Source organism: Styela clava, chromosome 9 (assembly GCF_964204865.1).
Source record: "Styela clava chromosome 9, kaStyClav1.hap1.2, whole genome shotgun sequence".
NCBI lineage: Eukaryota > Metazoa > Chordata > Ascidiacea > Stolidobranchia > Styelidae > Styela > Styela clava.
In genome coordinates this window covers 4,236,594-4,308,682 of record NC_135258.1, presented here as the reverse complement: position 1 = coordinate 4,308,682, position 72,089 = coordinate 4,236,594, and the positions used below count along the sequence as shown (strand labels likewise).

At 35.1% G+C, this 72,089-nt stretch overlaps 5 protein-coding genes across 5 annotated transcripts in view; all 5 read left to right on the top strand.

Moving 5' to 3' along the window:
* Positions 1-3,462: 3,462 nt before the first annotated feature.
* Positions 3,463-10,015, top strand: LOC144427237 (uncharacterized). Its single transcript, XM_078116110.1, has 5 exons — positions 3,463-6,861; positions 7,188-8,024; positions 8,102-8,237; positions 8,561-8,670; positions 9,237-10,015. The coding sequence occupies exons 1-5, from the start codon at positions 6,762-6,764 to the stop codon at positions 9,977-9,979; spliced, it is 1,926 nt and encodes a 641-aa protein (XP_077972236.1). The 5' UTR covers positions 3,463-6,761; the 3' UTR covers positions 9,980-10,015.
* A 28,680-nt stretch (positions 10,016-38,695) lies between these two features.
* Positions 38,696-42,905, top strand: LOC120340067 (uncharacterized). Its single transcript, XM_078116109.1, has 6 exons — positions 38,696-38,823; positions 39,397-40,233; positions 40,542-40,677; positions 41,461-41,570; positions 42,157-42,514; positions 42,659-42,905. Exons 1-6 carry the CDS (start codon positions 38,784-38,786, stop codon positions 42,903-42,905), a joined length of 1,728 nt encoding a protein of 575 aa, XP_077972235.1. The 5' UTR covers positions 38,696-38,783.
* A 9,314-nt stretch (positions 42,906-52,219) lies between these two features.
* On the top strand, positions 52,220-53,700 carry LOC144427116 (interferon-induced, double-stranded RNA-activated protein kinase-like). The gene is made up of 2 exons (XM_078115800.1): positions 52,220-52,564; positions 52,891-53,700. The coding sequence occupies exons 1-2, from the start codon at positions 52,465-52,467 to the stop codon at positions 53,568-53,570; spliced, it is 780 nt and encodes a 259-aa protein (XP_077971926.1). The 5' UTR covers positions 52,220-52,464; the 3' UTR covers positions 53,571-53,700.
* An 8,872-nt stretch (positions 53,701-62,572) lies between these two features.
* LOC144427236 (interferon-induced, double-stranded RNA-activated protein kinase-like) lies at positions 62,573-64,124 on the top strand. Its single transcript, XM_078116108.1, has 4 exons — positions 62,573-62,612; positions 62,783-63,619; positions 63,928-64,063; positions 64,112-64,124. The coding sequence occupies exons 1-4, from the start codon at positions 62,573-62,575 to the stop codon at positions 64,122-64,124; spliced, it is 1,026 nt and encodes a 341-aa protein (XP_077972234.1).
* A 6,537-nt stretch (positions 64,125-70,661) lies between these two features.
* LOC120339789 (uncharacterized) overlaps positions 70,662-72,089 on the top strand; it is a 6,600-nt gene continuing 5,172 nt past the window's right edge. Inside the window, exon 1 of the mRNA XM_039407992.2 lies at positions 70,662-72,089. This exon is cut by the window's right edge and continues 2,014 nt beyond it. The gene's annotated coding sequence lies outside the window, so the exon portion shown is untranslated.

Here is a 72,089-nt window from a genome sequence, read left to right as displayed (position 1 = left end):
GTATACGCTATTAGACAGATTATTCTATAGTCACTAGGTTGGGTATGGGATCGTCTGGGGTTATCGGAAAGAAAGTCCTAAACGATTATTAGAACTAAAATTGAATAAATATTTTTATAGTATTACTGGGAGCTGAAAGGGGGTTATTATCCTTCTTCCTACCCACACGAACAATCCCACGCCATCTGTTTTGCACCGCAATAGTTCATACCGTAGGAAATGTTAAACTATCAACAGTTATGTAAATTTGCTTGCAATGCCGAACACAGCCAATATTAATTTATGTTAAAAATGAGTTGATTTATATCCTCGTTTTCAACAGTATACTCGACGATGTCTCGAACAGATATTATTATTACTTATGCTCCATTGAAGCGGAAGACTCGACGAAACAGTACAGAAAAATTGATCTGAAGACACCTATGAAAAGGAAATTGATCAAATTAACACAACAAAGGTAATCAATCGATTATTTTAAACAAGCTATTATTAAAAGATGCAACACTAGTGGAGTACAACATGTTTATTTATATTTTATTCATCAAAAATCTACTTAATTTCTTATCCAGTGGTTCTCTAACTTTTTATGACGCGCCCGATTTTTATAATTTGTCTCTCGCCCCACCAAAATAATAACCAGTTCACGATACATTACAAATAATAGATAGTAAGGCGAAAGTAATAAAATAAATAAAGAAATGTAAATATCAGAAATGAGGCGGACAAGATCGAATCTGATAAATATTTTTATTTAAAAGAAGGAGGTGAAGCTATGACGTTATCTGGAGACAGAGACGCAAAGACGAAAGATATTACGTCATATTCGGAGCATCACCACGAAGGCACACATACTGCCTGTCAAAAAGACTCCGGTGAGGTTTTAGAAAAAATACACAAAAAAATATGAAAAATTTTATAATTTGTGATTTGTGTGGATAGTTGGGGTTGGTAGAATGGAATCGTACATGCGGAGTGGTAAGTATAGACGTTATTAGGTAGAATTAATAGTATAAAACCAGTGATAAGGTGACGTATATATACATTTTTATATTTTTGCGACCATATTATTTTGGAGACTTAGTAGTATAAAAACCAGGGCGATCTAGAAGTATGTGAACCAATATGGCGGGAACCAGAACGTAGTATGTGTACCAGGTTAGTATGTGTGCCAAGTGACTCCCAAAGTATTTGTACCTGAAATTATGACCTAGCCCTAACCTGATATACTACGTTCCGGTGTCCGCCATCTTGCCACGTATATATGCATTTATATATGTATGCAACGACGTTATAAACGAGACATAGTAGTATAAAAAGCAGTAATAGGGGGGCGAATATTTATATATGTATGCAAAGACGTTATTAGGGAGACTTGGTCGTATAAAAACCAGTAATAGGAGACGTATATATATATATATACGTCTCCCTAATAACGTCGTTGCAAACATATATAAATGTATATATACGTCCCCCTATTACTGTTTTTTATACCACAACGTCTCCCTAATAAACTCGTTGCATATATATTCGAATATATATATATATATATACGTCTCCCTAATAACGTCGTTTTTGGATTTTATGAGCCTAAAAAATAAATTAGTTGAGTCCAGTGGGGTATCCAGGGAGGAGGGTATGGGGCGGGTGTTGAATGACGTGTAAATAAGTAAACTCGTTCTTGTATTTTGTTTAAGATTAATTTTAGTTAGACAACCTCAGTAATTGCGTAACTTGCACCGCAGCTAGCTAACGATATACGGCAGGGGTATGCAAGTACTAACGGTCGAGGTGAATTCTACAATTTTCTGAGTGATGGATTTTATGTTTTCAGTAATTTATGTGTCTGGAGGATCCAGGATCCAAGAATCCCAACTACATACCAAACACGAATTATCTAAATTTTCATATTTTTTTTGTATTTTTTCTAAAACCTTTTGGCAGGCAGTATGTGTCTCTTCGTGGTGATGTTCCGAATATGACGTAATATCTTTGGTCTTTGCGTCTCTGTCTCCTGATAACGTCATTACCTCTCCTCCTTTTAAATTAGTTGTTTGTTTATACAATGTAATCTATGACGTCTTGTTTTTGAAATGTCATTCCTACGTAAAGAGCAGTGAAAAAGTTTGTTAGTCGAATTTTTACATTTTTCCGTGAGAAAATAAATCCGGATAAAGAATAGGAGGACGTATATATATACATTTATAAGTGTATGCAACGACGTAATTAGGGAGACTTAGTATTATAAAAACCAGGAATAGAGGGACGTATTTATATATCCATATATGTTTGCAGCGACGTTATTAGGAAGACTCAGTAGTATAAAAACCAGGAATAGGGGGACATATATATACATTTATGTATGCTTTCAGCGACATTATTTTGGAGACTTAGTAGTATAAAAGCCACGTATATACGTTATATATCCTTTTCGTTCTATCAGGTGTCGATTGGCTAGTTCTTCTTGAGTGTTATGCTTGATTCCTACGACCATTGCCGACTCTCGTTGCTCGCTGCTCTCCGGACTATTTACGCTGTAATCCTCCTGTTACATGAGACTCACTTTTTCTTTGCCATTACTCTGATATCGCCTCTGTAACTCCCTACATGACACTCCTTCATTTTGTGTAAGAGAGCACTGCTTGCCACCTCGCTTGCCCTACCTACCATGCAATCGGCTCACTCATTATTTTTTACCCCATTGTTTTAGCCCTTATATCGATTTGGCTATGCCACCTGCGTCGTCTGCTGCTTTCTCGTCTCCTGCATGCCATTTGTCTACTTATTAATCCTATTTATTGCCTCATTGTTGACCATATCTATAAAGCCACTTGCTCGATTCTTGCGATCCTCGCCTGCTTTTCGCCCACGGACTCACTTATTACTACTCGCTGTTTCTTTGCTCCTCACCCTGACTGTTTTGCTCGATTCTTACTATATTTACCTATTCTTCTTGCTTTATAACAGTTACATTATTGATTTAACAGTAGACTGACTTGTGTCCTAATAGGAATTCGAACCCACCTCTGTGCACTTTAAACTAATCATACTCTTCAGCGATATCTACTGTTGGAAAATTACCATCATTCATTTCGATAAAAAAACGTTTTGGTTTAAAGATGAAAAGTGTTATTTCGACACATGAACTCGTCACAAGCATTGACGTTTCGTTTATTTAGTTTCGGTTGAAAATGTTGGTTAGCATGCATCATTCAGGATAGGATGGGATATTACCAATTTATTCTGTGTCGAGGAAGACGCTTCTATTGAAAATATGGTATTAATTTATTGTCGGTTTTACATTTTCACTAAAACTTTATCTTAAATGATAAGGCGTTGCAAATTTTGATCTCCAACTTCAATCAGTGATTTTCGACTCAAGTTTCCACATTCTTGGTAACAACTGTAGCGCCGGATAGGATTTACATATTCATCCTGGGGGACAGGAAAGTCGTTGAGATCGAATATTCACATGGTGAACCACGGACTCTGCTCCGGGTATCAGTCCATGTTGAGTATGGGATTGGTTAGCCACTTATTATTTGTTTCAGATGCATGAACTTTACGGTGGAGGAAGCTCTCGCGCATAATTATCGCCCACAGGACTCGAACCTGCGAATCCACGCAGGGTAATCAGGGGTGCAGTGGCAAGCAATCAAACAGTAATTTATTTTTCCACCATACTAAAGTACACTTCACGAATAAACAATACATAAAAAGAAGAAAAATATTAATTCAGAGTGAAGGGAGACGTGGTACAACATTACTGGTTATCGAGCAGCGACACCCGTGATTTTAATTCTAACAGTTATGAATAAATCCAACAGTGATTAACGTTGACAGTATATAATGAGCATACGTGAAATTGACATCCTAAGAAGATTCCGACTTGAGCACTAGAAAATGCTAAAGCATGCCAAAAGAATTAGGGACTGACATCCGTTGAAAGTATGCCAGAATATTTGGGAACTATAATTCTTTGAGAAAGTCTGAAAGTTTGGGAATTTGTTTCAAACTAATATTTGTGTCAGACTTTTGAAAAATAACAAATAAGGCAAGACCTTAACTATATATAGGATTGGACAAAAGCCACAGCGTGGTAAAATTTTTACTGACAACGCTATGTGGCAATGTAGACAATGAAACGCTCGTTTTCATCATCAAAAAACCTACGTTTCAACAAAATATGATAAAACGTAGAAACACCTAAACATGAGAGATATTGCTTAATTAGTTCCTCAGTCATATAATGTCTGCTCAAATTCCAGGATATGGCGATACAGATATTCCAACCATCTTCATTTTGCGTAGTGGTGTGGAAATAGCCGGTCTGATACGCCCCCAAGTGTTCAAATGAATGCAAGAGACATTGTCTTCGATGGTTCAAAATAATGGCAAAAAATAAAAATTCCGTTGTTATAACAGATTGTTCGTGCGTTGAGATTACAAGCGACTCAAAAACTTAGTTATTTTAGGTTGCAGTGATTCGAATCCGATCCGTGCATTAGGAATTTAAATAAGTTCGAGTCGTGGATGAACTAAGCATGTATTATTGTATTTAATGAATTATCAAATTAACAAAAATCTATTTTGTGTAAAATAAAACAAAAAGTTCTTCCTAAGTTAGACACTGGGTAATGTTGTATACTAGCCTGGTAATATCAGCGTAAAAGATTCAGTGACAGATTTCGGGGGATTTCATATACGCCCGCAATATTTCTCGTCGCTTGATCTCGGTATAGCTTGAATTAAGGTGAATAACAAGCAGAAAAATTTTATTTTTTTGTCGGACTTAGACGGAAGCATCGCAAGGCAAAAGATTGATTTTGTGGAAATATTTATTTGATTTCGTTGGTTAAAACTAAAGAAATTTTTATTCACAACACATATTCATAGCACTTACAGCTTTTCTGTTCAATTAGATATATTTGGCGAAAAGATGGGAATGTTTAACCGATCTTGTATATTAAATTTGAACTGCTAAGTTTCACCTAAGTTAGTAATGAACGAATTAAATAATGGCGATATCAGATAGCTGTACTAAATTTCTCCATAAATGGCAGCTCGTGGGGATGAACCAAGAATACAAAACAGTTTTACAAGGGGGGTTCCACATTTTGCTCCCAATAAGGATGAGAAAAAGCAGATATTGGCCTGAAAAAGGATTATATAAACACGAGAAAGAGTACAATAATACACTTATAACAATGCTTCGACTGTAGCTATAGTTGAAATGTAGAACCACATTTATTTCATGTCTTCTCACAGCATGGCAAATGACAAATAGATGGGATCGTAAATTCGAAAATAGCGAGGGCTTACACGTCTCCCATAAATAGTAATAAAGCGTTCCACGTATTTGCTCAAAACAACACCCAAGACAAACAAACGCGAGGTTATTTTTTATTTGCATTATTACCTCATTGGAGCTCAACAAACACTCGGTACAAACCACTGATACGTTGCCTGTACACGCCAGTAATTTCTACCACATAATACGGTCATGTTGTTTTCAGGTAAATTGAATGCTTAAGCAATTTCATAATATCCTCAATGAGGTGTTTTCGACTTTTGCTCTGAACAGAGAATTAGACATGAGTAGAATATGCAGGTTTAGCGATAGAAGGGGCACTGACCAATTTATTACGCGCTTTATTATAGCTCAGATTTAGAACAAGGACAAGAAAAGCGAGCGAAACCAGAAACGTAATGAATCGAGCACATTAGGAATTGTGAATTTATAAAATCCTTACCTAAACCTGTACAGCATAAGTCAGTTTTGACTCTTGTTTTGAATTTCTTCTTCAAGTAGTTTGTTTTCCATTTAACTTGGTTTGAACTGAACAAGCTGTAGAATTAACAAATTTGAGTGAAATCTGAAAATGGAGCGAAGTAAACAACCCGCGACTCCTGTTAAGTCAGCATTGTTATGCAAGCGCGCCGTTACATAATCCAATCTATTTTTTGAAATCGTTGGGTTTATTTTTTTCACTAGTTTTAATGTTTGTGTTTAGATTCTTAAGTCTAGACAAGTAGAATAATTATAGTACTTTGTGTGAAATTGGTACATTCTGTGCGACCTATAAAATATTTGCGAAACACTTAAACGATGTTTGTTCACCCCAATAATTTTCATCACATAATAAGGTCTTTTTGTAAAGTAAATTGAAAAACAATTAAAAAGTTATTCTTAATTAGGATATGATCATTCAGACCATATTCATTTTCATCTTCGGAACTTCACCATTACTTGGTATTCTAGTGTCGATATCACACTACAATCACAGTAAATTCACCATCTTGTTTTGTCCAAAAGTTTGAGCAATTCATTCTCTTCGCTACTGTTTAGTCAAGCGCTAGAAGGTACTTAGTGTGTATTTAGGTGCAACGTAAGGAGGCAGGCACGAGTTTATGACCTTTTGATAAACCAAACTAAGACGTGTATAACCAAACTACATAAATTCCACACGTTTTGCACAGAATATGGCATTAGACAAGCAGTCGTGGGTGTCAGGAGCAATTGAGGACATAAGATTTTGCTTTAATCGAAAATATTTGCACAAGGAATGAAATACAGTGAAGTTTCTTTGAAAATGCATGTATTAAGCATTGCTATTTCATGCTAACATTAACTTTCATTTCGATCGTAATATATCTCATTGGGTATAAAGAAAAACAAAAAAAAATACTGTTAAGGGTATTGGTTCAACGCATTTAAAATTTCTATAACTTGTGCGGTAACGAAGCCACACATGTGAACTGTTATGGAAAGCCTTGGTGGAACAACAAAGCATGCAATCGAGGAAAGTGGTGATGAACCACCAGCTAAGATCAGATGTACGGAAACCAACTTAACGAATACAGGTAAGACCTACTATGTCTGGTGAGGAACGAGTTATAACTTTATTAAGATCTTACAAACTGATGATAGAGGTGATAGTGGCGTACTTAGTTTATATTTATTTTTGATGAACCTATGAATATAAAAATAATATTGCAAGTCTAATTTGATATAACTATGCTTTAATTTGATGTTAAAAGAAATTAAACAATCATTTTCTCCTATTTGTATATTAATACTTTAAACTCATAACTTAAATATCACAGTCTTAAACTCTTTAATGCCACATTGTGGTCAAATGGTCTGTTGGGTGGAAATCTGTAAACCTTATCAAATTTTGTTTTTTCAGATTCGATCAAACTTTCCGATTCTATTTTGCTGTTTCAAGATAAAAAAATTTCGAACCATGGCGATGTATATGAAGGAGAAATATCGAGTGCAATTTATGGAACTCGTCCGATTGCGATAAAATTAGTTCAATACAACAAACAAAGTGTGGAAGAGGCAAAAATTCTTTACCGACTGAACCCTAGCACTCATGTAGTCTCTGTGATTCATTCAGATGAATACCAACAAGGTCCAATGAAATATATGTACATTGCAATGGACAAATGTAACCAAGACAACTTGAGAGGTTTTGTTGAAAATCGAAAGAAAACCGAAATCCCATTCGATCCTGAACTTGCACTTGATTTTGCAAAACAGTTAGTTGCTGGAATTTTATACATTCATGATAAACTTGTGGTGCACAAAGATCTTAAGCCTGATAATGTGTTTTTATCCCTGGATCAAAAAGTTGTCAAAATTGGTGATTTTGGCATAAGTGAAGTCATCGAGTCAAAGACTCAAACAGTTTACACCAGAAAAGGTCTCGGTACTGACGGTTACAGACCCCCTGAATCATTTGTGCCTGGATTTCCAACTTCACAAAAAACTGACATATATTCACTGGCTGTCATTGTTTACTATGTATGGAGTGACGGTAAACATCCCTTTGGTGACGAAAGGGATCTATGGAATCATTTCATGAAAAACCATAAAAACCTGAACCTGGACGGACTTTTAGTTCCAGATAAAGAAGTTGCAAAAGATTTACTGGAATGGATGCTGCAGTTTGTTCCTCGTAAACGTCCAATAATAAACGAGGTTCTCTCTCATAAATATATGGCTCCAACAAATGTAAAAGGTAGGAAAAAATATTATTTGAGATATTGTGATTGCTAACTGAAAGTTAACACTTATCAAAGAAAACTCTCTGTTCAGGTTTACTATTCCGAGATCTACAGGAAGAATCTACACCTGGCAGCTCTCTAACGAGCAGCCATGATAAACTTTTGCTTCCACATTTTGAGAATGGAACTTTTAAATCAGATTTGTCAACAAGAAAGAAAACTAAAATGTTTGTATACTTAGCCTGTATATTGATTTATTATATCTTACAAATATTTTTTGTGGACAATATATTTTATTTTAAAATTACCAAGATTAATTCCCAGGAGTATTTTTATTGACTAAGGCGACTGTTAATCTAAAACAAACTGCAAAATAACATAATTTTCCTGTCCTAGATTGAGCAGGAGGCTATAAATGTTTTTTATTGGTGTGTTTAACATGACTAATATCATGCAGGAATTAACCTTAGCAATAGATGAATAGAATATTATTATTGGCTGTGGTAGTCAAATAATTTTTTCAACTAAAACTAGCCAATCATAATTTCAGTCATTCTTCACAAGTTGCAACTTCATTATCAAAGCTCGTTAATAATTTCCACTTTGTAAAATATCTTAAAGAACAAGCAAAGAATAGGAAGGCAGCTTCGACCTCCGTAGGTAAGATAAGTTTATTTTAACAATGCTTGTATTTTTACTTAACATTTAATTTCCGGGTGTTTTGTATCCGATTTACCACAAAAAAACTATCTTGGATAAGAAATGATGTTATGTTTGCTCAAAATTTTTTTGAATAAATAATTCTGCCATCATGTACCATCAAAACCAAGTCTGTGCAAAAATATAACGCCAGTTAACTGCGACTTGGCATTGGCAAATTTTTTCTCGACTCGCAGTAACTAAAATAAAAAAAAGCAAAATTAAATAATACAGAAAATATTTTAAAAGTACTAAAATTGACAATACCTTTAAGAGACGGATTCTTGCACAAAATATCTTATCTTGGTCTTCGTACTGGTTTCATCTTTGATCAATATTTTGGTTTTAACATGAGGTAGTGTCGGAAAAGTTTTGCCACGACCCCAATTTTGCGCTCTCACGTTGACCCCTAGTTTGAAAAGTCCAGATTTAAACTACAGTAATATTTATTTTGTAAATCACTTAACTATTTTCTCCTTCAGATCAAGTTTTGTGTTTAATTTTCTTCTAAAAATATGACATTTTAGATCGCATACATCTCACTGATGATATCTTGTGGTATAAAGACAATGTGGTTTATGAATTTTCGGATTTCACAGTTTACGAAGGTCAACGGAAACTTCCGAATTCAGAGACAGAACCTTTAGCAATATGGGTGTTTTCTTCGTGGGATGCAGACTTTCTTTACAAACTAGAAGCTCTTCAGCAACTTCCACCTCATCCAAACCTAATCTCTGTTATGACTAGTGGTCGTGTGAATGGAACAAGTCAACATTTTATTGCTACTGAAAGATGCCAGTTCCAGACTCTTCATGAATATTACAAAGAGAGGGAAAAAAACAATATTCCTTTTGATCCTAGACTTGCTCTCGTACATGCAAAACAATTAGTTAGTGGTCTACAACATCTTCATAAATATAATATTGATCATGGGGAAATGGAGGGGAGTATTCTTTTTTCACATGACATGCAAAATGTGAAATTTAGTTTTCAGAACTATTTTATACCATATTACTCCTATGGATATAATCTCAGTATAAGTGATATTATTACCTTAGGGTATAACTTGTATAAATTATGGTCCAATCAACAGGAAATTCGTGTTTTTCAATATTCCTTTTCGCTTGCTTTTAATCCCAGTACTCTACTTATTCCTAACCTTCACTTGGCTGGTGATTTGCTCACAAGAATGACACACGATGATGAAGACCAACGACTAACAATTCAGCAGGTTATTGATCATGAATTCTGGAAAAGTATCAACATTTAGTTTTTCTTTTCATTATTTATTTGTCTTGTGCATGTTTTTTTTTTATATTTCCAAGTAGTATAAAAACAAGTAATAGGGGGGCGTATATATGCATTTATATATGTATGCAACGACGTTATTAGGGAGACATAGTAGTATAAAAACCAGTTATAGAGGGACGTAAATATACATTTACATATGCATGCAACGACGTTATTAGGGAGACATAGTAGTATAAAAATCAGTAATAAAGGGATGCATATATGCATTTATATATGTATGCAACGACGTTATTAGGGAGACATAGTAGTATAAAAATCAGTAATAAAGGGATGCATATATGCATTTATATATGTATGCAACGACGTTATTAGGGAGACTTAGTAATATAAAAACCAGTAATAGGGGCGTATGTATACATTTATATATGTATGCAACAAACTTAGTAGGGAGACTTGATAGTCTAAAAAACAGTAATAACGGGACGTATATATACATTTATAAATGTATGCAACAAATTTATTAGGGAGACTTAGTATTATAAAAACTAGTAATAAGGGGACTCATATATACATATATATATGTATGCAACAAACTTATTATGAAGACTCGGTAGTATAAAAACCAGTGATAAGGGGACGCATATATACATATATATATGTATGCAACAAACTTATTAGGGAGACTTGGTAGTACAAAAGTCAGTAATAGGGGGACTTATGTATACATTTATAAATGTATGCAACAAACTTATTAGGGAGACTTAGTATTATGAAAACTAGTAATAAGGGGACTCATATATACATATATATATGTATGCAACAAACTTATTAGGGAGACTTGGTAGTACAAAAGCCAGTAATAGGGGGACGTATGTATACATTTATATATGTATGCAACAAACTTATTAGGAAGACTTGGTAGTATAAAACCAGTGATAAGGGGACGCATATATACATTTATGAATGTATGCAACAAACTTATTAGGGAGACTTGGTAGTACAAAAGCCAGTAATAGGGGGACGTATGTATACATTTATATATGTATGCAACAAACTCATTAGGGAGACTTAGTATTATAAAAACTAGTAATAAGGGGACTCATATATACATATATATATGTATGCAACAAACTTATTAGGGAGACTTGGTAGTACAAAAGCCAGTAATAGGGGGACGTATGTATACATTTATATATGTATGCAACAAACTTATTAGGAAGACTTGGTAGTATAAAACCAGTGATAAGGGGACGCATATATACATTTATAAATGTATGCAACAAACTTATTAGGGAGACTTAGTATTATAAAAACTAGTAATAAGGGAACTCATATATACATATATAAATATATATATGCAGCAAACTTATTAGGGAGACTTTGTAGTATAAAAGCCATTAATAGTGGGAAGTATATATATATTTATATATGTACGCAACGACGTTATTAGGAAGACTTAGTAGTATAAAAGCCAATAATAGAGTGCGTATAGGGTATTTACACATTGATATATATATATATATATATATGCAACGAAAATAATAAGGAGATTTAGTAGTATAAAAACACTAACAGAGAGACGTATATATACATTTATACGTGCTTGGTGTTTCAAATCTAAAGTATAAAAAAGTAGAATATATACGGTACTTTGTGTTAAATTGTTTCACTCTTTGCAACCCCTAAAACTTGTTTCACCCGTACCCTCCATGCGGTATCCCCCCCCCCCCCCCCCAGTGTGGGAATATTTTTTGAATTTGTGAGTTAATGAAATCTATATTTACAACACGTATTTTTTACGCTTTAGTTTTCCCTGTTCAACTAGATATATTTGGCGAAGAGATGGAAATAGTCGACCTATCTTGTATATTTAATTTCAACTGCTAAGTTTCACCCTGAGCTAAGTTGGTAATGAACCACTCTAATAATGGCGATATCATTTAGCTTTACTAATTTTTTTTTAAAAGTAGCGGGATCTTGGAGATGAATCACGAATAATAAAACAGTTTTGCAAACGGGGTATCAACATTTTTCTCCGAATAAAGATGTGGAAAAGCAGATATAGGCCTATTTATTTAATATAAACATAAGAAATAGTACAATACACCTATAGCAACGCTTCGACTGTAGCCATCGGTGAAATGTAGAACCACATTTATTTCAAGTCTTCTTACAGCCAAGCAATAGACAAGTGGGCGTGAGCGTGTAAATTAAAAAATAGCGAGGGCTGTAGTATAGCCTCACATGTCTTCCATAAAGAATCATAAAGAGTTCTACATATTCTATCAAATCAACAACCAAGACAAACAAAACGCAAGGTTACTTTTTATTTGAATCATTACCTCATAAGCGCTCAACAAACGATCGGTACGAAGCACTGATACAATGTCTGTACACGCCTGTTTGAAACCTCACCACATAATTCGGTCTTGTTGTTTTGAGGTAAATTGAATGATTGAGATATTTCAAAATTTCCTCAATTAGGAATATGATTATTTAGACTAATTCATTTTCATTCGACATACAAAGCAATGTTGCTGGTACTTTACCATCACTTGGTATTCTGGTAACTATATCACACTAAAATCACAGTGAATTTACCAATTTGTTTTGCCAGAAAGTTTAATCTATAACTTCTCCTCTTCGCTGATGTTTATTCTGAGATACTGGTCTAAGTATTTTAGTTCATACGTAAATCCAACCGTAACACATAATTACAGTCGGTATTTACCTCTCATGCGGTATAGTTTATAACAGGGGTGGGCACAATTTTTTAGTATAAGAGCCGCATGCTGCAAGTCAGAACTTTAAAAGAGCCGCAGAATTTGTGAATTTATTAATATTATCGAAATACTATGAACAGAAAAGAAATTCACACAAGAATCTAATACCAATAAATAGATAAACAAGGCAACTATGTTTTCATCTTCGTACTTTTTTTTTTTTTTAAATTTTGGACACATCGCACAGTAACTTAGCTTAGACTAACTAACCGCAATCAAGCTGCAATATCGCCGACGCATCAATAAACATTGACCATTGTGACGAAAGATTTGCTGACTCGACTGACTTAAATTCAACGCTACAGCGATTTTCGTACTAAAACATAATTTGTCCTAATTATTGACGAAAACTTCTTTACGACTTTTATTAAATTGAAAGAGTTTACGTTAAAGTTTTTCTCTTAGTTAAAATTTGGATAATAATTTATGTTAGTGAGAAGAGCCGCACAAAAAGTCTGGCGAGCCGCGGTGTGCCCACACCCCTGGTTTATAAGTAATAAAATTTTGTAAGCTAAGTTTTCCAGAGTCTAAGTTATTATTTTAAAATTTATTTCAAATCAGGCAATATTGGAAATATTCTTCATGAGGTGTTTTAGACTTTTGCTGTGAACAAAGTAGCAGACATGAGTGGAATATGTAGGTTTAGCGATGGAAGTAGCAAGGACAAATTTACTAAGCGCTTTGTTATAGCTTGGCAATGCCGACGTAAAGGAGCAGGAAGAGGAACTCAATGAATTGATAACATTATGAATTATGAATTTATATATATACCTGTAGAGCAAAATTCTGGTTCAACCTTTCATATCGTTCCTACTTTTTAAAGACATGTATTGAAATTTCAACTTTTGTTTTGATAAATTTGAGAGAAATCTGAAAATGAAGAAAACTAAAGAACCCGCGACCCCTGTTAAATCAGCATTGTTATGCAGGCGCGTCGCTACTTTGATCATATGTATTCTCTTGGAATCGTGAGATTGAGATTTATGTTTTGCACTAATTTAATGTCCATAAAAGTAGAATAGAAATAGTACTTTGTATGAAAATGGTGCACTCTTTTCAACCTATAAAATTGATTGCGAAACACTAAAACGATTTATGTTCACACCAATAATTTTCTTCCCATTACACGGTCGTTTCGCAAAGAAAATTGAAAAACAATGACTCTTCGATACTCCAGAAGTATGTGGACCAAGATGGCGGACAGTGCAACGTATTAAGGCTAGCTAGGCCATAACTTCAGGTACAAATACTACAGGAGGCACTTGGCTAGTCCCCGAACTCGTAATAGAACAAAAATAAGAAAAATTGAAATAAAAGTATGCACTAACCTGGTACACTTAGTACGTTACGGTGCCCGCCTTCTTGTTACACAAACCTCCGAATAGCCGATTATTCAGACTATACTCATTTTCCCCGATATACAAAGCAATGTTTACCATCACGTGTATCGATTAAAATTAAAATTTGTAAGCTAAGTTTTTAAAGCCTAAGAGCATGGAAAATTATGAATATTTTCCATGAGTTTTTTAGACTTATTCCCCGATCAGCAACTAGGAAGACAGACACGAGTTAACTTTTTATTAATCTAACTAAGACGTGCAACTATATATTAAAATTACATATATTCCACATAATTTCCATGAAATATGGCATTAGACAAGAAGTCAGAGGAGTAAATATGTGGATTTAGCAATGTGATGGTCCAATTTGTTTTCTAACACAATTTATATCAGCGAACATGGCTGAGAAAAGGCAGCGAGAACAGGAACTCAATGAATCAAGCACATTTTAAACTTTGAGTTTATATAACCCCCATCTAAACCTGTCAGTTTTGAACCTTTCATATCGCTTCTCCTTTTTTAGACGGCTAGTAAAATTTCAACTTTTGTTTTGAAATATTCCGGTTTGAACTGGCCAAACTGTAGAGTTATAAAATTTGAGAGAAATCTGAAAATGCGGTACAATAAAAAACCTGCGACCTCTGTTGAATCAGCATTGTTATGCAAGAGCGCCGCTTATCTGATCCTATGTATTCTTTCTAAATCGTGAGACTTATGTTTTGCATTCGTTTTAATAATTGTGTTTCGAATCTCAAGTCTATAAAACTAGAATAGTTATAGTACTCTGAGTAGAATTGGTGCACTTTTTGCGACCTATAAAACTTGTTGCAAAACACCTAAACAATATTTGTTCACACCAATAGTTTTCATCACATAATACGGTCTTTTTGCAAAGTAAATTGAAAAACAATTGAAAAGTTATTCTTAATTAAGATCTGATTATTCGAACTAATCCATTTTCATCCGAGATACAAAGCGAGGTTGCTGGAACTTTACCATCACTTGGTATCCTGGTATTGATTCCACACTAAAATTACACTAAATTTACCGATTTGTTTTGCCCAAAGTTTAATCTATAACTTCTCCTCTCCGCTCCGTTTATTCTGAGATACTGGGCTGTGTACTTACGTTCGTACGTAAATCCTACCGTAACGCATAATTACAGTCGTTACGGAACATACTGTGGAAAAACACGTGTAATATCGCTGCTCTCTAGAGTGAATTCCAGAAGCAAAAAATTTATGGTTGTGCCCTTTTGTGTTGCATAACTAATAAGTGATAACACTTGTTACTCATAGCCTAACAGCTTACTTCAAAACTAATTTTAAAACAGGCAATATTGGAATATTCTTCATGAGGTGTTTTGCGACGAACAAAGAAGCGAACATGAGTTGAATATGTAGGTTTAGCGATGGAAGGAACACGGGTCAAACTTATTACGCGCTTTGTTATAGCTTAGAACAGTGTTTCCCAACCCGAGTCCGCGGTCTCAAATAAGTCCGCGGGGCGTTTAAATGAGTCCGCATCGAGCCATAAATTCACTGCGGGTCGCAAACGTTTTTGGTAAACTTAACCATCAGCCAAGTTACGTTGGGATTTACATCAAACATAATAAAACCAAGTTTATTCAAGTTTAATCGAGTCAATAATTACTGGTTACTGAGTAGGGCTGGGCTTATATTCGAATACATACAAACTATTAAAATAGCAATTTACTATTCGAAAATTTGGTAACAGGTGACGCGACAGGTCACTTGCGCGTCGCTTAATCAAACGATTGGATTACACAACTCACATCGATGAAAACACGAGTCGGCCGGCACAAGCGTGGATATTACCCGAGTGGTGTTTCTCGCGAGCTCGAATAATGAGGAATAATTTTTTTTCTGGTAGGTGTCTAACGGCGATAACAGATACGCAAGATCGCAAAAAAATATTTATCAAAGCTAAATATAATCGGGCAATATATTCTCATATTAATATGTTCGCAGATTGCCGTGGCATTTCAAAGAAGTAATGCTTTCATCTTGTCATAAGTAGACGCAACCGCGAGTGACCATGAACATGATTAAATTAAAATAGAAACACATTTTGAATTCTCGTTGTTGTCATGGATTGAATATTGTGCGACAGAAATGGCCATTCATACACTAAAAAAAGTCGGCTCTTTTAACAAACGCGCAATTGCGGCGAATCCATTTTCCCATTTTGAAATTCGTTAAAATTCTGTTGTATTCTGTTTTATTACTTCTTCACACAGAGTACGGTTGTAAAAAACGCACGTTGAGTCCGCAAAGGTTTTCGCCGGTGAGAAAATAGTCCGCGACCAAAAAAGGTTGGGGAACGCTGGCTTAGAACAAGGCTGGGATAAGGGAGGAACATGAACACAGAAAACAGCGCCCATCATGAAATTATATAACATCATCTAAATATGTATAGCAAAAGTCACTTTTCACCAAACATATCAACCTTTTTTCTCCTAGTAGTTAAATTTAATTTAGTTTAATTTACTTTGGTTGGAATTGTCAAATATGAGAAAAGTCTGAAAATGGAGAAAAATAAAGAAAGTGAATCTGAAGATAGTGAAGGTTGGTTTGTATTTTTATTTCTTGCTCCCAATTGCCTCGTGTAGTTTTGAACAAGCAACCTTTCGATCACTATTGGGTGCTACTTGGTTAGTGATCTGCTTGGCAATAATTTATTTTATATCACGAATATATTAAATCTTTTTATTTTCTATTTTATTCTCCCTTTTCAGACTCGATCAAACTCTCCGATTCTATTTTGCTGTTTCGAGATAGAAAAATTTCGAACCATGGTGACGTATATAAAGGAGAAATATCGAGTACAACTTATGGAACTCGTCCGATTGCAATAAAATTTGTTCAATACAACAAACAAAGTGTGGAAGAGGCAAAAATTCTTTATCGACTGAACCCTCACACTCATGTAGTCTCTGTGATTCATTCAGATGAATACCAACAAGGTCCAATGAAGTATATGTACATCGCAATGGACAAATGTAACCAAGATAACTTGAGAGGTTTTGTGGAAAATCGAAAGAAAGCCGAAATCCCGTTCGATCCTGAACTTGCACTTGATTTTGCCAAACAGTTATTTGCTGGAATTTTATACATCCATGATAAATTAGTGGTGCACAAAGATCTCAAGCCCGATAATGTATTTTTATCCTTGGATCAAAAAGTTGTCAAAATTGGTGATTTTGGCATAAGTGAAGTCATCGAGTCAAAGACACAAACAGTTTACACTAAAAAAGGCCTCGGTACTGACGGTTACAGACCCCCTGAATCATTTGTGCTTGGATTTCCAACTTCCCAAAAAACTGACATATATTCACTGGCTGTCATTGTTTACTATGTATGGAGTGACGGTAAACATCCCTTTGGTGACGAAAGGGATCTATGGAATCATTTCATGAAAAACCATAAAAACCTGAACCTGGATGGACTTTTAGTTCCAGAAAAAGAAGTTGCAAAAGATTTACTGGAATGGATGCTGCAGTTTGTTCCTCGTAAACGTCCAATGATAAACGAGGTTCTTTCTCATAAATATATGGCTCCACCGAATGTAAAAGGTAAAAAGAATTGATTGAAATGTAAATACATGTGTATTTTGATAGTTGGTCAACTAGATGTGCTGGGGATCGGGCCATTGACATATACATTGTAATTTAACTGCTATTTCTAATCTGCGCGTCGTGAAGTTTGCTATATTTTTTTTTCATTTTATTTTAACTTATAGCTGTGGTTCCCAACCTTTTAGTTATATTTTTTCCCCGTGTTTGGAAACGTTTTCTTATAGTAAGGGGTTTTAGAGATATTGCCCTATTGCTAACGGAAATTAAACACTCATCAAAGAAAACTTTGTGTTAAGGTTTACTATTCCGAGATCTACAGGAAGAATCTGCACCTGGCGAGTCTCAAACAAGCATCAAAGACAAACTTTTGCTTCCACATTTTAAAAATGGAACTTTCAAATCAGATTTGCCAACAAAAAAGAAAACTAAAAGGTTTGTGTATTTATTTTGCTGTTTTATTTGATTATTACTCATTTGCAGTCTTCCCCCATAAATGTTTCCAACTTGCTTTTGCAAAAAGGCTGAGTTATAATTTTTATCACGGGGGAGAGGTAAGTCGATAAACGGCTTAATCATATGGCATACCACTGCCTCTCGTTCAGTTAGCAGTCCATGTCGGGTATGGGATTAGTTAACTATTTATTTGTTTCAGATGCATGGGCTTTATAGTGGAGGAAGCCGTGACCGACCAGTGGTTACATGTTACATGACCCCTATACAGCATTGAGAAGTCAGCAATTTGTTCGTTCTACTCGAATGTTCCTATTTACACATTCCAATAAACTTGGTTTCTAGCTTGCGAATTATCAAACAAGGGTATATATAGGTCGTAGGAAATCGACCCATATTTTATTTTCGCGGTAGCAAATAGAACCCTTGTCTATTGAGCCAGCCATGTTTTGTAATTGTTTCACAAATTGTGGCTGTCTCACAGATATTTTTCGTGAACAATATATTATAGATTTACCAAGAATAGTTCCCACTGCAGAAGTATTTTTCAAATGAGGCAATACCAAATCTAAAATAAACATAAATTTAAAATGAGAATCCTGGTCACACTTATCCTTGATTAAGCATGTGGTTATGAATATATATTCTCGTTGGCATATGTAACATGGCTGTTACCATGCAAGGATGGACCGTAGCAATAGGTTATTAAAACGTATTAACAATCAAATAACTTTTTCTACAAAAACTAATCAATCTAATTTCAGTCATTCTTCACAAGTTGCAACTTCATTATCAAAGCTTGTTAATAATTTCCACTTTGCAAAATATCTTGAAGCCAAAGAAAAGAATAGAAAGGCAGCTTTGACCTCAAAAAGTAAGAAAAGTTGACTTCAACATTCCTTGTATTGAAGCATAATAACCTTTTTATCGGCTTTATCGGTTATCGGAATTTCATAATATTAGTTGAAAAAATCTCAGTAAAGTTTATTTAATGAATTTGCGTATTACCGTAAATGTTCGTGCACCACCAAAAACAAATCTGTGAAAAAGTGTATTATGTCATTTCGTCTACCGACAATTAATTAGTTGGGTTTGAGCTCATCTTCATAATTAAGTATTGGTTCCAAAGTGCCTGCACATACACCGCAATTATTTGATTCGTTCATTCGATTGATTTTAACACCTGATACGGATACTACATTTTTAGCATAAAACAATGAGCGCATGGCTTTAATTTTCAAAATATAGTGGCATTGCAAACTAAAGGTATTAGTGCTTGGCATTCGTATTTCTTCAATTTTTCCTGAATATTATGACATATTGTGCCAAACTAAAAGTGTTTTGAACTTTATACTCACCGTGACCATGCTTAAAATTGTCATTTGACCCACAAGGTTTATTATAAATTGTTTTTTAATTCAAATTAATTTTTTAAATGTGACATTTCCAGATCGCATACAACTCGCTGATGACATCTTGTGGTTTAAAGACAATGTGGTTAATGAAGGCAGGACTTTCACAGTTTACGAAGGTCAACGGAAACTTCCGAATTTAATTACAGAACCTCTAGCAATATGGGTGTTTTTTTCGTGGAATGAAGAATTTCTTCCCAAACTTGAAGCTCTTCAGCAACTTCCACCTCATCCAAACGTAATCTCTGTTATTGCTTCGAAGCTGGAAAGCGATCGACTTTTTGTTGTTACGGAAAGATACCAGTTCCTATATCCTGGGAAATATTATGAAGAGAGAAAGAAAAACAAAATTCCTTTTGATCCTAGACTTGCTCTCATACATGCAAAACAGTTAGTTAGTGGTCTACAACATCTGCATAAACATAATACTGCTTATGGGATCATGGAAACCAATATTCTGTTTTCACTTGACATGCAAAATGTGAAAATTTGTTTTGAGAATCATTTTTCATTTACTTTCATATATAATCCCAGCTTTCAAGATGATATTAATTTTTTTGGGAACATCTTGTATAAATTATGGTCTAATAAACAGAATGACCAAGGCCTAATCTTATATTCTACAGTAGATATGGATCAAAGTGCTTTACTGATTCCTAACCCTCACTTGGCCTTTGATTTGATCACAAGAATGACACACAAAGATAAAGACCAACGACTAACAATTCAGCAGGTTGTTGATCATGAATTCTTGAAAAGTATCAACATTTAGTTTTTCTTTTCATTATTTATTTGTCTTGTGCATGTTTTTTTTTATTTCTACAGACTAAGTCAAGTTTATTTTTTCCAACTAGTCAGAAACAGTTGTATAAAAGTTTAAAAAAAAAAAAAACGATTTTTGATCAGAGTGATGGGTTTAGCCACTTTTGTATAGACCAGTGATTCACAGAGTGGGCGATATTGCCCCCCGGTGGGCGAAAACGATACATTGGGGGGGGGGGGGGGGGGGGCTGTGGGCTGTTCCGAAAAAGTCGAAGCGGGCGATAGGGAGGCGATTTCGCAAAACCTGTTTTTGGTCGGCGCATCGTGCACTTGATTACTGTACTCTGCGTGCTTTTGTAGATTTAAATCACGTGGGCTATGAAGGATCGCTGGACTCGTCTTTGCAGTAAGGTACCGTGGTTTGCGTATCCCAGTGGTCGGGAAATCTGTAGTGATCTGGCCCGGGACGCTTCACTGAATATATCTTTCCCCGACCTTTGACCCCGACAATTTTCCCTATACTTTACCATTCTAAATATTCGATGTTTATTTTAAGAGTGGTTTCGCGTGTTGGTGCCTATAAAATGAAGTATATGTTTCGACCTAACATTCTGATTCATACCATTCAACAATCTGCTTTTTCAAAGTACCGATAAAGAATTTTAGCCCAGTCTATCACAGCTATTTCTACACTAATTTTTGATTACTGTAATTAAACTGAAACTCCTAGGAGGACAAGGTGTCACATTGACTTATTTTATTTAAATTTCCAAAAAACAACTTAAAACTAACGAATATAATTCAAAATCGCAAAAATTAGGTAATGTTCACGACACGCCTGAAAGTCTATCTGAGTGAGGAATGTGTCTGAGCGGATGCGAAAGGGGGCATTGTTACGTTTATTTTTGCATCTTGCTGGTAAACATCCAAACGGCGGTTTCAACGATGAATTAATCTTATTTATTATCTACGCTCGAGGATTAAATTACATTTTTTTCAAGTAACAGAATTTATCGTGAAACACGTTTAGACTAAATTTTATTATATCCTAAAAACTATATTGAACAGCTACTCGCACAACGAGCCTGCAATTTAATTATAATTAGACAATTGAAAACACGCAGAAAAGTTGATGTTATTGCAATGCAATAAGGAAATCAAATTCATATTCTATTCGAGAGGCTCATCACTGCTCAATTTTTTTTAAGAATGTATCTTCTTGAAGAAAATCTTTATCAAAATTTCACAAACCATGCAAAAATATTCACTTCGATGTTTGGAAGTATATATTTGTGCGAACAATTATTTTTGAAAATGAACATTACAAAGAACAAGCAAAGAACTAGGATTAGTGATGCTCATTCAGAAAATCTTCCAATCTTGGCGTCACAATAAATGTCATTGTAATAATTTTTTAATAAGACGACTGAGTGGAGTTCACGAATTGTCGCAGTTTTTGCACGATGTTCCGTTTTTAACATCAAAAAATATATGCGATCCGCAAGAGAATAGCAACCCTAAATTTTGTCCCGCGAGCGACTTAAATTTGCCGACCCCGACGTGGTAGGATGAGGAATGGGGCATGGATTTTACCGAAGACCGTTATATATCATATTTTTCGGTGAAGGTCATCAGGCTGTAGGGATAAATGAGATGTATCTAAATCATTATTATAAGTTTTGAAAAATTAATTTTGTTTCCATTATTTTAATGTGAAACGGGGTGAATTTAGGGAGTTAAATGGTATAAGGCAAGAGTACACGGCGGTTTTTGAGAAGGTAGAACCCCGGATTCTTTCATTTCCGACCTCTGATATGGTGAAAAAGTGGTTTTCAGCCTTGACACTATCAAAACAACTAAATCGCCTTTCCATTAGTAAAACGGGGTAATCTTAGATAAAATAAGAAACTCGCTGAAGAACACCAAGCTCATCCATCTCAAAAACACTATAAACTATGATTTGTCTCCGTATTTGGTCTGTAATATATTCGTTTCAGACTTTCAATTGGTACAAAAAGTTTGGAAACCACTGGTTCAGACTACTTAGCTCATTTTTTTTAAATATTTAACTAATCATCCAAACCTCCCATTGTACCGGTGGTCTTCCCAACAAACCTATGGCCATCAGATCGACCACTTACTATTGGAGGCTTGAAATCGGTGGTCGCGCACTGGTCGTTCGATAGCAGATTCGTCTTCCGAGAATCGTACTTTGGTGGCTTGTATAACCTTAACCCCTGTTCGCAGAAAGTTAATTTGAGCTGCAGCGTGTAGACAAAAATTTCACATCATATTTCAAAAATTTACCTATCGCCGGCTACTTATTTTCTCTCAGTTAATTAAAGGTGGTGGGCATAGCTGAGAAATAATAGCAATTTTTATCAGATTGTTAGAACTGAACTTACACGACTGCAATTTGACGAGGCCCTCAAATACCACAACTCCGACCAGGATTCGACCGATAATTCCCTCTATGATTGTCTGAACCAGGTGTTCCTATACCAAATGTAACCAAGATAACTTGAGAGGTTTTGTGGAAAATCGAAGGAAAGCTGAAATCCCATTTGATCCTAAACTTGCGCTTGATTTTGCGAAACAGTTATTTGCTGGAATTTTATACATCCATGATAAACCTGTGATGCACAAAGACCTCAAGCCTGATAATGTATTTTTATCCCGGGAAAGTTGTCAAAATTGGTGATTTTGGTATAAGCGAAGTCATCGAGTCGAAGACACAAACAGTTTACACCAGAAAAGGTCTCGGTACCGACGGTTACAGACCCCCTGAATCATTTGTGCCTGGATTTCCAGTATCTCAAAAATCTGACATATGTTCACTGGCTGTCATTTTTTACTATGTATGGAGTGACGGTGACCATCCCTTTGGCAACGAAAGAAATCTATGGAATCATTTCATGATGCATGGACTTCATAGTAAATGAAGCCGTGAAACACCCTACGGTGAATGTGCCCGGCAATCCTCACACACATAATTATCCTCCGCAGAATTCAAACTTGCGTACCCACACACACACGCAGGGTAATTAGGGCTGTGGTGATGCGTGATTCCTAATGCTCAGTTCAACACAACCCGCCACGCCAAAACCCAGTCCCAGTTGAATATTTCGATTCTATACTTCACAGTAAACTTGGTTTCCGCTTGCCCGAAGCCTTGTCTGGGTTGTGTGAAATATCAAACAAAGATATAAGAAATCCACCAATAAAAATTGTGAGATGTTAAACACTACCAGACTCGGGCTGCTCCTTAACCCCACTAGCCAAGTAGCTGGAAACCCCCAATACGGATAGTTGTATCCCCATATAAATAACATTTCCTACTAAAATTAACTACCGTAATCATAATTTTAGTCATTCTTCACAAGTTGCAACTTCATTATCAAAGCTTGTTAATAATTTCCACTTTGCAAAATATCTCGAGGCAAAAGAAAAGAATAGCAGCTTTGACCTCAGAAGGTAAGATGATTTAATTTCAATATTTCTTTCATTTTTACCAAAAGATTGAAACACAATAACATTTCATTTCTAGTTATAACATCAGATTTACGACAAAAAAAAACTATACTAGATAACAAATGATTTGTGTGTGATCAAACTTTCATCAAACTGACTTCATGCCATCATGTAACATTATAACCAAGTCTACGAAAAAAGATAACGATATTTAACTGCATAGTTAATTCGAAATAAAGGTTCCCATTTCATCGAGAGGAACAGATGCCCAGAACACGAAAACGCATGACGTCAATTCGCATTTGTGATTTAAATTCATACTATGGCAATCTCTGCATACTATGGCAATTTTTATAGAGAAGTTGATGAATACTTTTCGAGTGACACGTTCGCAATGATCTTGCAATTTTGGTATTCAAGTTATTATAAGCAAAGATGTTTAATATGCTGTAGATTTGAAAGAGTCACTACCAAAACGTGACGTTTTGAACGACGTAATGAGCGTGTCGATATCCGCAAAAACGTTACGTCGAGATGTTATTATTTAGACCAGGGGCGCCCTTCGATAAACTTCGTAAAAAGCCGGGTTCACGATCTCGTAACTGTGTCTCTCAGAATCGTGATTGCGAAATCACGTTGAATGCGATTCACCAAAGACCTCGTAATCACTTGACGCACGGTCACTAGCATTCTCTCAAAATCTTACGCACCGTCGCAGTTAAACAAAATGCACTGACGGTATGTTAGTCGTTGGCGCTGACTGATCACTCAGCCGTATCAGTTGTCGCCGCTTACGGTAGAGCGTGTTTCGCCCTCGCGGTAACCTATCGGCTTTCTCTGCTTCACCTTTGCAGCCTGCGTTTTGAAATTTTGTTCATATTGCAGTGGCGTAATCTATAGACTGACGGATAGGCTATAATGGAATCAATGCTGAAGTTACAGAGAGAGAGAGAGATTTATTGCCACAAAACAAATTACATATTGTGAACTATTTGTGTAACAGACAATAAAATCAGTGAGTTACCAAAGCTTGTTGAAAATCCATATTTTTAATTTTTCATTGAGTCTATAGTCCTCCATTAAGGTCCTTTCACTTGCATGTAGCGGATTTTTTTCTTTCGGATACGACATGGAGAGATTGTTGAGCTTTTCTTCTGCAAGCTTCAAAATAGGTAGCCATTTTCGAATCTGTGTTTCTAATACTGTAGGCCAATGCTAGAATAAACAAAAAACAATGACTTCAACAACTGAACAATTTCGGAATCTCAACCCTAGTTTAATCTGTAAATGCGGCAGATATCTATGGTGGCCCATCGTTGTCACGCGTAAAATTGAAAATAAAAATAAAAAATGAAATAAAAAACCGAAAATAAAAAAATTGTTGTAAAAAAACATAAAAATAATTGAAAAAAAAAATGAAAAAAAAAATTAAAATTAAAAAAAAAAAAATAAAAATAAAAACGAAAAAAAAAACAAAAAAAAAAATTAAAAAAAAAAAAAAATTAAAAAAAAATTGAATAAAAAGAAAATAAAAAGGTTGACAATGGTCCGCCTCGTGGCCCATCGTTGTCAGGCGTTTTTATTTTTAGAAAGTTTGCTTCTGCTTGGGACCAACGTTGTCAGGCATAATCCTACGCGCACAAATGTGTTCCCTGGGTTTCAAACTCACTATTGATTTTCTTGAGCAATATTCAATATGAAAATGTTCTATAAATTTTCCATGCTACAAGTTCAACAAGAAGTAATATATTTATAATAATGATAAGAGAATATAAAATTGAATACGAAAATTCGGAAAATTTGTTGTTACGTGTATAAGGTAATTTAATTGGAGAATGCTGCTTAACTACTCAGTTGTCTGGACACTCGCGATGCCGGTACCGTACCGTCTTACCAAATACCGGTAGTCGGTTATAGTCGCTTTGCGTCTGACCGTACCGGTAGCCATACAATCACTCATCATCTCCCATTCTTTCACGAGTGATTGCATGGGTACCGGTACGGTCAGACGCAAAGCGACTATAACCGACTACCGGTATTTGGTGAGACGGTACGGTACCGGTACCGGTAGCCATACAATCACTCATCATCTCCCATTCTTTCACGAGTGATTGCATGGGTACCGGTACGGTCAGACGATACCGTACCGGCATCGCGCGAGTGTCTGAGCAGTTAAGCAGCATTTTCCAATTAAATTACCTTCTACACGTAAAAACAAATTTTCGTATCCAATTCTATATTCTCTTATCCTTATTATAAATATATTGCTTGTGGTTGAACTTGTAGCATGGAGAATTTATAGAACATTTTCATGTTGAATTTATTGGATATTGCTCATGAAAATCAGTAGTGAGTTAGAAACCCAGGAAACACATTTGTGCGTGTAGGATTAAGCCTGACAACGTTGGTCCCAAGCAGCATCAAATTTTCCAAAAATAAAAACGCGTGACAACGATGGGCCACGAGGCGGACCATCGTTGTCAACCTTTTTATTTTCTTTCTATCCAATTTTTTTTTTCCAATTTTTTTTTTTTTTCAATTTTTTTTTAATTTTTTTTGTTTGTTTTATTTTTCAATTTTTTTTTTAATTTCAATTTTTTTTTTATTTCTTTTTTTCAATTATTTTTATGTTTTTTCAGAACTATTTTTTTTATTTTCGCTTTTTCATTTTATTTTTTCATTTTTTTTTAAATTTTACACGTGACAACGATGGGCCACCATAGATATCCCACAGCTAAGTTAACGGCACTAGACTACATACACGCTTACCCGAGTAAGTCCTTTTGGTACTATGCCAATTTTTTTTACAAAGTATGCTAACGTCTCAACGAGCCTATTTCAATTTGAATCACTGCTGAGAGCAATCCGAACTGTTAACGAGGCGAAAATTGTCCTCGTTCAGGGTTGCCAGACTCCAGCGATCAAAAAAAGCCAAATTAAGACGTAAAAAAAGCCAGAAAAAGCCAACAATTTTACTAAGTACAAAAGCCCCATGATTTGTCAGATTTTAAGCCCTTGGCAACATAGTGATGATGATGTAGAGCCATCAGTTTATTTGGTGAGGCACACGAGTAGAAAGTAAAGTTCCTATAGAACTGTAGAAAGTAAAATAAATATCAAGCGGACAGCATTATTTTACCATTTAATATATACAATACAGGGTGCTTCTTCAGTCTGTCAGTATGTAATATACCTACATGTTTCTACTTAAACTTGTGATATACCTTAAAAAATTCAACCTATAACGTACTTTACTATTGAAAATTTTTTCACTTTTAAAATCTATAAACCAACAATTTTATTAAAAAATTATCTAACCCCCTGCCGCTCACAGATGGGCCACTGATATCTAATTTAGTAATTTTAGCGTAGTTAATTACATCGTTACTGCAATTGCAGAATGAAACTAAAGCTCATATAAACTATACCGTATCAGGCATAATGAAAATTAAGTTATACAACTATTTTTTGGAAACAGAACGTAAAACTGACAAATAACACGCAAAACTTTAAAAACGAGGCAATGTTTACAACCCTGCTTGAAGATCTGTCTGAGCAGCTGCAGAAACTGCAATTATTTCTTATTGGGTATGGTTAAGAGTTAATGTAACAAACAAGGAAATCGATGCTCCAGGAAATCCTAATGTTAGGTAGCTAAGTACAGGTAATAGGCTAGTTGTTACACACTAAATATTGTATTTTATATGATTCTAATAATAGACACTAGAATAGACTTGAAAAAAGCCAAAAAAAAACGCCAAAAAGCCAAAGGAAAATTCTGACGCCAAACGCGTTAGAAAAAAGCCAAAAATGGCAACCCTGTCCTCGTTAGCTAGCGAGCTCTTCAGCGCGTTAAAAAACTTTCGTGAATACCGATTTTCGATAAAATGTGAGAAGAGGGCACTTTACGAGACGTCTCATTTGGCGCCAAAAAATTCTCTCGAGTAATTTTTCTCAAATATTTACGAGGCTCTGTGAATACCATTTTTGCTTTTCACGAGAAAGTCGGTGCTTAACTAACACGTTAACCGGTAACGAAGCTTTGTGAATGGGGCCCCAGGGGTGTGTGAACTGCGGCTATAAAAAAAAAAAATGTGCGGCCCGTGGAGAAGTGCCAATTTGGAATTGTTGGCAAAATTTTCCCTCCTAGACTGGCGGGCCATGTAAGTGTGACGTAAAAAGTTACAATTATGAACAATATTTACAGTGTTGTGGAAGTGGAAAACAATAAGCCTCATACCAATCTAAAGTCAATCGCAATCTCAACAAACTCCTTCAATTAGTTTTTAGCTGAAACATCAAGACTTGGTTCTAGTTTGTTTGTAGCAGCATCAGGCGGGCCGGATTGAATTACCCAACGGGCCGGATTTGGCCCGTGGGTCGAAGTTTGCCCATGTCAGAATTTTATACCCATGACGTTACAATGCCCTACCAGCTAACTTTGCGATGCGAATATCGTATTTCACGAAGCAGTCACTTGTTGAGCAATTGATGGCTGAGCATTTAGAAAGCGGTTTGAAGAATTTTACCATTGGGAGATACGAAAGCAAAACAACTTTTGGTTTCATCATATCAGTCGATTTTGTCTCAATCTAGTCTAGTATAAAACCGATTTAACAGCGAAATATTTGAAAATGAATGTTGGGTATTTTTACAGAAAACACCTCGACTATGATAACTTCTTACATTTTAAAAATACAAAAATGGCTTGTTTAGATTACGCTGAAAATTCACATTGGTTTCTCATTGTGATATTGGTGGGGATTTGTAGAAAGATCCTAAAAATGTGTTATAATTTCTTCAGTCAGATGGGACAGATTTATTTTGGCGATTCATTCGTTCGTCATTTCATGAAGCACTCAAACAGACAATAGTCTGAGATACTAATAATATTTCCTTGTTATGTAACGGTCAACCAGGAATTTACAACATTAGATGAAGAAGAAACCCTTTATCTTTTGACATGATGCTTTATGCAACATGAATGTAATATCTAGAAATGTATATCGTTAAATGTAACACAAGCAGATACTTTGCAAATTAAAATGAGACTGCGGTACTTCGCCAGACTTTCTTCTAGCCATATCTGGACGCTAAAATTGCCAATCTCGAATAAAGCAACAACATCGTGGCTATTATTATTGTCTAATCGCGACAAATATAATCATCCAATGAGGTATAACCAAATGACGCATTCAATCCTGTATTATATTGTATGTACCTGCCGAGCCCTATTTTTAATATTGAGTGCTTGAAACAAAATTGTTTCCGGTTTAGTGGCGGTCACCCTGTGTAGACTCTGAGACTGTGTCTACTTAGTATATTTCTCAAGTTTAAATTTTTGTGTCGCTTCTTGCGGAGAACCCTAAGGGTGTCCCTTAAACTTTATCGATTCATGAACAATGTACATATATTACCCGAATGCTCGATAGTTTCAATAAGTATTTCTAGAAGCTCGACTTCACTGTAACATCGGGCGTTATCAGAGCAATAAAACGTATACGTTGTCAAAATATTCCAGTAAAATTTTATTGAGCTCCAGTGTATTGACTGCGGAATATTTTCCAATGAAGTAAAATGACGGAATTTGATAACATTTTTATTTATGTTAGGTTTTATGTGGTGAACACTGATTAAGTGTATTCATATAGCCTCAGTTCATGCTTGCAAATGCTAACATTTCTGCAGAAGTTAGGTTCAGCATGCTTCCCGCTGCAATAGAATATTGCTAGTTGAGCGGCAAAGAAGTTCAGAGGGAGACGCTCAGCGGGTAACACCAATATTTTCTGTGCCAATACTTAGAGGCAAATTACAATTAATAGGCGCTTTCTAAGATGGACATTGTTCTCAAAATCTGATGGAGGTAAATGAAATCTTGTGGGCGTTCCTATGAATAGTACAGACTTCGATTCAACGAAATTCGTGGACTGAGGTTTAATTTGGTGAAACGACAATTTCTGCGTGCCTGATAGGTGTCATATTGAACATAGGATGAGACAATTTCGTTGCATAACAAGACATATTGTTGCGTTTAAAAATAAAATCATTGGGATATAACCTCTTTTGTTTATACGTAAATCGATTTGATATTTAAACAAATTTTTGATGTTTAAACATGTTCATATTCCCGTTTATTGGCAATTCTGACGAATCCATATTCAAATTTAGCCACGTGAAAGAGAACCAAAATTGTAACGGAATTCCAAAATTTTTGTGTTGAAATATATGTTGTGTGGGGATTTACATTTCATTTTGCTGCTCTTTTAATCAATACTGAATTAACGGCATTCAATTTACAACGAATCTGTCGCGTTCGCCTTATTGCAGGCACAATTGCTTCAATTCCTCCCGATTCATGGCATTCACATCTAAGAATTTCCATACAGATACCATAGATACAGCGATAAATATTCATTCAGTTTGAAGACATATTTTTCATCATGAAGTTCCCTTATGATGCTTTTCGATAGATATAAGTCTAACGACATTGTATAACTATTATTGCTGAGTAAACTAGTAAGGCCTATACAAATTATACTAGGGGGAAGGAAGAGGCTCTGCATTTACATTGTCTAATCTTTGGACGACGTGAAATAGATATGATATGTGAATACTGTTGCACGATAGAGCTCATTAAATAAAATTGGTATGGCAAGATAATTTCCACCGTGTATCACTTTAGCTGGTTTTAGCCGTTTTCCAATGCATTCTTGGTGTGCAGTTTTTACAGTATGTTTCGAACTATGTTAAAATGTGATGATTGCTACATTTTGATTGTCATAACGAACAAGAGCGCTACGCCCAAATATATGGACACGTCTGTTTGCAGTACAGTACGGTTTACCGTACCGTCAGATCACAGTCTACAAATATATTCACACCAAGTGAAGCAGTACAGTAGGGCACAAAATGGCGTCCGGTGTCCGCAGAACATTAAATGACGTCATAGCAAACAAAAACAAATCTCACAGAGCTAACAGAAATATTTAAAATGAATAAAAGTAATAGCCTTCTGGGGAAAAATTTTATCTTCAACCACTGAAAATTTCAAAGCAATTGGTCCAGTATTCGAAGAGAAAAGCGGATTTTTAATATTTCCACTAGGTGTGTTATTCTGTGTCAAACAACAAGAACAACATAATATTGAAACGATCGTTATGTCCACTACGTGTCCAATAAACAGCTTTTGATATTCAGTTTCGCGCGTCGTGAAATTCCAGTTTTACCAAATAGGGCGGTGAGTGACCCTACTGCTCGATTCGTACTATTGAGAACATTGCGTATAACGCGTATAAATATTTCGATGTGTTTCTATTTTTTATAAATATGCTATTACCAGAATTTAGTTCTTTTCTGCTTATATTTTGTCTGCTTTGAGTTGGACGTAGGTAAGTTTGACAAATTATTTTATCAGATAGTACGGAACAGAATATATTACAGATATGCCAATAAAAAATATGTTTGAGGATTTACAAATTTAATGTGATATTTGAACGCGCCTTCCTGATTCTATTCCGATCACGTTAAGTTCACGATTTCGATTTATGTTGTAAGTTTGGTCACAGGTGTTCATGTGAGATGAAGTCAGGGGAGAGATTGCGGTGGAAAGAGAGCAGTGTTATACGTCAAGAAATTTACGTGTACTTTTATTTCATATTTCAAATTCGAATAGTTTTTGAGTTCGAATAGTTAGTAGTAATTTTGTCGTTTTGCTGCCTCGTATTTACCAATGTGAGCTGTTGTATGCGCATTGCCGTAATAGTTAATTTTGCGAGACTAACTACTTGGTCTTGCTCAATTATTCTGACGTCTCTGTAGGCGCATAGTAATGCAGGGGTTGTTGAAGTTGAAGTAGAACTGCAGTGTCGAGAGTATTTTGGCTCACTAACCAGAGTGGGATATTTTGTAAAAATCTCCCGCCAAAAAATACCCACACCACCGCTCAAAATAAAATAAATAGTAAATATTCAGTTAAGGTTGGGATGCAGATTGCGATGGAAATTAAAATTTTCAAATCATTCCTAACCCCAAACGCAACTGAATATTTACTAATTGTGTTTTTTAAAACTTAGCGAGGGTGCTTTTTACACTTTTGCATTATTGGTAGGGGATTTGTACAAAAGATCTCGAGAATGTGTTATAGTTTCTTGATTTGCAATGTCAAAAAAAGCATTTTTAATCGGTCGCGAACCATCATAAAACTAAACTTATGGTGTTCTCCGTTTTATTTTTAGGATTTTGTATTGCCGCTTTTCAATTTAAAAAATTTAAATTTCCACCATTGACATCTACTAAAAAAAAAATTATTCCTCGTTGTTCGAACTGCGAGAAACACCACTTAGGTATCTATCGAAGCGTGTGCAATTTCGTGTGTTTTCGTCGGAAATCCGCAAGTTCGATTAAGCGACGCGCAAGTGACCTGTCGCGTCACCTGTTTCCAAATTTTCGAATAGTAAATTGCTATTCTAATAGTTGAATATTCGACTATATGCCCAGCCCTACTCAGCAACCAGTAATAAGGACTCGATCAATGTTATGTGAATAAACTTGCTTTTTATTTGTTATGTAACTTCTAACGTAAATCTCAACTTGGCTGATAGTTCAGTTTCGCAAATACGTTTGCGACCCGCTGCAGTAAATTTCTGGCTGTCCTAACCTAATACACATAATATGTTCAGGTTGTGGGCCTCTTGGTGCACATACTACTGGGGCACCAAAGCAGATATAGGTTGAGTATAAACACGAGAAATATAGTATGTACCACATTTATACTGACGTATCATTTCGAAAATAGAAAAGGGCGAATAGTAAAACCAAATATCTGCAATGATAAAGTATAGAAAGAATCTTTCAGGGTTTGGGGAAACACAGACGGAACTCACAATAAGCATAGTTTACTAGGGGTCTCATCGTCTAAATCCGGCCCTTATTCGAACTTACGTAGGTTTCCGCCGAATATATATTATCCATTATTATATTCGCACTTGTTATGCTAGATTTAGGCGGTGGGTGGGTTCCTGATCCAGCTGCTTTAGGATTGTAGTTGGCTCGTTAGCTATTTTTCTGGCCTTTTACAATTGAAGCGTCGGGGCTCCCGAAGTATGCGAACCAAGATGGCGGACATCGGAATGTAATATGTGTACTAGGTTAGGGTTAGGCCATAATTTTAGGTATAAATACTACGGGAGGCTCTTGGCTAGTCTTTGAACTGATAATAGGACTAAAATAAGGTAAATTGGAAAAAAATTATCGCCTAACCCTAATCTGTTACCCATGTTACGTTCCGATGTCCGCTATCTTGGTTCGCATACTTCGGGAGCACCGAAGCGTCTTCCTGATATCTCGGATATACATTCCGGTTAAAATTTTGTGACTTTGGTTTAGGTACTAAATTAGCGATAAAACTAGGTGAAATGGAAAAATCGAAGTAAAATTTTCTTAGATTTTTCAAAGTATTATACCGGCAACGTGTGCGGCTGCCACAACGCAACATCATAGCATAGTGTCCTTGCGATGTAAGGGGCGTTTCAATAAAAAATACAAAAGATACAGAAAAACCTGATACAGGCTATTTTGTTTTAAATTAATACAAAAACGAAATTCTATATAAGACAGGCAGATGGGCTTGTAAATTTAAAATAGGGAGGGCTCTAATATAACAGTATACTTTTCTCAAGGAGCGCTAAAAACAATACCCATAACAAAAGAACGCCGTGTTAATTTAATACACAATAGCGCTCTACAAACGATCGTTACGAGGTTTTGAAACATTGTTTGTACCGACCAATAATTTTCATCAAATAGTGCGGTCTTGTACCGGAATAAACTTTTAAAGGCCAAACAACTCAAAAATTATTTTCGATTAGGGTATGAATGCTGTATATAAGGCATCGTTGTCCTGCGCATCAAATCTTTCCTGGAAAATACCTATTACTTGGTATCCTGGCATTGATATCACACTACAATCACAGTAAATTTAACAATTTATTTTGCACGGAAGGTCGAGTTACGACCCCCCTCTTCGATATGGTGTATTCAAACATTGAAAGCTGAGCCATGTTTTAAGGTTCGTATGTAATTCCTTTCATAACGCATAAACAATCATCCTCAGGAAACACAGTGTGGAGTAAACACTCGTGATATCGCTGCTTATATTGTAGAAATCAGAAGTGGTGGGAAATAGTAAGATTTAGTGAAGTAACATATCCGGAAAAAAATACAGTGTAGTCCTAACAAAATGTATTGCTGTCGAACATCATGTTATATAAAAATAAGACTGTTTAAGTTGAGTTTTGTCGAATGTAATTAGCTCTTTTAGAATTGACCTCTATGGTGGCTCATCGTTGTCACGCGTAAATTTGAAAAAAAAAACAAAAAACACTGAAAATAGAAGCAAAATAAAAAAAAATAGGGGTGAAAAAACATGAAAAAAAAAATTTAAAACAAAAATGAAAAAAAAAAACTTAAAAAAATAAAATAAATAAGAAAATAAAATAAAAACGAAATAAAAAAATGCAAAAGAAAAATTAAAAAAAAAAAAAAAAACTCGAAGAAAAAGAAAATAAAAAGGTTGACAACGATGGTCCACCTCGTGGCCCATCGTTGTCACGCGTTTTGAATTTGAGAAAATTTGCTGCTGCTTGGGACCAACGTTGTCAGAAATAATCCTACGCGCACAAATGTGTTCCCTGGGTTTCTAACTCACTACTGATTTTCTTGAGCAATATCCAATAAATTAAATATGAGAATGTTATATAAATTTTCCATGCTACAATTCAACCAGAAGTAATATATTTATAATAATGTTAAAAGAATATAGAATTGAATACGAAAATTCGGAAAATTTGTTTTTACGTGTAGAAGGTAATTGAATTAGAGAATGCTGCTTAACTGCTCAGTTGTCCGGACACTCGTGCGATGCCGCTACCGTCTGACCAAAGGGGTTATAGTCGCTTTGCGTCTGACCGTAACGGTACCCATGCAATCACTCATGAAACGAATGGGAGATACGGATAGTCTTGTAGAATATAGTGAATCAAGGGATGGATCATTAGTCTGGATCGGTATGTTATGGCTGCACGGTATGAGGCAGGCGCAGAGAGTGTTTCAGTAGTCTATATTCTACTAGACCAGGGCTACTCAACTATTTTTACCGAAGGTCCGCATACAAAACTTTAAACATATTTGGGTCCGGACTTCCCAGAAATTATATTTCGGCATCCTTAATTCCTCGGCTGACTAATGATAAGATTGTCAAGATTGTTTGGTATGGCGTCATTGTCCTTTTCATATATATTTTTAAATCTATAAAAGTGATTTTATAAAAAGAAATTTCAAAAGTGGGGCTAATGATCCAAAATAAAGAATTATACGCGGTCCGAATCGAATATCCGAAAGGTCCGGATTCGGACTGCGGTCCGCCAGTTGAGTAGCCCTGTACTAGACTATCCGTATCTCCCATTCGTTTCATCGATACGGTCGGGCGCAAAGCGACTATAACACCTTTGGTCAGATGGTACCGGCATCGCACGTGTGTCCGGACAACCTAGCAGTTAAGCAGCATAATCCAATTCAATTACCTTCTACACGTAAAAACAAATTTTCCGAATTTTTGTATTCAATTCTATATTCTCTTATCATTATTATAATTATATTACTTGTAGTTGAACTTGTAGCATGGAGAATTTATAAAAGATTTTCATATTGAATATTGCTCAAAGAAATTCGAAGTGAGTTAGAACCCCATGGAACACCGTTTGTGCGCGTAGGATTATTCCTGACAACGTTGGTCCCAAGCAGCAGCAAATTTTCTCAAAGTAAAAACGCGTGACAACGATGGGCCACGAGCCGGACCATCGTTGTCAACCTTTTTATTTTCTTTTATTTCAAATTTTTTTTACTTTTTTTTTACTTTTTTTTATTTCGTTTTTATTTTTTTTCGTTTTTATTTTTAATTTTTTTATTACATTTTTATTTTTTTTTCATTTTTGTTTTATTTTTTTATGTTTTTTTACCACTATTTTTTTTGTTTTACTTTTATTTTCAGTTTTTTATATTATTTTTGAATTTTTTTTCCAATTTTACGCGTGACAACGATGGGCCACCATAGACCTCCATTTCAGAAAAATTTTAAAAATATTCTTGACAATTTATGTGTTGAGTCTCTTTATAAAATTAGCTATTTATTTGCGTTACGTAGTTTCTACGTTGAGAATAATATATCACTTCGAAATGGAATCGTAACTTTCGGAAACGCGAATCCAAAGATATGTCGAATATATGCGATTAGTGTGAGTTGTTTAAATAAAACTAGCCATCCCCTCAGTTGGCATCGAGATTCGCTATTCGGGAGCATTATGCCAGTATATGACTATCCCTTCAACCTTAAAAACAAAGTGTACTAATTTAATCTGTAATAATGTATTTTTATTGAAACGCAATATTATATATAATTTTTACTATGCCAGTTCTCACTAAAAACGAGTATTATGATGTCGGGTTTTCTGGAACCATGATGATTTATGCCTGTAGCTAAAATTTAGTAATTCACCCAATTAAAAACGCACTTGTTATGTAACATTTGTCAGTTTGTAAGCGCCAGTTCCCCAAAACAATCTCGAAGACAGCTTTGAAAACTTGCAATGATAAAGTATAGGAAGAATCTTTCCGAGGCCTATGGCCGACAATACGTCCATTTCAGAAAGGCCTCACAATTAGCATAGCTTTGTCGTCTAAATCCGGCCCTGATTTAAACCTACCTAGGTTGCCGTCGATCTATGTGTGTACTCCATTGTTGTATTTGAACTATTTACGCCGACTTTATGCGATGTGCCTGATCCAACTGTTTTTGGATTGTAGTATGCCCGTGAGCTATGTTTCATGATTTTATTTGTATTTTTTGCTTAAGGCGTCTCCCTGATATCTCGGATAAACATACTTGTTAAAATCCAGCTACTTTGGTGTGGGTACTAAATTGGCGATAAAGCTCCGTGAAAAGAGTGGAACTCGAAGTAAAATTGTCTTTAAAAACTTGATTTAAAACAAGATGTTTTGTTTTGAATCGATGAATAAAAAACTAAACCCTACATCAGACAGGCAGATGGGCTTGTCAGTTTAATACAGCCAGGGCTCTAGTATAGCATTGCACTTTTCTAATAAAGCGTTCTACGTCTTCGCTAAAAACAATATCCGTAACAAAAAGACGCCGTGTTTTTTTGTAAACACAATAGCGCTCTACAAACAATCGGTACGATGTATTGAAACATTGTATATACCAGTAATTTTCATCAGATAGTGCGGTCTTGTTCCGGGATAAATTTGAAGACCAACGACTACAAAATTATGCTCGATTAGGATATCAATGGTGTAAACGGAGCATCGTTGTCCTGCGCTCTTCTGGAACACAACCATTACTCGGTATTCTAGTATCGATATCACACTAAAATCACAGTAAATTCACTAATTAATTCTGACTAGACGATCGAGTTACAACCTCCTTTCCAAAATAGGTCATTCAATCGCTGGCAGCTACAGAGCCGCGTATTTAGGGTCGCACGTAAATCCTTTCATAACTCATAATGTATTGCCGGTAAAAATATAGTGTGGAATAGTGAGCGTCACATCGGTGCTTACAATTATGATAATCAGAAGTAGTTGGAAATATTTAGGATGTAGTAAAGTAAGTCACCAGGAAAAAAATACAGTTTACAAGTCTTTTCCAAAATTCAAAATCTTGCGGTCTATCATATTATACATGGTGTCCGAAAATTCCCTTTTTAATTTCATTATGAGGTCTTTTCTTAATATATCTGAACCTCGTTTGTTTAATCAGTGTTTATCCAAGCTTTTCACTTCGTTTAATAAACTTGTAGCGGTCGAACAAGTTCGTATGGTATCGATAAATACCTTTTCAAACTTGAAATATTTTAATTAATACTTCGTGGACACCCCGTAAATCTATGAATTTTTCAAGGTGAATTTGTCGAACGTGTCGCACTTTTACAATTGACTTCAATTTCAGAAAAATCTAAAATATATTCTAATTATTTTTGCGGAGTCGCTTTTAAGAGTAGCTAGTTATTTGCAATATATAGTTTCCACGTTAAAAATAGAATAGAACTTTGAGGCCATAACTTTGAGAACGCGAGAAGCTATTGCTTTGCTGAGCGTTGGCGATGAATTTGCGTTGATTGTCTCTCTATTTGCATCGAGACTCGATATTGAAAAGGAATTTGGGCGCATTAATTAAGATGAAACGTTTAGGTACTATCGAAGTATGTGAACCAAGATAGTAGACACCAGAACGTAGTACGTGTACCAGGTTAGGGTTAGGCCATGATTTTATTCCAATTTTCCTCATTTTAGTTCTATAATGAGTTTGAAAAATGGTCTTAGTTCAGTTAACAGTTAATTTTGGCATCTTAGATTTCATCCAAAGCCTTGATAAACCATTCAAACATACAATAACGAATGCGAAGCGTTTTCCCTAAAAATTCTACCGTTATAACTGTTCTATCGTTTTACCGTCAAAATTATAGGTGAGGAATAATACTTTTGGAAGATATTTTTTTAATTTTTGCTCCCAATAAGGAACTATACAACCAGGCATCAATTTATGAAGTTTCGACATAAATAATCAAAAAATGCATACAGTATGTTGCAAGTAAGCTTTTATAAGAAAATATTTAGGTTCAGCGTTTTGAGTTATAGCATAGAACAAGGAATAATTAATCAGAGCTTTATAGGGGGGAAGGAAGTTATAAAAGGAAGAAAAAAAGTTAATGAATAGAGCCCGTTGGGAATATGTATAGCACTGCCTATATCTCAATTCGATTCTAAGGAATGAATCCTATATATTTATTTCTTATTCTCAAATACGGCTAATGATGTTTTAGGTTTTGGTTTGATTGTTTCATTCAACGTATTTTCATTCAATAGTTTGGTTTAATTTATCTTGGCATGAACTGACCAAACTGTAGAATTAACAAATCTCAAGAGAAATCTGAAAATGGAGGAAAACAAAGAATCTGAAGCCAAAGATAGTGAAGGTTGGTTTGTTCAAAATTTACACATTTACCCCCGGGAAACGAAAGTTAATAAGACGAATTAATCATGTGGCCAACAACAGCCTCTCGTCCGGTTACCAGCCCATGATGGGCATGGGATTAGTAGTCAAATATTTAATTTCAAATGCATGGACTTGATGGAGGAGAAATGGGTAACCTGGTAACCGACCAGCGTTTACTTGAACCAACCACTGCGGCTAAGAGTCCAGCAATCTTCTCGTACATAATTATCCCCAACGGAATTCAAACCCCCGCAGGGGAATCATGGATGCGGGGGCAAACATATTCCTAACGATTAGCACAATGCACTACACCACCGAGCCTCTATGTCCTGTATTTTAATTTATGTTGATTGTCGTGTTTTCTTTTAAACCAGCAACCTCTTGATCAGTATTGCTTCCAGCTACTTGGTTAGTGAGGTTAAAGAGTAGCCAGCATCTGAAAATATTTTTAATCTCTCAAATTTTAACTGGTTCGCCTTTCTGGCATTAACTTATTTTATATCATAAATACATTGAAACATTTTGATTTTCTATATTTATTCTCACTTTACAGAATCGATCAATCTATCCGAAACTATTTTAATGTTTCGGAACAAGAAAATTTCAAACCATGGTGACGTATATGAAGGACAAATATCAAGTGCAACTTATGGAACTCGTCCGATTGCAATAAAATTTGTTCAATACAACAAACAAAGTGTGGAAGAGGCAAAAATTCTTTACCTTCTGAACCCTCACACTCATGTAGTCTCTGTGATTCATTCAGACGAATACCAACAAGGTCCAATGAAATATATGTACATTGCAATGGACAAATGTAACCAAGATAACTTGAGAGGTTTTGTGGAAAATCGAAAGAAAGCCGAAATCCAATTTGATCCCGAACTTGCACTTGATTTTGCAAAACAGTTATTTGCTGGAATTTTATACATTCATGATAAACTTGTGGTGCACAAAGATCTTAAGCCTGATAATGTGTTTTTATCCTTGGATCAAAAAGTTGTCAAAATAGGTGATTTTGGCATAAGTGAAGTCATCGAGTCCAAGACACAAACAGTTTACACCAGAAAAGGTCTCGGTACTGACGGTTACAGACCCCCTGAATCATTTGTGCCTGGATTTCCAACTTCTCAAAAAACTGACATATATTCACTGGCTGTCATTGTTTACTATGTATGGAGTAACGGTAAACATCCCTTTGGTGACGAAAAGGATCTATGGAATCATTTCATGAAAAACCATAAAAACCTGAACCTGGATGGACTTTTAGTTCCAGATGCAGAAGTTGCAAAAGATTTACTGGAATGGATGCTGCAGTTTTTTCCTCGTAAACGTCCAATAATAAACGAGGTTCTCTCTCATAAATACATGGCTCCATCGAATGTAAACGGTAAGCAAAATTGATTGAAATGTAAATACATGGGTATTTTGATAGTTGGTCAACTAGATGTGCTGGGCATCGGGTCATTGACATATACATTGTAATTTAACTGCTATTTCTAATCTGCGCGTCGTGAAATTTGCTATATTTTTTCCATTTCATTTTTCCCTCAATAACTTATAGCTGTGGTTCCCAACCTTTCAGTTATATTATTTTTTTTTATGTTTGGAAACGTTTTCTTATAGTAAGGGGTTTTTGAGATATTGCCCTATTGCTAACTGAAATTAAACACTTATCAAAGAAAACTTTCTGTTCAGGTTTACTATTCCGAGATCTACAGGAAGAAATTGCACCTGGCAGGTCTCAAACAAGCATCCATGACGAACTTTTGCTTCCACATTTTAAAAATGGAACTTTCAAATCAGATTTGCCAACAAAAAAGAAAACTAAAAGGTTTGTGTATTTATTTTGCTGTATTATTTGAATATTACTCATTTGTAGTCTCCCTTCATAAATGTTCCCAACTTGCTTTTGCAAAAAGGCTGAGTTATAATTTTTATCACGGGGGAGAGGTATGTCGATAAACGGCTTAATCATATGGCATACCACTGCCTCTCGTTCAGTCAGCAGTCCATGTCGGGTATGGGATTAGTTAACCATTTATTTGTTGCAGATGCATGGGCTTTATAGTGGAGGAAGCCATGAACGACCGGTGGTTACATGTTACATGACCCCTATACAGCATTGAGAAATCAGCAATTCGTTCGTTCTACTCGAATGTTCCTATTTACACATTCCAATAAACTTGGTTTCTAGCGTGCGAATTATCAAACAAGGATATATATAGGTCGTAGGAAATCGACCCATATTTTATTTTCGCGGTAGCAAATAGAACCCTTGTCTATTGAGCCAGCCATGTTCTGTAATTGTTTCACAAATTGTGGCTGTCTCACAGATATTTTTCGTGAACAATATATTATAGATTTACCAAGAATAGTTCCCAGTGCAGAAGTATTTTTTCGAACGAGGCAATACCAAATCTAAAATAAACATGAATTTAAAATGAGAATCCTGGTCACACTTATCCTTGATTAAGCATGTTGTTATGAATATATATTCTCGTTGGCATATGTAACATGGCTGTTATCATGCAAGGATGAACCGTAGCAATAGGTTATTAAAACTTATTAACAATCAAATAACTTTTCCTACAAAAACTAATCAATCTAATTTCAGTCATTCTTCACAAGTTGCAACTTCATTATCAAAGCTTGTTAACAATTTCCACTTTGCAAAATATCTTGAAGCCAAAGAAAAGAATAGAAAGGCAGCTCTGAACTCAAAAAGTAAGAAAGGTTTATTTCAACATTCCTTGTATTGAAGCATATTAACTTTTTTTGCATTCGAATTTGACTCAAAAAACTCTATCGGTCAAGAGTTTCATTGTATAATTTGAAAAAATTTGAATTCAGTAAAGTTTAATTCATGAATTTGCGTATTACCGTAAATGTTCGTGCACCACCAAAAACAAATCTGTGAAAAAGTGTATTATGTCATTTGGTCTACCGACAGTTAATTAGTTGGGTTTGAGCTTTTCTTCGTAATTAAGTATTGGTTCCAAAGTGCCTGCACATACACCGCAATTATTTGATTCGCTCATTCGATTTATTTGAACACCTAATACGGATACTACATTTTTAACATAAAACAATGAGTGCATGGCTTTAATTTTCAAAATATAGTGGCATTGCAAACTGAAGGTATTAGTGCTTGGCATTCGTATTTCTTCTATTTTTTCTAAATATTATGACATATTGTGCCAAACTAAAAGTGTTTTGAACTTTATACTTACCGTGATCTTGCTTAAAATTGTCATTTGACCCACAAGGTTTATTATAGTTCAAATTAATTTTTAAAATGTGACATTTCCAGATTGCATACAACTCACTGATGGCATCTTGTGGTATAAAACCAATGTGGTTTATGGGGGTCTGAATTTTACAGTTTACGAAGGTCAACGGAAACTTCCAAATTCAGTGACAGAACCTTTAGCAATATGGGTGTATTCTTCGTGGACTGAAGGCTTTTTTCACAAACTAAAAGCTTATCAGCAACTTCCACCTCATCCAAACGTAATCTCTGTTATTGCTAGTGGTCGTTTGAGGGAAACAAGTGGACTTTTTGTTGCTACTGAAAGATGCCAGTTGCAAACTCTCGATGATTATTATAAAGAGAGAAAGAAAAACAAAATTTCTTTTGATCCTAGACTTGCTCTCGTACATGCAAAACAGTTAGTTAGTGGTCTACAACATCTGCATAAACATAATACTACTCATGGAATATTAGAAACCGATATTCTGTTTTCACTTGACATGCAAAATGTGAAAATTTGTTTTCAGAATTATTTTTCAATTTCTTTCATATATAATTCTAGCTTTAAAAATGATATTATTTCCTTGGGTTACATCTTGTATAGATTGTGGACTAATAAATTGATTGACCATGGGCAAATCTCAGAATTTTTAGAATTTACATTAGCTATGGATCCAAGTGCTTTACTGATTCCTAACCCTCACTTGGCCAATGATTTGCTCATAAGAATGACACACGATGATGAAGATCAACGGCTAACAATTCAGCAGGTTGTTGATCATGAATTTTGGAAAAGTATCAACATTTAGTTTTTCTTTCATTATTTATTTGTCTTGTGCATGTTTTTTTTATTTCTACAGACTAAGTCATGTTTATTTTTTCCAACTAGTAAGAAACAGTTGTATGAAAGTTTTCAAAAAAAAAAAACCTTTATTGATCAGAGTGATGGGTTTAGCCTTTTTGTTTAGACTACTTAGCTCATTTTATTGAATATTTACCTAATTTCCCCCCCCCCCCCCCTTGTACCGGTAGTCTTCCCAACTACTTATGACCACCAGATCGACCATCTACTATTGGAGGCTTGAAATCGGTGGTCGCGCACTGGTCGTTCGATAGCAGATTCGTCTTCCGAGAATCGTACTTTGGTGGCTTGTATAACCTTGACCCCTGTTCGTAGAAAGTTAATTTAAGCTGCAACGTGTAGACAAAAATTTCACATCACATTTCGTAAATTTTCTTACAGGCGTTCACCCATTTTTTTTCACTCTAACAACGAGATGAAAAAGTCGCAGTGCAGAAAACTAATATTTGCAGAATCATGAAAATGCAAATAAAAAGTTACATCTGTGAAATAAATTATATTGTATGTGTACTATATATATTTCCTAGTAACGATCGATGAATATTCGCTTTTTGAAATAGATGACAGAAAATCTACTTAGTGTCGAAGTTTAATAACAAAATTTCAAAATAAAAGTAATTTTAAAATCCAGAATTTCACCTATTCGGTCTTTTTTTGTAAATTTACTATGACGTCATAGAGATGTTTTAGCGTTTGTTTTTGTAAATCTATTTTACATTCGTTCAAAGATGTGACAACGAAAGGAAGAGCTTCTGTGAGTACTGGTTTTAAATTTTATATTTTGGCGCGACAGCACCTTCTTGGGTGAGCCATATGCCTAATAAAAATGGCTGAGTATTTGATAATTTAGTTAAACTTTGATCGTAGTAGCAATTAATGATGATGGTGTTTTTGCAACTGAGTGGTAATTCTTATTTCAATAATAAAGTAGAAGTGTCTATCTTCACGAAACATTCATTTTTTATTTTTCTGTAGTTTTCCTGATATAAGTAAGTTTGTGAGCCACAGAATTATTTACGCAACGGTAGTGAGCCACGGAAGAAAAAGGGTTGAGAACCACTGTTTCAAACTATGTTACCTAGCAGTGGCCGATTGTGCAAGCCCTGATCGAGCGAAATGCACATTGTATCGCTATAAAAAATGCTGCTTCATTAGGCGGGCTCGTGTTGGATCAGCCAAAGTGAACAAACGTTGTTTTAGACCGGAGATGCCTCCGGGGCGAACGTTCATTTTTTTTGTCCGGGATAAATATTTTTTCCGATATAGAAGATTATAATACCGTTACCAATGTGTACCATACCTTCCGAAAACATATCAGCTTTCTTCCCTCGGGGATAAATTTGTGAATCCCATCAAGACTAGTTGTTACATAAACTGGCTTTCAACAGCAAAGGATCAAGCAATCTTAGTGTTCCCAAAATTGAATAACATAGTCTTCATATAATTATTTGTCGGGAGTATAAGCTATTAGACAGATTATTCTATAGTCACTAAGCGGGGTATGGGATCGTCTGGGGTTATCGGAAAGAAAATCCTAAACGACTATTAGAACTAAAATTGAATAAATATTTTTATAGTATTACTGGGAGCCGAAAGGAGGTTATTATCCCTATTCCTACCGACACGAACAATCCCGCGCAATCTGTTTTGCACCGCAGTAGTTCATAACCGACTTAGATTGCGGAAGAAATGTTAAACTATCAACAGTTATGTAAATTTGCTTGCAATGCCGAACACAGCCAATATTATTTTACATTGAAATTGAGTTGATTTATCTCCTCGTTTTCAACAGTATACTCGACGATGTCTCGAGTTACTTATGCTACATTGAAGCGGAAGAGGGGGTACACAGACTTTTTTTGTTTTGTTTTCATATAAGTAAAATTATAGACAGACTTGACAAAACAATACGGAAAAATTGATTTGAAGACACCTAGCGGGTTTGATGAAAAGGAAATTGATTCAAATAACACAACAAAGGTAATGGACCGATAATGTTAAACAAGCTATTATTAAAAGATGCAACACTAGTGGAGTACAAAATGTTAATTTATATTTTATTTAACAAAAATCTACTTAATTTCTTATCCAGTGGTTCTCAAACTTTTTATGACGCGCCCGTTTTTTATAATTTGTCAATAATTTGTTTTTTAATTTGTCACCCCACCACAAAAATACCCAGTTAACGATAAATTACAAATAACAGATAGTAAGGCGAAAGTAGGTTTTATCAAAGAAATATGTGGTTAGAATCGCAATCTCTAAATAAAGAAATATAAATTTCCGAAATGAGGCGGACAAGATCGAATCTAATAAATAATTTTATTTTTATTTAGAAAAAGGAGGTGAAGCTATGACGTCACTGGAGACAGAGACGCAAAGACGAAAGATATTACGTCATATTCGGAGCATCACCACGAAGGCACACATACTGCCTGTCAAAAAGACTCCGGTGAAGGTTTTAGAAAAAATACACAAAAAAATATGAAAAATTTTATAATTTGTGATTTGTGTGGATAGTTGGGGTTGGTAGAATGGAATCGTACATGCGGAGTGGTGAGTATAGACGTTATTAGGTAGAATTAATAGTATAAAACCAGTAATAAGATGACGTATATATACATTTTTATATGTTTGCGACCATATTATTTTGGAGACTTAGTAGTATAAAAACCAGGGCGATCTAGAAGTATGTGAACCAATATGGCGGGAACCAGAACGTAGTATGTGTACCAGGTTAGTATGTGTGCCAAGTGACTCCCAAAGTATTTGTACCTGAAATTATGACCTAGCCCTAACCTGATATACTACGTTCCGGTGTCCGCCATCTTGGTTTACATACTACAGGAGTACCAAAACCATTAGTACTGGGACGTATATATGCATTTATATATGTATGCAACGACGTTATAAGCGAGACATAGTAGTATAAAAAGCAGTAATAGGGGGGCGAATATTTATATATGTATGCAAAGACGTTATTAGGGAGACTTGGTCGTATAAAAACCAGTAATAGGAGACGTATATATATATATATACGTCTCCCTAATAACGTCGTTGCAAACATATATAAATGTATATATACGTCCCCCTATTACTGTTTTTTATACCACAACGTCTCCCTAATAAACTCGTTGCATATTTATTCGAATATATATATATATATATACGTCTCCCTAATAACGTCGTTTTTGGATTTTATGAGCCTAAAAAATAAATTAGTTGAGTCTAGTGGGGTATCCAGGGAGGAGGGTATGGGGCGGGTGTTGAATGACGTGTAAATAAGTAAACTCGTTCTTGTATTTTGTTTAAGATTAATTTTAGTTAGACAACCTCAGTAATTGCGTAACTTGCACCGCAGCTAGCTAACGATATACGGCAGGGGTATGCAAGTACTAACGGTCGAGGTGAATTCTACAATTTTCTGAGTGATGGATTTTATGTTTTCAGTAATTTATGTGTCTGGAGGATCCAGGATCCAAGAATCCCAACTACATACCAAACACGAATTATCTAATTTTTCATATTTTTTTTGTATTTTTTCTAAAACCTTTTGGCAGGCAGTATGTGTCTCTTCGTGGTGATGTTCCGAATATGACGTAATATCTATGGTCTTTGCGTCTCTGTCTCCTGATAACGTCATTACCTCTCCTCCTTTTAAATTAGTTGTTTGTTTATACAATGTAATCTATGACGTCTTGTTTTTGAAATGTCATTCCTACGTAAAGAGCAGTGAAAAAGTTTGTTAGTCGAATTTTTACATTTTTCCGTGAGAAAATAAATCCGGATAAAGAATAGGAGGACGTATATATATATACATTTATAAGTGTATGCAACGACGTAATTAGGAAGACTCAGTAGTAATAAAACCAGGAATAGAGGGACGTATATATATTTATACAGTTATAAGTGTATGCAACGAGGTAATTAGGGAGACTCAGTAGTAATAAAACCAGGAATAGAGGGAAGTATTTATATATCCATATATGTTTGCAGCGACGTTATTAGGAAGACTCAGTAGTATAAAAACCAGGAATAGGGGGACATATATATACATTTATGTATGCTTTCAGCGACATTATTTTGGTGACTTAGTAGTATAAAAGCCACGTATATACGTTATATATCCTTTTCGTTCTATCAGGTGTCGATTGGCTAGTTCTTCTTGAGTGTTATGCTTGATTCCTACGACCATTGCCGACTCTCGTTGCTCGCTGCTCTCGGGACTATTCACGCTGTATTCCTCCTGTTACATGAGACTCACTTTTTCTTTGCCATTACTCTGATATCGCCCCTGTAACTCCCTACATGACACTCCTTCATTTTGTGTAAGAGAGCCTACCTATTCTTCTTGCTTTATAACAGTTACATTATTGATTTAACAGTAGACTGACTTGTGTCCCAATAGGAATTCGAACCCACCTCTGTGCACTTTAAACTAATCATACTCTTCAGCGATATCTACTGGAAAATTACCATCATTCATTTCGATAAAAAAACTTTTGGTTTAAAGATGAAAAGTGTTATTTCGACACATGAACTCGTCACAAGCATTGACGTTTCGTTTATTTAGTTTCGATTGAAAATGTTGGTTAGCATGCATCATTCAGGATAGGATGGGATATTACCAATTTATTCTGTGTCGAGGAAGACGCTTCTATTGAAAATATGGTATTAATTTATTGTCGGTTTTACATTTTCACTAAAACTTTATCTTAAATGATAAGAAGTTGCAAATTTTGATCTCCAACTTCAAGCAGTGATTTTCGACTCAAGTTTCCACATTCTTGGTAACAACTGTAGCGCCGGATAGGATTTACATATTCATCCTGGGGGACAGGAAAGTCGTTGAGATCGAATATTCACATGGTGAACCACGGACTCTGGTCCGGGTATCAGTCCATGTTGAGTATGGGATTGGTTAGCCACTTATTATTTGTTTCAGATGCATAAACTTTACGGTGGAGGAAGCTCTCGCGCGTAATTATCGCCCACAGGACTCGAACCTGCGAATCCACGCAGGGTAATCAGGGGTGCAGTGGCAAGCAATCAAACAGTAATTTATTTTTCCACCATACTAAAGTACACTTCACGAATAAACAATACATTAAAAAAAGAAAAATATTAATTCAGAGTGAAGGGAGACGTGGTACAACATTACTGGTTATCGAGCAGCGACACCCGTGATTTTAATTCTAACAGTAATGAATAAATCCAACAGTGATTAACGTTGACAGTATATAATGAGCATACGTGAAATTGACATCCTAAGAAGATTCCGACTTGAGCACTAGAAAATGCTAAAGCATGCCAAAAGAATTAGGGACTGACATCCGTTGAAAGTATGCCAGAATATTTGGGAACTATAATTCTTTGAGAAAGTCTGAAAGTTTGGGAATTTGTTTCAAACTAATATTTGTGTCAGACTTTTGAAAAATAACAAATAAGGCAAGACCTTAACTATATTTAGGATTGGACAAAAGCCACAGCGTGGTAAAATTTTTACTGACAACGCTATGTGGCAATGTAGACAATGAAACGCTCGTTTTCATCATCAAAAAACCTACCTTTCAACAAAATATGATAAAACGTAGAAACACCTAAACATGAGAGATATTGCTTAATTAGTTCCTCAGTCATATAATGTCTGCTCAAATTCCAGGATATGGCGATACAGAGATTCCAACCATCTTCATTTTGCGTAGTGGTGTGGAAATAGCCGGTCTGATACGCCCCCAAGTGTTCAAATGAATGCAAGAGACATTATCTTCGATGGTTCGAAATAATGGCAAAAAATAAAAATTCCGTTGTTATAACAGATTTTTCGTGCGTTGAGATTACAAGCGACTCAAAAACTTAGTTATTTTAGGTTGCAGTGATTCGAATCAGATCCCTGCATTAGGAATTTAAATAAGTTCGAGTCGTGGATGAACTAAGCATGTATTTCAGGGGTGGCCAACCTTTGGCGCATGCGCCAAACGTGGCGCATTGCATGATTAGAGGTGGCGCATTGCATCTTTAACCCTTTTCATGCCAAAATTGTTAATTGCACTTGGCTTCTCCACGCCAAGCCGTTTTTTTGCGATTTACATGGTGACTTTTGATTGTACCTAAAATCTATTCTCCTTACTCCACGTCGCCCACTTACGGCTTGTTGGAATTAGAAACAACAGGCGATTATCGACGTTAGCTTTTGGACGGACTTTATGACATTCATTCTGGAGTTTTAGCAAAAATTAGTAAAATTCACTATTTTTTCCCTACTGAAGTAAAAAGTTCAGAACTTTTGGAGAAAATAGAAAATCGTCATTTATCAGCTTGAAACATGGATTTTCCACTGCCCAGACTTCCCAAATATCTCCCAATAACCATTGAACAACCAGTTGAATTGCCAAAGCCTAAACAATTTATTATAAATCAACCCACAACATGCTGAAAATGACCCCTAAATACCACCTTTTTCATCCAAACTTCAAATGACCGTTGTCAACAAAAGCGAAGCGTAAAATCGCTTGCTGTGACGCAAGTACTAATCTCGAAAAAGCCTGGAGTAAAATCACGCGACGCTAGGCCAAACAGCTGATTAGCAAAGGCCAATTGGAACCGAGGGTAGAGTACTCTACCCTTGGCCGGTGGGGGCAGTAACATAAGTAACATAAACCCATTTTCACTTAGTGAACTAACCATAATGAAGATGCCAAGCAATATACAATTGGAACTAATTGACTTGAAAACTCATCCATCATTGAAAATTAAATTTGATGAGCTTTCTCCAGTCCCAAGTGCATCTGACATGATCAAGTCCTGGCAATCGTTACCCCGTAAAAATTTTCCAGAACTGAGAAAATTTGCCCAGGGTTTTATATGTCGTTTCGGAACGACATATAGATGTGAAAAAACATTTTTCTGCCATGAAACTGATTAAAAGCAAAGCGAGGTCAAGACTTACAGATTTGAAATTTGAAGAATGCACTGCTCCTCTCAGTAACAAACTTAACTCCAAGAATAAAAAAACTTCGAAAGTAAAACAGCAGCAAAAGTCTCATAAAGGCGGTACTTAAATAAAATTGATCAGTTTTATTTATTATACTTCCTTGCTTAATTTCTATTCATGTGGAGTTGTAAATTGTAAAAACTACATATACGTGTGTATATATGTGTGTGTATTATAAATTTATACAATTTCAACAAGGAGCGGACATTAGGCGTTCGAATACAAGAGATTTACGGCGCATCTGAAACATTATGTTTAAAACGTGGCGCATGGTATGTGAAAGGTTGGCCACCCCTGAATTGTATTTAATGAATTATCAAATTAACAAAAATCTATTTTTTGGAAAATAAAACAAAAAGTTCTTCCTAAGTTAGACACTGGGTAATGTTGTATACTAGCCTGGTAATATCAGCGTAAAAGATTCAGTGACAGATTTCGGGGGATTTCATATACGCCCGCAATATTTCTCGTCGCTTGATCTCGGTATAGCTTGAATTAAGGTGAATAACAAGCAGAAAAATTTTATTTTTTTGTCGGACTTAGACGGAAGCATCGCAAGGCAAAAGATTGATTTTGTGGAAATATTTATTTGATTTCGTTGGTTAAAACTAAAGAATTTTTTATTCACAACACATATTCATGCCACTTACAGCTTTTCTGTTCAATTAGATATATTTGGCGCAAAGATGGGAATGTTTAACCGATCTTGTATATTAAATTTGAACTGCTAAGTTTCACCTAAGTTAGTAATGAACGAATTAAATAATGGCGATATCAGATAGCTGTACTAAATTTCTCCATAAATGGCAGCTCGCGGGGATGAACCAAGAATACAAAACAGTTTTACAAGGGGGGTTCCACATTTTGCTCCCAATGAGGATGAGGAAAAGCAGATATTGGCCTGAAAAAAGATTATATAAACACGAGAAAGAGTACAATAATACACTTATAACAATGCTTCGACTGTAGCTATAGTTGAAATGTAGAACCACATTTATTTCATGTCTTCTCACAGCATGGCAAATGACAAATAGATGGGCTCGTAAATTCGAAAATAGCGAGGGCTTACACGTCTCCCATAAATAGTAATAAAGCGTTCCACGTATTTGCTCAAAACAACACCCAAGACAAACAAACGCGAGGTTATTTTTTATTTGCATTATTACCTCATTGGAGCTCAACAAACACTCGGTACAAACCACTGATACGTTGCCTGTACACGCCAGTAATTTCTACCACATAATACGGTCATGTTGTTTTCAGGTAAATTGAATGCTTAAGCAATTTCATAATATCCTCAATGAGGTGTTTTCGACTTTTGCTCTGAACAGAGAATCAGACATGAGTAGAATATGCAGGTTTAGCAATAGAAGGGGCACTGACCAATTTATTACGCGCTTTATTATAGCTCAGATTTAGAACAAGGACAAGAAAAGCGAGCGAAACCAGAAACGTAATGAATCGAGCACATTAGGAATTGTGAATTTATAAATTCCTTACCTAAACCTGTACAGCAAAAGTCAGTTTTGACTCTTGTTTTGAATTTCTTCTTCCAGTAGTTTGTTTTCCATTTAACTTGGTTTGAATTGAACAAGCTGTAGAATTAACAAATTTGAGTGAAATCTGAAAATGGAGCGAAGTAAACAACCCGCGACTACTGTTAAGTCAGCATTGTTATGCAAGCGCGCCGTTACATAATCCAATCTATTTTTTGAAATCGTTGGGTTTATTTTTTTCACTAGTTTTAATGTTTGTGTTTAGATTCTTAAGTCTAGACAAGTAGAATAATTATAGTATTTTGTGTGAAATTGGTACATTCTGTGCGACCTATAACATTTTTGCGAAACACTTAAACGATGTTTGTTCACCCCAATAATTTTCATCACATAATAAGGTCTTTTTGTAAAGTAAAGTGAAAAAAAATTAAAAAGTTATTCTTAATTAGGATATGATCATTCAGACCATATTCATTTTCATCTTCGGAACTTCACCATTACTTGGTATTCTAGTGTCGATATCACACTACAATCACAGTAAATTCACCATCTTGTTTTGTCCAAAAGTTTGAGCAATTCATTCTCTTCGCTACTGTTTAGTCAAGCGCTAGAAGGTACTTAGTGTGTATTTAGGTGCAACGTAAGGAGGCAGGCACGAGTTTATGACCTTTTGATAAACCAAACTAAGACGTGTATAACCAAACTACATAAATTCCACACGTTTTGCACAGAATATGGCATTAGACAAGCAGTCGTTGGTGTCAGGAGCAATTGAGGACATAAGATTTTGCTTTAATCGAAAATATTTGCACAAGGAATGAAATACAGTGAAGTTTCTTTGAAAATGCATGTATTAAGCATTGCTATTTCATGCTAACATTAACTTTCATTTCGACCGTAATATATCTCATTGGGTATAAAGAAAAACAAAAAAAAAATACTGTTTATGGTATTGGTTCAACGCATTTAAAATTTCTATAACTTGTGCGGTAACGAAGCCACTCATGTGAACTGTTATGGAAAGCCTTGGTGGAACAACAAAGCATGCAATCGAGGAAACTGGTGATGAACCACCAGCTAAGATCAGATGTACGGAAACCAACTTAACGAATACAGGTAAGACCTACTATGTCTGGTGAGAAACGAGTTATAACTTTATTAAGATCTTACAAACTGATGATAGAGGTGATAGTGGCGTACTTAGTTTATATTTATTTTTGATGAACCTATGAATATAAAAATAATATTGCAAGTCTAATTTGATATAACTATGCTTTAATTTGATGTTAAAAGATATTAAACAATCATTTTCTCCTATTTGTATATTAATACTTTAAACTCATAACTTAAATATCACAGTCTTAAACTCTTTAATGCCACATTGTGGTCAAATGGTCTGTTGGGCGGAAATCTGTAAACCTTATCAAATTTTGTTTTTCCAGATTCGATCAAACTTTCCGATTCTATTTTGCTGTTTCGAGATAAAAAAATTTCGAACCATGGCGATGTATATGAAGGAGAAATACCGAGTGCAACTTATGGCACTCGTCCGATTGCGATAAAATTTGTTCAATACAACAAACAAAGTGTGGAAGAGGCAAAAATTCTTTACCGACTGAACCCTCACACTCATGTAGTCTCTGTGATTCATTCAGATGAATACCAACAAGGTCCAATGAAATATATGTACATTGCAATGGACAAATGTAACCAAGACAACTTGAGAGGTTTTGTTGAAAATCGAAAGAAAACCGAAATCCCATTCGATCCTGAACTTGCACTTGATATTGCAAAACAGTTATTTGATGGAATTTCATACATTCATGATAAACTTGTGGTGCACAAAGATCTTAAGCCTGATAATGTGTTTTTATCCCTGGATCAAAAAGTTGTCAAAATTGGTGATTTTGGCATAAGTGAAGTCATCGAGTCAAAGACTCAAACAGTTTACACCAGAAAAGGTCTCGGTACTGACGGTTACAGACCCCTGAATCATTTGTGCCTGGATTTCCAACTTCACAAAAAACTGACATATATTCACTGGCTGTCATTGTTTACTATGTATGGAGTGACGGTAAACATCCCTTTGGTGACGAAAGGGATCTATGGAATCATTTCATGAAAAACCATAAAAACCTGAACCTGGACGGACTTTTAGTTCCAGATAAAGAAGTTGCAAAAGATTTACTGAAATGGATGCTGCAGTTTGTTCCTCGTAAACGTCCAATAATAAACGAGGTTCTCTCTCATAAATATATGGCTCCAACAAATGTAAAAGGTAGGAAAAAATATTATTTGAGATATTGTGATTGCTAACTGAAAGTTAACACTTATCAAAGAAAACTCTCTGTTCAGGTTTACTATTCCGAGATCTACAGGAAGAATCTACACCTGGCAGCTCTCTAACGATGAAAAAAATATTATTTGAGATATTGTGATTGCTAACTGAAAGTTAACACTTATCAAAGAAAACTCTCTGTTCAGGTTTACTATTCCGAGATCTACAGGAAGAATCTACACCTGGCAGCTCTCTAACGAGCAGCCATGATAAACTTTTGCTTCCACATTTTGAGAATGAAACTTTTAAATCAGATTTGTCAACAAGAAAGAAAACTAAAATGTTTGTATACTTAGCCTGTATATTGATTTATTATATCTTACAAATATTTTTTGTGGACAATATATTTTATTTTAAAATTACCAAGATTAATTCCCAGGAGTATTTTTATTGACTAAGGCGACTGTTTATCTAAAACAAACTGCAAAATAACTTAATTTTCCTGTCCTAGATTGAGCAGGAGGCTATAAATGTTTTTTGTTGGTGTGTTTAACATGACTAATATCATGCAGGAATTAACCTTAGCAATAGATGAATAGAATATTATTATTGGCTGTGGTAGTCAAATAATTTTTTCAACTAAAACTAGCCAATCATAATTTCAGTCATTCTTCACAAGTTGCAACTTCATTATCAAAGCTCGTTAATAATTTCCACTTTGTAAAATATCTTAAAGAACAAGCAAAGAATAGGAAGGCAGCTTGGACCTCCGTAGGTAGGATAAGTTTATTTTAACAATGCTTGTATTTTTACTTAACATTTAATTTCCGGGTGTTTTGTATCCGATTTACCACAAAAAAACTATCTTGGATAAGAAATGATGTTATGTTTGCTCAAAATTTTCTTTGAATTAATAATTCTGCCATCATGTACCATCAAAACCAAGTCTGTGCAAAAATATAACGCCAGTTAACTGCGACTTGGCATTGGCAAATTTTTTCTCGACTCGCAGTAACTAAAATAAAAAAAAGCAAAATTAAATAATACAGAAAATATTTTAAAAGTACTAAATTTGACAATACCTTTAAGAGACGGATTCTTGCACAAAATATCTTATCTTGGTCTTCGTACTGGTTTCATCTTTGATCAATATTTTGGTTTTAACATGAGGTAGTGTCGGAAAAGTTTTGCCACGACCCCAATTTTGCGCTCTGACGTTGACCCCTAGTTTGAAAAGTCCAGATTTAAACTACAGTAATATTTATTTTGTAAATCACTCAACTATTTTCTCCTTCAGATCAAGTTTTGTGTTTAATTTTCTTCTAAAAATTGACATTTTAGATCGCATACATCTCACTGATGATATCTTGTGGTATAAAGACAATGTGGTTTATGAATTTTCGGATTTCACAGTTTACGAAGGTCAACGGAAACTTCCGAATTCAGAGACAGAACCTTTAGCAATATGGGTGTTTTCTTCGTGGGATGCAGACTTTCTTTACAAACTAGAAGCTCTTCAGCAACTTCCACCTCATCCAAACCTAATCTCTGTTATGACTAGTGGTCGTGTGAATGGAACAAGTCAACATTTTATTGCTACTGAAAGATGCCAGTTCCAAACTCTTCATGAATATTATAAAGAGAGGGAAAAAAACAATATTCCTTTTGATCCTAGACTTGCTCTCGTACATGCAAAACAATTAGTTAGTGGTCTACAACATCTTCATAAATATAATATTGTTCATGGGGAAATGGAGGGGAGTATTCTTTTTTCACATGACATGCAAAATGTGAAATTTAGTTTTCAGAACTATTTTATACCATATTACTCCTATGGATATAATCTCAGTATAAGTGATATTATTACCTTAGGGTATCACTTGTATAAATTATGGTCCAATCAACAGGAAATTCGTGTTTTTCAATATTCCTTTTCGCTTGCTTTTAATCCCAGTACTCTACTTATTCCTAACCTTCACTTGGCTGGTGATTTGCTCACAAGAATGACACACGATGATGAAGACCAACTGATAACAATTCAGCAGGTTGTTGATCATGAATTCTGGAAAAGTATCAACATTTAGTTTTTCCTTTCATTATTTATTTGTCTTGTGCATGTTTTTTTTTTATATTTCCAAGTAGTATAAAAACCAGTAATAGGGGGGCGTATATATGCATTTATATATGTATGCAACGACGTTATTAGGGAGACATAGTAGTATAAAAACCAGTTATAGAGGGACGTATATATACATTTACATATGTATGCAACGACGTTATTAGGGAGACATAGTAGTATAAAAATCAGTTATAGAGGGGCGTATATATGCATTTATATATGTATGCAACGACGTTATTAGGGAGACATAGTAGTATAAAAATCAGTAATAAAGGGATGCATATATGCATTTATATATGTATGCAACGACGTTATTAGGGAGACATAGTAGTATAAAAATCAGTAATAAAGGGATGCATATATGCATTTATATATGTATGCAACGACGTTATTAGGGAGACTTAGTAATATAAAAACCAGTAATAGGGGCGTATGTATACATTTATATATGTATGCAACAAACTTATTAGGGAGACTTGATAGTCTAAAAAACAGTAATAACGGGACGTATATATACATTTATAAATGTATGCAACAAATTTATTAGGGAGACTTAGTATTATAAAAACTAGTAATAAGGGGACTCATATATACATATATATATGTATGCAACAAACTTATTATGAAGACTCGGTAGTATAAAAACCAGTGATAAGGGGACGCATATATACATTTATAAATGTATGCAACAAACTTATTAGGGAGACTTAGTATTATAAAAACTAGTAATAAGGGGACTCATATATACATATATATATGTATGCAACAAACTTATTAGGGAGACTTAGTATTATAAAAACTAGTAATAAGGGGACTCATATATACATATATATATGTATGCAACAAACTTATTAGGGAGACTTGGTAGTACAAAAGCCAGTAATAGGGGGACGTATGTATACATTTATATATGTATGCAACAAACTTATTAGGAAGACTTGGTAGTATAAAACCAGTGATAAGGGGACGCATATATACATTTATAAATGTATGCAACAAACTTATTAGGGAGACTTGGTAGTACAAAAGCCAGTAATAGGGGGACGTATGTATACATTTATATATGTATGCAACAAACTTATTAGGGAGACTTAGTATTATAAAAACTAGTAATAAGGGGACTCATATATACATATATATATGTATGCAACAAACTTATTAGGGAGACTTGGGTAGTACAAAAGCCAGTAATAGGGGGACGTATGTATACATTTATATATGTATGCAACAAACTTATTAGGAAGACTTGGTAGTATAAAACCAGTGATAAGGGGACGCATATATACATTTATAAATGCATGCAACAAACTTATTAGGGAGACTTAGTATTATAAAAACTAGTAATAAGGGAACTCATATATACATATATAAATATATATATGCAGCAAACTTATTAGGGAGACTTTGTAGTATAAAAGCCATTAATAGTGGGAAGTATATATACATTTATATATGTACGCAACGACGTTATTAGGAAGACTTAGTAGTATAAAAGCCAATAATAGAGTGCGTATAGGGTATTTACACATTGATATATATATATATATATATATATATGCAACGAAAATAATAAGGAGATTTAGTAGTATAAAAACACTAACAGAGAGACGTATATACACATTTATACGTGCTTGGTGTTTCAAATCTAAAGTATAAAAAAGTAGAATATATACGGTACTTTGTGTTAAATTGTTGCACTCTTTGCAACCCCTAAAACTTGTTTCACCCGTACCCTCCATGCGGTATCCCCCCCCCCCCCCCCAGTGTGGGAATATTTTTTGAATTTGTGGGTTAATGAAATCTATATTTACAACACGTATTTTTTACGCTTTAGTTTTCCCTGTTCAACTAGATATATTTGGCGAAGAGATGGAAATAGTCGACCTATCTTGTATATTTAATTTCAACTGCTAAGTTTCACCCTGAGCTAAGTTGGTAATGAACCACTCTAATAATGGCGATATCATTTAGCTTTACTAATTTTTTTTTTAAAAGTAGCGGGATCTTGGAGATGAATCACGAATAATAAAACAGTTTTGCAAACGGGGTATCAACATTTTTCTCCGAATAAAGATGTGGAAAAGCAGATATAGGCCTATTTATTTAATATAAACATAAGAAATAGTACAATACACCTATAGCAACGCTTCGACTGTAGCCATCGGTGAAATGTAGAACCACATTTATTTCAAGTCTTCTTACAGCCAAGCAATAGACAAGTGGGCGTGAGCGTGTAAATTAAAAAATAGCGAGGGCTGTAGTATAGCCTCACATGTCTTCCATAAAGAATCATAAAGAGTTCTACATATTCTATCAAATCAACAACCAAGACAAACAAAACGCAAGGTTACTTTTTATTTGAATCATTACCTCATAAGCGCTCAACAAACGATCGGTACGAAGCACTGATACAATGTCTGTACACGCCTGTTTGAAACCTCACCACATAATTCGGTCTTGTTGTTTTGAGGTAAATTGAATGATTGAGATATTTCAAAATTTCCTCAATTAGGAATATGATTATTTAGACTAATTCATTTTCATTCGACATACAAAGCAATGTTGCTGGTACTTTACCATCACTTGGTATTCTGGTAACTCACACTAAAATCACAGTGAATTTACCAATTTGTTTTGCCAGAAAGTTTAATCTATAACTTCTCCTCTTCGCTGATGTTTATTCTGAGATACTGGTCTAAGTATTTTAGTTCATACGTAAATCCAACCGTAACGCATAAATACAGTCGGTATTTACCTCTCATGCGGTATAGTTTATAACAGGGGTGGGCACAATTTTTTAGTATAAGAGCCGCATGCTGCAAGTCAGAACTTTAAAAGAGCCGCAGAATTTGTGAATTTATTAATATTATCAAAATACTATGAACAGAAAAGAAATTCACACAAGAATCTAATACCAATAAATAGATAAACAAGGCAACTATGTTTTCATCTTCGTACTTTCGTTTTTTTTTAATTTTGGACACATCGCATAGTAAATTAGCTTAGACTAACTAACCGCAATCAAGCTGCAATATCGCCGACGCATCAATAAACATTGACCATTGTGACGAAAGATTTGCTGACTCGACTGACTTAAATTCAACGCTACAGCGATTTTCGTACTAAAACATAATTTGTCCTAATTATTGACGAAAACTTCTTTACGACTTTTATTAAATTAAAAGAGTTTACGTTAAAGTTTTTCTCTTAGTTAAAATTTGGATAATAATTTATGTTAGTGAGAAGAGCCGCACAAAAAGTCTGGCGAGCCGCGGTGTGCCCACCCCTGGTTTATAAGTAATAAAGTTTTGTAAGCTAAGTTTTCTAGAGTCTAAGTTATTATTTTAAAATTTATTTCAAATCAGGCAATATTGGAAATATTCTTCATGAGGTGTTTTAGACTTTTGCTGTGAACAAAGTAGCAGACATGAGTGGAATATGTAGGTTTAGCGATGGAAGTAGCAAGGACAAATTTACTAAGCGCTTTGTTATAGCTTGGCATTGCCGACGTAAAGGAGCAGGAAGAGGAACTCAATGAATTGATAACATCATGAATTATGAATTTATATATATACCTGTAGAGCAAAATTCTGGTTCAACCTTTTATATCGTTCCTACTTTTTAAAGACATGTATTGAAATTTCAACTTTTGTTTTGATAAATTTGAGAGAAATCTGAAAATGAAGGAAACTAAAGAACCCGCGACCCCTGTTAAATCAGCATTGTTATGCAGGCGCGTCGCTACTTTGATCATATGTATTCTCTTGAAATCGTGAGATTGAGATTTATGTTTTGCACTAATTCAATGTCTATAAAAGTAGAATAGAAATAGTACTTTGTATGAAAATGGTGCACTCTTTTCAACCTATAAAATTGGTTGCGAAACACTAAAACGATTTATGTTCACACCAATAATTTTCTTCCCATTACACGGTCGTTTCGCAAAGAAAATTGAAAAACAATGACTCTTCGATACTCCAGAAGTATGTGGACCAAGATGGCAGACAGTGCAACGTATTAAGGCTAGCTAGGCCATAACTTCAGGTACAAATACTACAGGAGGCACTTGGCTAGTCCCCGAACTCGTAATAGAACAAAAATAAGAAAAATTGAAATAAAAGTATGCACTAACCTGGTACACTTAGTACGTTACGGTGCCCGCCTTCTTGTTACACAAACTTCCGAATAGCCGATTATTCAGACTATACTCATTTTCCCCGATATACAAAGCAATGTTTACCATCACGTGTATCGATTAAAATTAAAATTTGTAAGCTAAGTTTTTAGAGCCTAAGAGCATGGAAAATTATGAATATTTTCCATGAGTTTTTTAGGCTTATTCCCCGATCAGCAACTAGGAAGACAGACACGAGTTAACTTTTTATTAACCTAACTAAGACGTGCAACTATATATTAAATTACATATATTCCACATAATTTCCATGGAATATGGCATTAGACAAGAAGTCAGAGAAGTAAATATGTGGATTTAGCAATGTGATGGCCCAATTTGTTTTCTAACACGATTTATATCAGTGAACATGGCTGAGAAAAGGCAGCGAGAACAGGAACTCAATGAATCAAGCACATTTTAAACTTTGAGTTTATATAACCCCCATCTAAACCTGTCAGTTTTGAACCTTTTATATCGCTTCTCCTTTTTTAGACGGCTAGTAAAATTTCAACTTTTGTTTTGAAATATTCCGGTTTGAACTGGCCAAACTGTAGAATTATAAAATTTGAGAGAAATCTGAAAATGCGGGAAAATAAAAAACCTGCGACCCCTGTTAAATCAGCATTGTTATGCAAGAGCGCCGCTTCTCTGATCCTATGTATTCTTTCTAAATCGTGAGATTTATGTTTTGCATTAGTTTTAATAATTGTGTTTCGAATCTCAAGTCTATAAAACTAGAATAGTTATAGTACTCTGAGTAGAATTGGTGCACTTTTTGCGACCTATAAAGCTTGTTGCAAAACACTTAAACAATATTTGTTCACACTAATAATTTCCATCACATAATACGGTCTTTTTGCAAAGTAAATTGAAAAACAATTGAAAAATTATTCTTACTTAAGATTTGATTATTCAAACTAATTCATTTTCATCCGACATACTAAGCAAGGTTGCTGGAACTTTACCATCACTTGGTATCCTGGTATCGATTCCACACAATTACAGTAAATTTACCGATTTGTTTTGCCCAAAGTTTAATCTATAACTTCTCCTCTCCGCGTATGTTTATTCTGAGATGCTGGGCTGTGTACTTACGTTCGTACGTAAATCCTACCGTAACGCATAATTACAGTCGTTACGGAACATACTGTGGAAAAAACACGTGTAATATCGCTGCTCTCTAGAGTGAATTCCAGGAGCAAAAAATTTATGATTGTGCCCTTTCGTGTTGCATAACTAATAAGTGATAAAAGTTGTTACTCATAGCCTAACAGCTTACTTCAAAACTTATTTTAAAACAGGCAATATTGGAATATTCTTCATGAGGTGTTTTGCGACGAACAAAGAAGCGAACATGAGTTGAATATGTAGGTTTAGCGATGGAAGGAACACGGGTCAAACTTATTACGCGCTATGTTATAGCTTAGAACTGTGTTTCCCAACCCGAGTCCGCGGTCTCAAATAAGTCCGCGGAGCGTTTAAATGAGTCCGCAGCGAGCCATAAATTCACTGCGGGTCGCAAACGTTTTTGGTAAACTTAACCATCAGCCAGCCAAGTTACGTTGGGATTTACATAAAATATAAAAACCAAGTTTATTCAAGTTTAATCGAGTCAATAATTACTGGTTACTGAGTAGGGCTGGGCTTATATTCGAATACATACAAACTATTAAAATAGCAAATATACTATTCGAAAATTTGGTAACAGGTGACGCGACAGGTCACTTGCGCGTCGCTTAATCAAACGATTGGATTACACAACTCACATCGATGAAAACACGAGTCGGCCGGCACAAGCGTGGATATTACCCGAGTGGTGTTTCTCGCGAGCTCGAATAATGAGGAATAATTTTTTTTCTGGTAGGTGTCTAACGGCGATTACAGATACGCAAGATCGCAAAAAAATATTTATCAAAGCTAAATATAATCGGGCAATATATTCTCATATTAATATGTTCGCAGATTGCCGTGGCATTTTAAAGAAGTAATGCTTTCATCTTGTCATAAGTAGACGCAACCGCGAGTGACCATGAACATAATTAAATTAAAATAGAAACACATTTTAAATTCTCGTTGTTGTCATAGATTGAATATTGTGCGACAGAAATGGCCATTCATACACTAAAAAAAGTCGGCTCTTTTAACAAACGCGCAATTGCGGCGAATCCATTTTCCCATTTTGAAATTCGTTAAAATTCTGTTGTATTTCGTTTTATTACTTCTTCACACAGAGTACGGTTGTAAAAAACGCACGTTGAGTCCGCAAAGGTTTTCGCCGGTGAGAAAATAGTCCGCGACCAAAAAAGGTTGGGGAACGCTGGCTTAGAACAAGGCTGGAATAAGGGAGGAACATGAACACAGAAAACCGCGCCCATCATGAAATTATATAACATCATCTAAATATGTATAGCAAAAGTCACTTTTAACCAAACATATCATTCCGTCTTTTGTATGACGGCTAGTGAAATTTTAACCTTTTTTCTCCTAGTAGTTAAATTTAATTTAGTTTAATTTACTTTGGTTGGAATTGTCAAATATGAGAAAAGTATGAAAATGGAGGAAAATAGAGAAAGTGAATCTGAAGATAGTGAAGGTTGGTTTGTATTTTTATTTCTTGCTCCCAATTGCCTCGTGTAGTTTTGAACAAGCAACCTTTCGATCACTATTGGGTGCTACTTGGTTAGTGATCTGCTTGGCAATAATTTATTTTATATCATAAATATATTAAATCTTTTTATTTTCTATTTTATTCTCCCTTTTCAGACTCGACCAAACTCTCCGATTCTATTTTGCTGTTTCGAGATAGAAAAATTTCAAACCATGGTGATGTATATGAAGGACAAATATCGAGTGCAACTTATGGAATTCGTCCGATTGCGATAAAATTCGTTCAATACAACAAACAAAGTGTGGAAGAGGCAAAAATTCTTTATCGACTGAACCCTCACACTCATGTAGTCTCTGTGATACATTCAGATGAATACCACCAAGGTCCAATGAAGTATATGTACATTGCAATGGACAAATGTAACCAAGATAACTTGAGAGGTTTTGTGGAAAATCGAAAGAAAGCCGAAATCCCATTCGATCCTGAACTTGCACTTGATTTTGCAAAACAGTTATTTGCTGGAATTTTGTACATTCATGATAAACTTGTGGTGCACAAAGATCTTAAGCCTGATAATGTGTTTTTATCCCTGGATCAAAAAGTTGTCAAAATTGGTGATTTTGGCATAAGTGAAGTCATAGAGTCAAAGACTCAAACAATTTACACCAGAAAAGGTCTCGGTACTGACGGTTACAGACCCCCTGAATCATTTGTGCCTGGATTTCCAACTTCTCAAAAAACTGACATATATTCACTGGCTGTCATTGTTTACTATGTATGGAGTGACGGTAAACATCCCTTTGGTGACGAAAGGGATCTATGGAATCATTTCATGAAAAATCATAAAAACCTGAACCTGGATGGACTTTTAGTTCCAGACAAAGAAGTTGCAAAAGATTTACTGGAATGGATGCTGCAGTTTGTTCCTCGTAAACGTCCAATGATAAACGAGGTTCTCTCTCATAAATATATGGCTCCACCGAATGTAAAAGGTAAGAAAAATTGATTGAAATGTAAATACATGGGTATTTTAATGGTTGGTCAACTAGATGTGCTGGGTATCGGGCCATTGACATATACATTGTAATTTAACTGCTATTTCTAATCTGCGCGTCGTGAAGTTTGCTATATTTTTTCCATTTCATTTTCCCCTCAATAACTTATAGCTGTGGTTCCCAACCTTTCAGTTATATTATTTTTTTCCATGTTTGGAAACGTTTTCTTATAGTAAGGGGTTTTTGAGATATTGCCCTATTGCTAACTGAAATTAAACACTTATCAAAGAAAACTTTCTGTTCAGGTTTACTATTCCGAGATCTACAGGAAGAATTTGCATCTGGCAGGTCTCAAACAAGCATCCATGACGAACTTTTGCTTCCACATTTTAAAAATGGAACTTTCAAATCAGATTTGCCAACAAAAAAGAAAACTACAAGGTTTGTGTATTTATTTTGCTGTATTATTTGAATATTACTCATTTGCAGTCTTCCTTCATGAATGTTCCCAACTTGCTTTTGCAAAAAGCCTGAGTTATAATTTTATCACGGGGGAGAAATAATTCGATAAACGGCTTAATCATATGGCATACCACTGCCTCTCGTTCAGTTAGCAGTCCATGTCGGGTATGGGATTAGTTAACCATTTATTTGTTTCAGATGCATGGGCTTTATAGTAGAGAAAGCCATGACCGACCGGTGGTTACATGTTACATGACCCCTATACAGCATTGAGAAGTCAGCAATTTGTTCGTTCTACTCGAATGTTCCTATTTACACATTCCAATAAACTTGGTTTCTAGCGTGCGAATTATCAAACAAGGGTTTATATAGGTCGTAGGAAATCGACCCATATTTTATTTTCGCGGTAGCAAATAGAACCCTTGTCTATTGAGCCAGCCATGTTTTGTAATTGTTTCACAAATTGTGGCTGTCTCACAAATATTTTCCGTGAACAATATATTTTAGATTTAGCAAAAATAGTTCCCACTGCAGAAGTATTTTTCCGAATGAGGCAATACCAAATCTAAAATAAACATAAATTCAAAATAAGAATCCTGGTCACACTTATCCTTGATTAAACATGTTGTTACGGATATATATATTCTTATTGGTGTATCTAACATGGCTGTTATCATGGAGGGATGGGCCATAGCAATAGGTAATAAAACTTATTCGTAACAATCAAATAACTTTTTCTACAAATACTAATCAATCTAATTTCAGTCATTCTTCACAAGTTGCAACTTCATTATCAAAGCTTGTTAATAATTTCCACTTTGCAAAATACCTTGAAGCCAAAGAAAAGAATAGAAAGGCAGCTCTGAACTCAAAAAGTAAGAAAGGTTTATTTCATTATTCCTTGTATTGAAGCGTATTAACTTTTTTTTTGCATTTGAATTTAACTCGAAAAACTCCAAAGTGCCTGCACATAAACCGCAATTAACGCAACGGTGACATTGCAAACTAAAGCTATTAGGGCTTGACATTTGTATTTCTTCAATTTTTTCTAAATATTATGACATATTGTGCCAAACTAAGAGTGTTTTGAACTGTATACTTACCGTGACCATGATTAAAATTGTCATTTGACACACAAGGTTTATTATAAATTGTTTTTTAATTCAAATAAATTTTTTAAATGTGACATTTCCAGATCGCATACAACTCACTGATGACATCTTGTGGTATAAAGACAATGTGGTTCATGAAGAATTGGATTTTACAGTTTACGAAGGTCAACAACAACTTCCAAATTCAGTTACAAAACCTTTAGCAATATGGGTGTGTTTTTGGGATAAACTCTTTCTTAACAACTTAGAAGCTCTTCAGCAACTTCCACCTCATCCAAACGTAATCTCTGTTATTGCTTATGGTCGTTGGAAGGAAACAAGGGAACGTTTTCTTGCTACTGAAAGATGCCAGTTCCAAACTCTTGATGATTATTATAAAGAGAGAAAGAACAACAAAATTCCTTTTGATCCTAGACTTGCTCTCATACATGCAAAACAGTTAGTTAGTGGTCTACAACATCTGCATAAACATAATACTACTCATGGAAAATTAGAAATATATTCTGTTTTCACTTGACATGCAAAATGTGAAAATTTGTTTTCAGATTTATTTTTCATTTTCTCTCATATATAATTCCAGATTTAAAAATGATATTTTATTCTTGGGTCACACCTTGTATAAATTGTGGTCTAATAAACAGATTGACCAAGGGCTAATCTTAGATTCTACAGTAGCTATGGATCCAAGTGCTTTACTGATTCCTAACCCTGACTTGGCCTTTGATTTGATCACAAGAATGACACACAATGATGAAGACCAACGACTAACAATTCAGCAGGTTGTTGATCATAAATTCTGGAAAAGTATCAAAATTTAGTTTTTCTTTCATTATTTATTTGTCTTGTGCATGTTCTACAGACTAAGTCAAGCTTCTTTTTTTAACTAGTAAAAATCAGTTAAAAAAAAACATTTTTTGATCAGAATGATGGGTTTAGCCTTTTTTGTTTAGACTACTTAGCTCATTTTAATAAATGTTTACCTAATCATCCAAACCACCCTTTACCAAACCACCCAGTCTTCCCAACTACTTATGGCCACCAGATCTACCACCTACTATTGGAGGCTTCAAATCGGTGGTCGCGCACTGGTCGTTCGATAGCAGATTCGTCTTCCGAGAATCGTACTTTGGTGACTTGTATAACCTTGACCCCTGTTTGTAGAAAGTTAATTATTTAAACTGCAGCGTGTAGACAAAAATTTCACATCATATTTCGTAAATTTTCTCACCGGCGTTCACCCATTTTTTTTTCACTCTAACAACGAGATGTAAAAGTCGCAGTGCAGAAAACTAATATTTGCAGAATCATGGAAATACAAATAAAAAGTTACATCTGTGAAATAAATTATATTGTATGTGTACTATATATATTTCCTGGTAACGATCGATGAATACTCGCTTTTTGAAATGAATGACAAAAAATCTACTTAGTGTCCAAGTTTAATCACAAAATTTGCAAAATAAAGGTAATTTTAAAATCAAGAATTTCACCTATTTGATATTTTTTGTAAATTTACTACGACGTTATAGAGATGTTTTAGCGTTTGTTTTTGTAAATTTATTTTACATCCATTCAAAGACTTTGACGAAGAAAGGAAGAGCTTCTGTAAGTACTGGTTTTAATTTTTATATTTTGTCGCGACAGCAACGTAATTATTTACGCAACGGTAGTGGCCGATTGTGCGAGCCTTGATCAATCGAAATGCGCATTGTATCGCTATAAAAATTCTTCATTAGGCGGCTCGTGTTGGATTAGCTGAAGTGAACAAAAGTTGTTTTAGACCAGAGATGCCTCCAGGGCGAGCGTTCATTTTTTTTGTCCGGGATAAACATTTTTTCCAATATGGAAGATTATAATACAGCTACCAATGTGTACCATATGTGCACCATACTTTCCGGAAACATATCAGCTTTCTTCCCTCTGGAAAATTTGTGAATCCCATCAAGACTAGTTGTTACATAAACTGGTTTTCAACAGCAAAGGATCAAGCAATCTTAGTGTTCCCAAAATTGAATAACATAGTCTTTATATAATTATTTGTCGGGAGTATACGCTATTAGACAGATTATTCTATAGTCACTAGGTTGGGTATGGGATCGTCTGGGGTTATCGGAAAGAAAGTCCTAAACGATTATTAGAACTAAAATTGAATAAATATTTTTATAGTATTACTGGGAGCTGAAAGGGGGTTATTATCCTTCTTCCTACCCACACGAACAATCCCACGCCATCTGTTTTGCACCGCAATAGTTCATACCGTAGGAAATGTTAAACTATCAACAGTTATGTAAATTTGCTTGCAATGCCGAACACAGCCAATATTAATTTATGTTAAAAATGAGTTGATTTATATCCTCGTTTTCAACAGTATACTCGACGATGTCTCGAACAGATATTATTATTACTTATGCTCCATTGAAGCGGAAGACTCGACGAAACAGTACAGAAAAATTGATCTGAAGACACCTATGAAAAGGAAATTGATCAAATTAACACAACAAAGGTAATCAATCGATTATTTTAAACAAGCTATTATTAAAAGATGCAACACTAGTGGAGTACAACATGTTTATTTATATTTTATTCATCAAAAATCTACTTAATTTCTTATCCAGTGGTTCTCTAACTTTTTATGACGCGCCCGATTTTTATAATTTGTCTCTCGCCCCACCAAAATAATAACCAGTTCACGATACATTACAAATAATAGATAGTAAGGCGAAAGTAATAAAATAAATAAAGAAATGTAAATATCAGAAATGAGGCGGACAAGATCGAATCTGATAAATATTTTTATTTAAAAGAAGGAGGTGAAGCTATGACGTTATCTGGAGACAGAGACGCAAAGACGAAAGATATTACGTCATATTCGGAGCATCACCACGAAGGCACACATACTGCCTGTCAAAAAGACTCCGGTGAGGTTTTAGAAAAAATACACAAAAAAATATGAAAAATTTTATAATTTGTGATTTGTGTGGATAGTTGGGGTTGGTAGAATGGAATCGTACATGCGGAGTGGTAAGTATAGACGTTATTAGGTAGAATTAATAGTATAAAACCAGTGATAAGGTGACGTATATATACATTTTTATATTTTTGCGACCATATTATTTTGGAGACTTAGTAGTATAAAAACCAGGGCGATCTAGAAGTATGTGAACCAATATGGCGGGAACCAGAACGTAGTATGTGTACCAGGTTAGTATGTGTGCCAAGTGACTCCCAAAGTATTTGTACCTGAAATTATGACCTAGCCCTAACCTGATATACTACGTTCCGGTGTCCGCCATCTTGCCACGTATATATGCATTTATATATGTATGCAACGACGTTATAAACGAGACATAGTAGTATAAAAAGCAGTAATAGGGGGGCGAATATTTATATATGTATGCAAAGACGTTATTAGGGAGACTTGGTCGTATAAAAACCAGTAATAGGAGACGTATATATATATATATACGTCTCCCTAATAACGTCGTTGCAAACATATATAAATGTATATATACGTCCCCCTATTACTGTTTTTTATACCACAACGTCTCCCTAATAAACTCGTTGCATATATATTCGAATATATATATATATATATACGTCTCCCTAATAACGTCGTTTTTGGATTTTATGAGCCTAAAAAATAAATTAGTTGAGTCCAGTGGGGTATCCAGGGAGGAGGGTATGGGGCGGGTGTTGAATGACGTGTAAATAAGTAAACTCGTTCTTGTATTTTGTTTAAGATTAATTTTAGTTAGACAACCTCAGTAATTGCGTAACTTGCACCGCAGCTAGCTAACGATATACGGCAGGGGTATGCAAGTACTAACGGTCGAGGTGAATTCTACAATTTTCTGAGTGATGGATTTTATGTTTTCAGTAATTTATGTGTCTGGAGGATCCAGGATCCAAGAATCCCAACTACATACCAAACACGAATTATCTAAATTTTCATATTTTTTTTGTATTTTTTCTAAAACCTTTTGGCAGGCAGTATGTGTCTCTTCGTGGTGATGTTCCGAATATGACGTAATATCTTTGGTCTTTGCGTCTCTGTCTCCTGATAACGTCATTACCTCTCCTCCTTTTAAATTAGTTGTTTGTTTATACAATGTAATCTATGACGTCTTGTTTTTGAAATGTCATTCCTACGTAAAGAGCAGTGAAAAAGTTTGTTAGTCGAATTTTTACATTTTTCCGTGAGAAAATAAATCCGGATAAAGAATAGGAGGACGTATATATATACATTTATAAGTGTATGCAACGACGTAATTAGGGAGACTTAGTATTATAAAAACCAGGAATAGAGGGACGTATTTATATATCCATATATGTTTGCAGCGACGTTATTAGGAAGACTCAGTAGTATAAAAACCAGGAATAGGGGGACATATATATACATTTATGTATGCTTTCAGCGACATTATTTTGGAGACTTAGTAGTATAAAAGCCACGTATATACGTTATATATCCTTTTCGTTCTATCAGGTGTCGATTGGCTAGTTCTTCTTGAGTGTTATGCTTGATTCCTACGACCATTGCCGACTCTCGTTGCTCGCTGCTCTCCGGACTATTTACGCTGTAATCCTCCTGTTACATGAGACTCACTTTTTCTTTGCCATTACTCTGATATCGCCTCTGTAACTCCCTACATGACACTCCTTCATTTTGTGTAAGAGAGCACTGCTTGCCACCTCGCTTGCCCTACCTACCATGCAATCGGCTCACTCATTATTTTTTACCCCATTGTTTTAGCCCTTATATCGATTTGGCTATGCCACCTGCGTCGTCTGCTGCTTTCTCGTCTCCTGCATGCCATTTGTCTACTTATTAATCCTATTTATTGCCTCATTGTTGACCATATCTATAAAGCCACTTGCTCGATTCTTGCGATCCTCGCCTGCTTTTCGCCCACGGACTCACTTATTACTACTCGCTGTTTCTTTGCTCCTCACCCTGACTGTTTTGCTCGATTCTTACTATATTTACTTATTCTTCTTGCTTTATAACAGTTACATTATTGATTTAACAGTAGACTGACTTGTGTCCTAATAGGAATTCGAACCCACCTCTGTGCACTTTAAACTAATCATACTCTTCAGCGATATCTACTGTTGGAAAATTACCATCATTCATTTCGATAAAAAAACGTTTTGGTTTAAAGATGAAAAGTGTTATTTCGACACATGAACTCGTCACAAGCATTGACGTTTCGTTTATTTAGTTTCGGTTGAAAATGTTGGTTAGCATGCATCATTCAGGATAGGATGGGATATTACCAATTTATTCTGTGTCGAGGAAGACGCTTCTATTGAAAATATGGTATTAATTTATTGTCGGTTTTACATTTTCACTAAAACTTTATCTTAAATGATAAGGCGTTGCAAATTTTGATCTCCAACTTCAAGCAGTGATTTTCGACTCAAGTTTCCACATTCTTGGTAACAACTGTAGCGCCGGATAGGATTTACATATTCATCCTGGGGGACAGGAAAGTCGTTGAGATCGAATATTCACATGGTGAACCACGGACTCTGCTCCGGGTATCAGTCCATGTTGAGTATGGGATTGGTTAGCCACTTATTATTTGTTTCAGATGCATGAACTTTACGGTGGAGGAAGCTCTCGCGCATAATTATCGCCCACAGGACTCGAACCTGCGAATCCACGCAGGGTAATCAGGGGTGCAGTGGCAAGCAATCAAACAGTAATTTATTTTTCCACCATACTAAAGTACACTTCACGAATAAACAATACATAAAAAGAAGAAAAATATTAATTCAGAGTGAAGGGAGACGTGGTACAACATTACTGGTTATCGAGCAGCGACACCCGTGATTTTAATTCTAACAGTTATGAATAAATCCAACAGTGATTAACGTTGACAGTATATAATGAGCATACGTGAAATTGACATCCTAAGAAGATTCCGACTTGAGCACTAGAAAATGCTAAAGCATGCCAAAAGAATTAGGGACTGACATCCGTTGAAAGTATGCCAGAATATTTGGGAACTATAATTCTTTGAGAAAGTCTGAAAGTTTGGGAATTTGTTTCAAACTAATATTTGTGTCAGACTTTTGAAAAATAACAAATAAGGCAAGACCTTAACTATATATAGGATTGGACAAAAGCCACAGCGTGGTAAAATTTTTACTGACAACGCTATGTGGCAATGTAGACAATGAAACGCTCGTTTTCATCATCAAAAAACCTACGTTTCAACAAAATATGATAAAACGTAGAAACACCTAAACATGAGAGATATTGCTTAATTAGTTCCTCAGTCATATAATGTCTGCTCAAATTCCAGGATATGGCGATACAGATATTCCAACCATCTTCATTTTGCGTAGTGGTGTGGAAATAGCCGGTCTGATACGCCCCCAAGTGTTCAAATGAATGCAAGAGACATTGTCTTCGATGGTTCAAAATAATGGCAAAAAATAAAAATTCCGTTGTTATAACAGATTGTTCGTGCGTTGAGATTACAAGCGACTCAAAAACTTAGTTATTTTAGGTTGCAGTGATTCGAATCCGATCCGTGCATTAGGAATTTAAATAAGTTCGAGTCGTGGATGAACTAAGCATGTATTATTGTATTTAATGAATTATCAAATTAACAAAAATCTATTTTGTGTAAAATAAAACAAAAAGTTCTTCCTAAGTTAGACACTGGGTAATGTTGTATACTAGCCTGGTAATATCAGCGTAAAAGATTCAGTGACAGATTTCGGGGGATTTCATATACGCCCGCAATATTTCTCGTCGCTTGATCTCGGTATAGCTTGAATTAAGGTGAATAACAAGCAGAAAAATTTTATTTTTTTGTCGGACTTAGACGGAAGCATCGCAAGGCAAAAGATTGATTTTGTGGAAATATTTATTTGATTTC

Coding starts and splice junctions, on each gene's coding strand:
- LOC144427237 (XM_078116110.1), top strand. CDS start 6,762: ATGGAAAGCCTTGGTGGAACAACAAAGCATGCAATCGAGGAAAGTGGT. Junction 8,025..8,101: donor GGCTCCAACAAATGTAAAAG/GTAGGAAAAAAT, acceptor CTCTCTGTTCAG/GTTTACTATTCCGAGATCTA. Junction 8,238..8,560: donor ACAAGAAAGAAAACTAAAAT/GTTTGTATACTT, acceptor TCATAATTTCAG/TCATTCTTCACAAGTTGCAA.
- LOC120340067 (XM_078116109.1), top strand. CDS start 38,784: ATGGAGGAAAACAAAGAATCTGAAGCCAAAGATAGTGAAG. Junction 38,824..39,396: donor TGAAGCCAAAGATAGTGAAG/GTTGGTTTGTTC, acceptor CTCACTTTACAG/AATCGATCAATCTATCCGAA. Junction 40,234..40,541: donor GGCTCCATCGAATGTAAACG/GTAAGCAAAATT, acceptor CTTTCTGTTCAG/GTTTACTATTCCGAGATCTA.
- LOC144427116 (XM_078115800.1), top strand. CDS start 52,465: ATGGAAAGCCTTGGTGGAACAACAAAGCATGCAATCGAGGAAACTGGT. Junction 52,565..52,890: donor AACCAACTTAACGAATACAG/GTAAGACCTACT, acceptor TTGTTTTTCCAG/ATTCGATCAAACTTTCCGAT.
- LOC144427236 (XM_078116108.1), top strand. CDS start 62,573: ATGGAGGAAAATAGAGAAAGTGAATCTGAAGATAGTGAAG. Junction 62,613..62,782: donor TGAATCTGAAGATAGTGAAG/GTTGGTTTGTAT, acceptor CTCCCTTTTCAG/ACTCGACCAAACTCTCCGAT. Junction 63,620..63,927: donor GGCTCCACCGAATGTAAAAG/GTAAGAAAAATT, acceptor CTTTCTGTTCAG/GTTTACTATTCCGAGATCTA.